This window comes from Callithrix jacchus, chromosome 6 (genome assembly GCF_049354715.1).
Source record: "Callithrix jacchus isolate 240 chromosome 6, calJac240_pri, whole genome shotgun sequence".
Taxonomy (NCBI): Eukaryota; Metazoa; Chordata; class Mammalia; order Primates; family Cebidae; genus Callithrix; species Callithrix jacchus.
Genome location: NC_133507.1, coordinates 43,123,006 through 43,195,094, shown reverse-complemented (window position 1 = coordinate 43,195,094; position 72,089 = coordinate 43,123,006). Strand labels below are relative to the sequence as shown.

Sequence of the window (72,089 nt, the reverse complement as noted above, 5' to 3'; positions counted from 1 at the left end):
ATGGAAATGGACTAAATGCACCAATCAAAAGACACAGACTGGCAAATTGGATAAAAATCCAAAACCCATCAGTGTGCTGTATCCAGGAAACCCATCTCACATGCAAGGATACACAAAGGCTCAAAATAAAGGGATGGAGGAAGATTTACCAAGCTAATGGAAAGCAAAAAAAAGCAGGAGTTGCAATTCTCATCTCTGATAAAATAGACTTTAAAGCAACAAAGATCAAAAGAGACAAAGAAGGAGATTACATAATGGTAAAAGGATCGATACAACAAGAAGAGCTAACGATCCTAAACATATATGGACCCAACACAGGAGCACCCAGATACATAAGGCAAGTTCTTAATGACTTACAAAAGGACTTAGACTCCCACACAATAATAGTGGGAGACTTTAACACTCCACTGTCAATACTAGACAGATCAACCAGACAGAAAATCAACAAGGATATCCAGGGCTTGAACTCAGACCTGGAGCAAGCAAACCTGGTGGACATTTACAGAACTCTCCACCCCAAATCCACAGAATACACATTCTTCTCAGCACCACATCAAACCTACTCTAAAATTGACCACATAATTGGAAGTAAAGCACTGCTCAACAAATGCAAAACAACTGAAATCATAACAAACAGCCTCTCAGACCATAGTGCAATCAAGTTAGAACTCAGAATTCAGAAACCGACCCAGAACTGCACAGCTTCATGGAAACTGAACAACTGGCTCTTGAATGTTGACTGGGTAAACAACGAAATGAAGGCAGAAATAAAGAAGTTCTTCAAAACCAATGAGAACGAAGACACAACGTGCCAGAACCTCTGGGACACATTTAAAGCAATCTCTAGAGGAAAGTATATAGCAATAAGTGCCCATATGAGGAGAATGGAGAGATCCAAAATTGACACCCTATCGTCAAAATTGAAAGAGCTAGAGGAGCAAGATCAAAAAAACTCAAAACCCAGCAGAAGACAAGAAATTACTAAGATCAGAGCTGAGCTGAAGGAGATTGAGACACGAAAAACCCTTCAAAAAATCAATAAATCCAAGAGCTGGTTTTTTGAAAAGATCAACAAAATAGACCACTAGCCAGATTGATTAAAAAGAAAAGAGAGAACAACCAAACAGATGCAATAAAAAATGATAAAGGGGAAATCACCACAGATTCCACAGAAATTCAAACCATCATCAGAGAATATTACAAACAACTATATGCGCATAAACTAGTAAACCTGGAAGAAATGGATAAATTCCTGGACTCCTGTGTCCTCCCAAGCCTAAACCAGGAGGAAGCTGAAACTATGAATAGACCAATAACAAGGTCTGAAGTCGAGGCAGCAATTAAGAGCCTACCTCACAAAAAAAGCCCAGGTCCAGACGGGTTCACAGCTGAATTCTACCAGACACACAAGGAGGAGCTGGTACCATTCCTTCTAAAACTATTTCAAACAATCCAGAAAGAGGGAATCCTTCCCAAATCATTTTATGAGACCAACATCATCCTGATACCAAAACCCGGCAGAGACCCAACGAGAAAAGAAAACTTCAGGCCAATATCCATGATGAACATAGATGCAAAAATCTTCAATAAAATATTGGCAAGCTGATTGCAACAGCAAATCAAAAAACTTATTCATCATGATCAAGTAGGATTAATCCCGGGGATGCAAGGCTGGTTCAACATACGCAAGTCTATCAACGTAATTCACCACATAAACAGAACCAAAAACAAAAACCACATGATTATCTCAATTGACGCAGAGAAGGCATTTGACAAAATTCAACAGGCTTTTATGCTAAAAACCCTCAATAAACTGGGTGTCGATGGAATGTATCTCAAAGTAACAAAAGCTATTTATGACAAACCAACAGCCAATATCATACTGAATGGGCAAAAACTGGAAGCATTCCCTTTGAAATCTGGCACTAGACAAGGATGCCCTCTCTCACCACTCCTATTCAATATAGTACTGGAAGTTCTAGCCAGAGCAATCAGGCAAGAAAAAGAAATAAAGGGTATTCAAATAGGAAAGGTGGAAGCCAAATTGTCTCTATTTGCAGACGACATGATAGTATACCTAGAAGACCCCATTGCCTCAGCCCAAAAACTCCTGAAACTGATAAACAACTTCAGCAAAGTCTCAGGATATAAAATCAATGTGCAAAAATCACAAGCATTCGTCTACACCAATAACAGACTTAAAGAAAGCCAAATCAAGAGCGAACTGCCATTCGCAATTGCTACAAAAAGAATAAAATACCTTGGAATACAACTCATAAGGAACGTAAGGGACCTCTTCAAGGAGAACTACAAACCATTGCTCAACGAAATCAGAGAGGACACAAACAGATGGAGAAACATTCCATGTTCATCGTTAGGAAGAATTAATATCGTGAAAATGGCTATACTGCCCAAAGTAATTTACAGAATCAACGCTATCCCCATCAAGCTACCATTGACTTTCTTCACAGAACTGGAAAAAACCACCATGAACTTCATATGAAACCAAAAGAGAGCCCGCATAGCCAAGTCAATTCTAAGCAAAAAGAACACAGCGGGGGGCATCACACTACCGGATTTCAAACTATAGTACAAGGCTACAGTAATCAAAACAGCATGGTACTGGTACCAAAACAGAGATATAGACCAATGGAACAAAACAGAGGCACCGGAGGCAACACAACATACATACAACTATACAATCTTTGATAAACCTGACAAAAACAAGCAATGGGGAAAGGATTCCATGTTTAACAAATGGTGTTGGGAAAACTGGCTAGCCATGTGCAGAAAGCAGAAACTGGACCCCTTCCTGACACCTTACACTAAAATTAACTCCAGATGGATTAAAGACTTAAACATAAGACCTGGCACCATAAAAACCCTAGAAGGAAATCTAGGCAAAACTATCCAGGACATAGGAGTAGGCAAGGACTTCATGAACAAAACACCAAAAGCATTGGCAACAAAAGCCAAAGTAGACAAATGGGACCTAATCAAACTCCACAGCTTCTGCACGGCAAAAGAAACAGTCACTAGAGTGGATCGGCAACCAACAGAATGGGAAAAAATTTTCGCAGTCTACCCATCTGACAAAGGGCTGATATCCAGAATTTACAAAGAACTCAAACAGATTTACAGGAAAAAAACAAACAAGCCCATTCAAAAGTGGGCAAAGGATATGAACAGATACTTTACGAAAGAAGACATATATGAGGCCAACAATCATATGAAAAAATGCTCATCGTCACTGGTCATCAGAGAGATGCAAATCAAAACCACATTGAGATACCATCTCACGCCAGTTAGAATGGCGATCATTAAAAAATCTGGAGACAACAGATGCTGGAGAGGATGTGGAGAAAAAGGAACACTTTTACACTGTTGGTGGGAGTGTAAATTAGTTCAACCATTGTGGAAGACAGTGTGGCGATTCCTCAAGGCCTTAGAAATAGAAATTCCATTTGACCCAGCAATCCCATTACTGGGTATATATCCAAAAGACTATAAATCGTTCTACTATAAGGACACATGTACACGAATGTTCATTGCAGCACTGTTTACAATAGCAAAGACCTGGAATCAACCCAAATGCCCATTGATAATAGACTGGATTGGAAAAATGTGGCACATATACACCATGGAATATTATGCAGCAATCAGAAATGATGAGTTCGTGTCGTTTGTAGGGACATGGATGAATCTGGAGAACATCATCCTCAGCAAACTGACACAAGAACAGAAAATGAAACACCGCATATTCTCACTCATAGGTGGGTGATGAAAAATGAGAACACATGGACACAGAAAGGGGAGTACTAAACAGTGGGGTCTATTGGGGGGAAAAGGGGAGGACCAGTGGGAGGGGAGGTGGGGAGGGATAGCCTGGGGAGAAATGCCAAATGTGGGTGAAGGGGAGAAGAAAAGCAAAGCACACTGCCATGTGTGTACCTACGCAACTGTCTTGCATGCTCTGCTCATGTACCCCAAAACCTATAATCCAATAAAAAATTAAAAAAAAAATACTTATTGAATCAGGAAAAAAAAAAAAAAAAGAAACAGCACTTTGAGTTAAACAGATTTTTATCGTATCGATCTTGCACATATGTAAAAAAAATGTGTGAAACAAATTGGTTAAGTAATAATTATAACTTCATATTCTGAATCCAACTCTTCTGAATCACTTTTCAAACCACAGTCATTGAAGTCTCCATTTTTTCCCATAACGTCACCTGAGGCTTGTGAAGAGTACTGGTTATACAGCACTTCTTGAAAGAGTGCTCCAACACTGTCTTCTGTTTAATAGCAGCAGGGAGCTTGGGGCAAAACGATGTTGGATGCCTAAACGACCGTCCTGCTGGATGCATGAATCGGTCACACAAACCTCTCGTCGCTCTGAATTTTGTTTCATCAGTTCCCAGGGTTTTGCCAATTTCTCCTGCCTTCAATTGCATTGCTTGGTTTGTGATAGGCAATCCTTTTGCATGTGTCTCACTAATAAAATGTAGTACAGCTTCGTCTACTTGTGGGTATCTACCTTTCTTAGGTCCTGTAAAACATTTTGTTGTTGCTTTGCAGGAAGATATGGAATTTCGATCATTTCTCCAGTGATGAATATTTGCGTCACTGATATCAAATGTACGCCCCGCTGCTCTGTTTCCATGCTTTTCTGCATACACAATAACTTTTCATTGCTGAATCATAGGGTAATCTTTTTGAAGATATTTTAAAATGTCTATTAAATCTGACACATTTGATTCCAACAATACACATGTTGGTTAAAGGGATTACACGTTGACAAGCTGTAAATTTGCACATGTACAAGGTAGGAGAATTACATGACTATCACCTGGTTGACAGTAATGAGAAGCATCCCAATTTCTGACAAGTTAAACTGGGGAGAAAAATGAACATTTTAGGGCTAATAAAATATGGTTTTTCAAGCCTTTGATGTTTACCAGATCTGCACCAGTGTGAGAAAATAAGCCCAAAAGCCAAGGAATAAGTGTCTAAGTAGAAAGCTAGTGAAACAAAAGATTATCCTTAAGATGAAATTTATAATAGTCCAATTTGGTTTTAATTCCCTTTATTTTTATATGGCTTACATTTTATATGGCATACTTAAAATCCAATACAAATGTCTTCAGTCATTAGTAAATTTCAACGCCAAGTCACTAAGAGACAGAAGCTGGCAACTGCCTTTCATCCTTCAGGAGTACAGAACTATGTGTGGGGTGAGTGGCCTTCATCAGCAGGTGCCCTCCTTTGGCGAGTAGATCTGATTCTGTATGGAGAGGAGGAAGTGTCTTCTTCAGTTTCAGACCCTGAAGGTTCATGATCTCCCTCTTCGGATCCCGTGTCTCCCACCAGTTCCCAGAGAAACTTGAATTTTGATTAAAAAAAAGATGCCATACAAAATACCAACCGCACACCATCAGCAGCAGGACGATCAGCAGCGTGGCCACGAACACAAGCAGGGTCAGCCCGACGCTGTGCCACATCTTGGGGGCAGGAGGATGGTCGGCTCAAGTCGACGGGCGCGGACGGCGGTGGGCGCGGGCGGCGGTGCGTCCTGAGCTTCAGTGGCGGGCACCGGGCGCGGCTGGGCGCCGGGGCAGCATGGGCGGCTGGCGCCCTCTCGGCAGAGCCCCCAGGGGGCGGGGCGGCGCAAAGGTGGGCACCGCGGGACCGCCCGCCAGCCTGCCCGATCCCCTTACCGCCTGGCTAGCCAGAGCGCCTGAGGCAGGCGGGACGCCAGGCGCCTCTAGTCTTTCATCGCCCTGGGAAGCAGAGGCCGCGGCTCCCGGAGACCTTGGCGGCAGCCGGATGTGCTTCCATGGCGGACTCTGCACGCCTGTGGGGAGAACGGAAGGTGAACTCGGGGACACTCCGTCTTTGGTCTCCTCCCTCAAATATATTCTTTTGACTCTATTGCCATCTTCTCTGTCTACCATTAAGTCACTTGTCTACTACTTTTCAAAAAGATGTTCTATTTTTATTACATTATTTATCCCCAAATTTGTTTCGTGATAATTAGGCACCATACTAGTTTTTCTGACGAGTTTTCTCTTTCAGAGTACCCTTCTTCATGAAGTCACGCTTTACATTTACATTTTAAGGGAAACCAGATATATTAATTGGCAATAGAAAGGTTACTCTGGCTCAGATGGGTGGATCTGTTTAAAGGTGTTCTTAGTTTACAGGTCAGTAGCACTTCAGGTTTGGTATTGAGACACATATGCCTGTCACAGCTAAAAGTTAACATTTTTAAAAAGTTTACAGCTAAATGTCAATATCTGAAATAAATATTCAGTACACTCCATGACTTACTGTTATTGATTATTTCCCTTCCAGAAAAGATCTGGGCTTCATTTGTGAACTCACTGAATTCAAGGCTTTCTCCTATGGGAGTCCTTTCTTTACCTTCTCAGGAAAGCATTGGTAATCAGGGAATCTAGCTTTCTGGTTAGGCTCCTTGGCAGGAATTAAAATTTAGTGTTACACAAGAGGTCAAAAACTTAAAGAAGCTTTTAAATGCAAAGGAAGAGCTAGTATACTATTAATATTCCTCTCATCTACCTTTTACCCGTATACAAAGCATCCTCCTACCTATCTTTCTGGAGTTCTTTTAAGGGTCCAACCTAGCCAGGCTCCATAGTGTTTAGGATCTGGACTGCAATTGTGGCTACAGCCGAACTGAAAACACAGGTCACAGATTGGTGCCTCTATACATGTCTGGATTGGTGCTTAGTGTTGCTGTGGTAGTATAAATTGAACTTTGTACCTGCAAAGGCAGATGCTCTCTGGTTTGCCATATTACCAATATACTCCAATTATCTGTCCCCTGAGTCATTTCCTGATTTGACATTATTTTGAACTATTATAAAACATATGTTGTTCTGGCCCAGCAAACTTAAAACAGAAAGAAAGGATGTAAAAAACAACATTAGCACAGCTTCCTACTCTCATTCTCTACGTTTTCCATTTCAGAAGTCCCCCAATAAGCCATTATCAGCATCCTGCTATTGAAAAACTGAGAACTCACACCAAAAGAACTCACTTTGCTAATGTTTTAATTTGTGGTGAGATTGAATAACTCAGCTTCTTTCTCTAATGCAGCAGATATAGAAACATAACTAATAACTGATTATCTTTTCCTCCTTATATATTTCAATGGCTATTGCCTAAAGGTGTATTTGGTCTTCACACAAATGAATAAACTTCAGTTTTAAAATTAGTTCTTCAATATGTTGAACTGCATAATATAGACCTCAGGTATTTGTCTTATTCTAGCACTCAGAGACTGTTCATTTCATGCATTAAAAACCCCAAGATGCAATGACTCTTTAACTCAAAACCTTTAATATCCAACTTTTACTTCTATGATTTGTTAAAGTTATTTTTGTAAATTTTGATGAACATTTTCTGTTATTTTTGTTCATTTTAAGATGATTGAAATCAAATTATAATTACTATTATCCCTTTATCTTTTGAATATAATGTTCTGATTTGAGAGAGGGAGGAGGAAAAGAAAGAATCCTAGCATTGGCTTTATATCTTAATACAAACTATAATCTATTCCCTTTCTTTTCCTCTTCTTTTTTCTTATTTGACTGAGAGCCAGGGTCTGGAGATGATTAGAGGAGAAACTGATTGAGGAAAGGTGAGTCTTTGGGATAACTTATGCAGGTGAGGAAAGAGGAAGGGAAAGGCAGGAAAGCACACCCAATCTCAATTTTTCTGTAGCTATTTTTCTCCACTTCAGATTTTTGTTCCACATTATTTTCAATGAACATTCTAATTATTGTGATAGATTTTTTTAAGTAAAAATGCATTAATTTTACATATTTTTGACTTTGTGTTTGCAGCTTTTTCGACCTTCTTATGGTTTTAACCTGACTGATCCTTACTGTCGACTTTTGGAAAACCAATATAACAGCCTCCATGATCCACATTTAAAAGCATACTATTAGCGCAAAGATATTCTGAAGAGATTAAAGAAAGGTGGCTATGTCACCAGCAATAATAAAATGGGTTGAAGATTACTTCTTTTTTTAATCAATGAAACCCTTTAAAACTTGATATAAACTTGTTTCTATACCTCAGTCGGCGGGGGGGGGGCCTGTGTCACTTTGAACCTGGTCATGAGACAATACTTAATAGGCAGTTCTATAAATTTCTCAGTATGTGGATCAAGAGAAATCAGACAACAGTTGTTGCTAAATAAAACTACTCTTCCTTCACCTTGAAAAATTATTGACAAATAATTTGAGAATGCAAAGACATATTAATTTTCCCATGTGTATTATAGCCTTCTTTGTCTTTAATGGCATTATATAGTGTATGTAATTATATAATTATACAACATATAATTGTCAAGTATTCTGTTACACATACTTTTAAAACTTGAGATGAAATAGAAACCTACAAATTTCAGTCTCTTAGAACCTTGATAGAGTACTTTCTAATTGGAGTCTTACAATGTTATTACATGCAAAATTATAATCCAATTACAGCTAATTTCAATTATTACTGTGATAACTCAATGTGTTGACTAAACTTCTTTTATGATATTAGTCATATTAATAAAGTGATATGTATACTTTAAAGACAGGTTTTTAGAGACAGGTTCTCACGTTGTTACCTACACAGGAGTGCAATGGCATAATCATGGCTCATGGCAGCTTTGACCTCCTGGGCTCAAGCTGTGTTCCTGCCTCAGCCTCCTAAGCAGCTGGCACAGGCACATACCCTCCCAGCTGATTTTTTTTTTAAGAGATGGGGTCTTGCTATGTTGTCCAGGCCTATCTCAAACTCCTGGCCTCAAGAAATTCTCTTGCCTCAGCCTAAGTTATATTTTTGGATAGAAATTTCTTGCTGATTAACAAATGCAGAAAGATACTACTCTACAACATTTTTAGCAGTTTATTACTCTTTATGCCAAAATGTCATTAAATTGTAGGTCACTCCTATTTTTTTTGGAAAGTGATTTTTAAATCATTAAAATAATTTTAAAATATATATTTAAAATATTTATATAATGTTAATATGTTTAATATTTTTTTAAATATTGATGTGCGTTTGTTTGTAGGTTGTATGTACTTTGAGAGAATTGAATGAGTATAGGCAATACCTTACCAGTTTAAAATTAGACTTTGAAAGAAACTATAGAAGAGAACAAGTGAGTTAAACACTTAAATTTGGTTTGTTTACATAGAGTTTGGAAGAAATCCTTACTTATATGTAGAGTGTTTTTTTAATCATATTTGACCCTTAATTATTAAAAAAGTAATTGCATATTTTTTCAATTGAAAATTTAGAGTAGGAATAAACATTATTTGGATGCTGCTATGTTTAGCCAAGAATGGAAAAGGGAAAGGGTCATCCATCAACACATTAGTAGTAGCTGGCATAATTTAGTAATTAAATCACTAGTCAGATGTGTTGTTTCCCCCTGAGTTAAGGCCAATAAGAAACATCTCTTGTGGCAGAAAGATTCCTAAGTGAAACCTAAAACAGTTTGAGCCATAGGAAAATAACAATAAATATCTGTAATGTTCTTTGGTGATTCAAGAACATGTACATTCTGTGTTTGAACTCATACAGGTGCACCTGTATTCATCCAGTAAAAATGTTGTTCTTAAATGTGAAGTGGAATGATTGGGTGTAGTGAGCTGTTATGGAAAGTGACTTCCTTTTGATTTTTGACTCAAAGTGTGTGGTGTGTGTGTGTGTGTGTGTGTGTGTGTGTGTTCAGATTTTAGGGTCAAGAGGTTTGGATCAAAATGACAAAGATGTGTGTATATGTGTGTTTGCAAAGGTATGTTCTAAAAATAAGAGGACTGAATAAAAATGAGAAGAACTTCTGTATACTTGTAAGTATGCTATATTATCCCCACTTCTTTCAGTGCCCAGTGTTTCTTCTCTACTTCCTGCATATTTTTATCTAACTCACTTAGAATATGTTGACAAATAAACGGAAATTTTACCTTTTATTTTTAGAGAGATGAATCTTAATTTTGTTTTACTTGTCTATGTCTTTAATGGATTCAAAATAGATGTAAATGCAATTAAACAGAATTAAGCATTTATAAAATGTAGGAATTTATATGATTCTATTTCTGGGAAATGTAAAAAACATTATATATATGTAATATACACAATTCTTAAATAGAAAATACTTGCGAAACAACTACATAACATACCAGAAAACAATCAAATCCCTCAATATTCTGATGTTGCCCAAGTCCAGAACTGGTTGTTAAAGAAGGGCACTGAATCTGTCAAGGACCAGGAGCGGTTAATGAGGCATAGGTAAGATAAAACTTGATGGATATTTTATGTGTATGTTGTGGACCCAAATAAGTTGGAAAATACTAGAAAGAATTGAACAATTTATTGTAAGACCTAGACACCATTCTCCTGGATTTTTCAGAGTGCAGAAGGAAGCAAAACCAAGAGGAAGAATTTACTACCAGAGGAGTTAGGGTTGCTGAAAGCCCCAGAAATAAGGCAAAGTGATCATTGAAGGAAAAATTAGATCCAAAATTTTTCTATAGTAGAATAGGGAGAGAAAGAATCTTTAGCACATGCCTCAAACAATAACAGCTATTTATGTTCATCTTTAAGGATTGACAGCATTGTTTGAGGAAGTTAGTGCAAAGCCAAAAACAGATTTGGTATAACTGATGCCAATATAAATATGTTTTGTCTATAAAAAAGAGCATAAACTCATTTAGATATGACTCAGTCATAGTCAATCATGGCCATTCCATGAACAAGCCCATTTCTTAGGAAGTAAGGATTTTATAGTTCTTTCTCCTGCCCTAGGGATGGAGTAAGGAATTTGGCTACATTACCTGACTTCTATATACATTCCATGGTTTCATTACATGGTATTGTTGCCATAATACATATTGATGTACCAGAGATGCAGACTACAGATGGGAGGTTTGTTAAAAGGACTTATAAATTATAAGGAACCCAATGCCCACTTTTTCTTAGAGAATTCCTTTTCTTTTTTCACTTTTGAAGTTACTGTTTCAGCTATTTCAGCCATATTTGCAAGCACATCTTCTTCAACCTGCTGATTTATGAATGCTTACTGTGAAATATGTTTTGAATAACTTCGGTCCACTTTTTACCATTATCTTTGCCATCATATCAGATAACTGGGTATTGGGAAGACCTTAAAATAAGTAAAACATGCTGAGTTGGTGGGTTAGGCTGATTTTTTTTTAAGTCAATAAATCTTTCACATATATATGTATGTATTTTTATTGCACTTTAGGTTCTGGGGTACATGTGCAGAACATGCAGGATTGTTGCATAGCTACCTACATAGCAATGTGGTTTGCGCTTCCATCCCCCGTCACATGTATCTGGCATTTCTCCCCATGTTATACCTCCCTAACCTCCCCACCCCCTGCTGTCCCTCCCCAGTCCCCACAACACACCCCAGTTTGTGATGCTCCTTTCCCTGTGTCCATGTTTTCTCATTGTTCAACACCCACCTATGACTGAGAACATGCGGTGTTTGATTTTCTGTTCTTGTGTCAGTTTGCTGAGAATGATGGTTTCCAGATTCATCCATGTCCCCACAAAGGACATGAACTCATCATTTTTTATGACTACATAGTATTCCATGGTATATATGTGCCACATTTTCTTTGTCGTGTCTATCATCAATGGGCGTTCGGGTTGGTACCAGGTCCTTGCTGTTGTAAACAGTACTGCAATGAACATACATATGCATGTGTCTTTACAATAGAATGATTTATAATCCTTTGGCTATATGTGTAGTAATGGGATTGCTGGGTCAAATGGAATTTCTATTTCTAGGTCCTTGAGGAATTGCCACACTGTCTTCCACAATGGTTGAACTAATTTACACTCTCAACAACAGTGTAAAAGTGTTCCTATTTCTCCACATCCTCTCCAGCATATGTTGTCTCCAGATTTTTTAATGATTGCAAAAATTTTTTTCCATTCTGTTGGTTGCCAGTTCACTCTAATGATTGTTTCTTTTGCTGCACAGAAGCTCTGGAGTTTATTAGACACAATTTGTCTATTTTGGCTTTTGTTCCCAATGCTTTTGGTGTTTTAGTCGTGGAGTCCTTGCTTTTGCCTATGTCCTGAATGGTTTTGCGTTGGTTTTCTTCTAGAGTTTTTATGGTATTAGGCCTTATGTTTGAGTCTGTAATCTGTCTGGAGTTAATTTTAGTGTAAGGTGTCAGGAATGGGTCCAGTTTCTGCTTTCTGCACATAGCTAGCCAGTTTTCCCAACACCATTTATTAAACAGGGAATCCTTTTACCATTGTTTGTTTTTGTCGGATTTGTCAAAGATCAGATGGTTATAGATGTCTGGCATTGTCTCCGAGGCCTCTGATCTGTTCCATTGGTCTATATCTCTGTTTTGGTACCAGTACTATGCTGTTTTGATTAATGTAGCCTTTGTAGTATAGTTTGAAGTCAGATAGTGTGATGCCTCCCGCTTTGTTCTATTTGCTTAGAATCGACTTGGCTATGCGGCCTCTCTTTTGCTTCCATAGGAAGTTTAAGGTGGTTTCTTTCCAGTTCTGTGAAGAGGGTCATAGTAGCTTGATGGGGATAGTGTTGAATCTATAAATTACTTTGGGCAGTATGGCCATTTTCACAATATTGATTCTTCCTAACCATGAGCATGGAATGTTTTTCCATCCGTTTGTGTCCTCTCTTATTTCCTTGAGCAGTGGTTTGTAGTTCTCCTTGAAGAGGTCCTTTACATCCTTTGTTAGTTGCATTCCTAGGTATTTTATTCTCTTTGTAGCAATTGTGAATGGCAATTCACTCTTGATTTAGCTTTCTTTAAGTCTGTTATTGGTGTATAGAAATGCTTGTGATTTTTGTACATTGATTTTGTATCCTGAGACTTTGCTGAAGTTGCTTATCAGTTTCAGGGGATTTTGGGCTGAGATGATGGGGTCTTCTAAATATACAATCATGTTGTCTGCAAATAGAGACAATTTGACCTCCTCCTTTCCTAATTGAATACACTTTATTTCTTTTTCTTGCCTGATTGCTCTGGCTATAATTTCCAATACTATATTGAATAGGAGTGGTGTTGAGGGAGGGCATCCTTGTCTAGTGCCAGATTTCAAAGGGAATGCTTCCAGTTTTTGCCCATTCAGTATGTTATTGGCTGTGGGTTTGTCATATATAGCTTTTATTATTTTGAGATACATTCCATCAATACGTAGTTATTGAGAGTTTTTAGCATAAAGTGCTGTTGAATTTTGTTGAAGCCTTCTCTGGATCGACTGAGATAATCATGTGGTTTTTGTCTTTGCTTCTGTTTATGTGGTGGGTTACCTTTATAGACTTGCATATGTTGAACCAGCCTTGCATCCCTGGGATGAAACCTACTTGATCATGAGGGATAAGCTTTTTGATGTGTTGTTGCAATCGGTTTTCCAGTATTTTATTGAAGATTTTTGCATTGATATTCCTCATGGATATTGGCTGAAGTTTTCTTTTTGTTGTTGAGTCTCTGCTGGGTTTTGGTATCAGGATGATGTTGGTCTCATAAAACGATTTGGGAAGGATTCCCTCTTTTTGGATTGTTTGGAATAGTTTCAGAACCAGTGGTACCAGCTCCTCTTTGTAGTTCTGGTGGAATTTGGTTGTGAATCCATCTAGACCTAGACTCTTTTTGGTTGGTAGGCTATTAATTGCTGCCTCTACTTCAGCCCTTGTTATTGGTCTATTCAGGGTTTCAACTTCTTCCTGGTTTAGGCTTGGGAGTGTGCAAGTGTCCAGGAATTTATCCATTTCTTTCAGGTTCACTGGTTTATGTGCATAGAGTTATTTGTAGTAATCTCTGATAGTAGTTTGTATTTCTGTGGAATCAGTGGTGATATCCCCTTTATTGTTTTTTATTGCATCGATTTGATTCTTCTATCTTTTCTTTTTTATTAATCTGGCTAGTGGTCTCTATTTTGTTGATCTTTTCAAAACCCGGCTCCTAGAAATATTGATTTTTGAAGGGCTTTTTGTGCCTCTATCTCCTTCAGTTCTGCTCTGATCTTAATTATTCCGTCTTCTGCTAGCTTTGAATTTTTTTGATCTTGCTCCTCTACCTCTTTTAATTTTGATGATAGGGTGTCAATTTTAGATATTTCCTTGCTTCTCATGTGGGAATTTATTGCTATAAATTTTCCTTTAGACACTGCTTTAAATATGTCCCAGAGATTCTGGTATCTTATGTCTTTATTCTCCTTGGTTTCAAAGAATATGTTTATTTCTGCCTTCATTTCATTGTTTATCCAGTGGACATTCAAAGCTGTTTTAAAGGTTTATAAACAGGACTGTTAGAAAAACAGTAAAATTCCTGTAGCTCAAGAAATGAAAGGTAAGCAAGAAAGTGGTTTGGAAATGGCATAACAGGTGATGCCATCATAAACAAAACAGCTAATTCACCTTCAGTAATATTTGCACTCTTATTCATATTTGGATATGATAAGTAGAAAACTAGAACAACTTGAACGCACAGCAGAAGAACAACGCCTATACCTGAAGGATAGAGAAAAAAGACAACAGTGGGAACACACAAGAAGAAAACTTGCTCTTCATAGAAAAGTTGAAGAGGTGAGAGATAACAACTTTAAAATATTAAGAGATAAATTGTGTACCATTGTTTCACTTGTAAATAATTTTAACTGTACATTGTACTGCCTGAAGTTATTTCAGTTCAAAATAATTTGTTTCCATTAAATATTCTTCATAGCTGTAATACACAAGTTGTTACATAAAATTGTGAGGTGGATACCAGGAAGTGTGTATATGAGCCAGTTTCTACTCTAAAAGAACAGTTAGAAAGTTACCAGACACTATTGAACTCTCTTAAAGCCTTTATTGTGGAGAGGAATTTTTTTTTTAATTTAGCTTTAGTAAAAAATAATCATATCTACATTCCTAATAAGAATGAAGAAGAAAAGTCTATTCTAAATGCAATGTATGACTTCTGTTTTGCTTAACCTGATTTCTATTAGGCTCTGACTTCTTTAATATACTTTTTGGTGGGACAAAATACAAAGATATTGTTATGAAGGGAACACATGCCAAGTGCAGTAACGTTGTGATTTCTAGGAATGGAAGGCAAAAGAGATATTACTTCTGACAAAGATGGCAGAAGATGTTAAAAGAGAAGAGAGGATAGAAGAACAATGACACAGAAACAGAAAAGAGAGTTTCAGAAAGGTAGGGTGAGCTTTAACCTCTAACTCGATCTGTTTGAAGAGAAGATTTTGTTTTGGTTTTTTGAAGTACAAATCACTTTGTGAGATGACTGATGATCAGTTACTCCAAATAATATGCATGATATAAAACTGAAAGTTAGGGACAATTTTACTACATTTTGACTATACTATAAAATGTACTATTATGTGATATAACTATTTTATGCTTTATTTTTACACCATAAACTGAACTTGTAATTACTATGAAAAAATTAAATGACTGAATTAGTTTTTTTAGAAACAGCGATTCTTGGCAGGATTTCTCATTTTTTCTTTTACCAGTTAATTAATTTTACTTAGCTTACCTGTTTTTATCTCTAATAATATATAAGATTTTGTGATTTAGAGTGTAAATTAATGTAAAGAAAGAGAAAAATCCTACCACCACAACCCTATCAACTTTTTAGTTCACACATATACACATACCCCACCAGAATGTTTCAAAAAATATTTATCCCAATTAATAATTGAATACACGATATTATACCTCACAAGCTGTGTGTAGACTGTTTTTTCATTCCATAAAATTATTATCAACTTAGCATGTTGATAAACATTGATCTAAATTTCTAAATAGCAATTTTAAATAGGTTATTGTTAAGAAACCTAGATGTGAATGTAAGATTTAAACAATTTGATTTGTATTGACATATACTGTTATATAGCAATTTTGTAAAAATGTTGGAAGTTTAAATATGTATGCTTATTTCTCGTTCTCTTCCTTACCTGTATCTTTCATTACCATCAGACACTCACTGTTCATATTGCAGGCTCAGCTTATTCCAATTTACCATGATTATTATTTTTCTTTTTTTTTGTTTTTCCTCCTCCTCCTTCTTCTTCCTCTTTCTCTTTTTCTTCCTCCTTCTCCTTTTCCTTCTCCTTCTTCTTCTTCCTCTTCCTCTTCTTCTCTTCTTTTCTATAGAGATGAGTTTTCACTACATTGCCCATACTGGTCTCGAACTCCTGAGCTCAAATGATTCTCCCACCTTGGCCCCCTGAAGGGCTGGGATTACAGTTGTCAGCCACCATGCCCAGCCATAATTATTACTAATATTTTTACTATTCAATTTTTCACTATTTTTCAATGAGAAGTCTCACCAACTTGTTCTCTTCTGTTTGTTCTGAAACTGCACATCTCTGAAAGTATCGTTTTTCCAGAAGCAATTGAATGCACTAGATTTTTCTCCATTTGCCTAATGTCAATTACTACTCAAGGAGTTATGGTCAATTTTAGTGCAGACTAATATTGCAACTGAACAAAATCGGAGGAGTGCTCATTAGATGTGGTCACTGACTGTAAGCCTGATAACACCACAGGCTGCCTAAGCCATGCTAATGGCAGAGCCATTTGAACACTGATATTTCCAATGAGGTTATTTTACAATTGTCTTTTGTGAATCTTGTTTTATTATGAGATTTTGAATTCCTTTGTGTTTCTTAATATTTTTTTAAATAAAAAATGATTTTTATTTAGTTTTTTGAAAATATAAATAACAAAATTGGCAAAAAACCCAAGCAGAACCAAAAAAATGTTTATATGAGTGATCATCTCCAAGCACAACAGCATTTATTAATGAATATAAAAAATAAGTTTTATTATTTTTATTTGCTTTCCCCCTGGATTTGACTACATGGATAGTTTTAGAAGCTTCAGTTCCTAAGATGATTCCATAGCTACACCGGCTCCTACAATGTGACAGAGTGAGGTTAAGGTCCCACTCCCATCAGGGAAATATCCTTGGTGATTCTAAACTAGACCCTTAGAAATGTAAAAAAAACAGGTGCTTTCATTAGGATCCTTCTAACATGGAAAAAATACAGCCATCGTCCATTAAAACACAATCCAATTTGGGTACTCTTAAGGTTTTCTAAGTTCTCCACATGAAAATAAAACTAGGCCACTGTCTTTTCTGGCAACTCAGCCTACAGCCATTGCCATCTTCCTAAATAGCAGCCTCCCAAGCTGCACACAAACTGGGATTAACAAAACCAAAGATAACAAGTTTTTGACTTTCTTCCTAGAAGTCAAAGCGCTCTTCAGGTAGAAAAGGTCAGGAGGTTTTGCATCAAGCTTGCCTTCACACACTCACTATTGGTGGCAGGGTTGTGCAATCAACCTATCGCACACCTGTATTGAGTGTTTGAGTGTACTTATCCATCACACACAAGGAAGCTCAAGTAAATTAAGTCACTCTGGACCAAGTCCCTAAAAATAGAGGCAAATCTGGTGAACCAAGGTCATTCACTGCCTGTGGTAATAACCTCAGTTCACCTAAGTCCTTTCCTGAAGAACCACATCAATCTCCTGATTCAAGAGGCACCTCTGGCCAGCACAGAGCACAGAAGGAAAGCATAACTTCAGGGTAGGGGAACACCACATGGAGTTTAGAAGTTGCAGTTCAGTCTACAGCAAAAGATGGCAGCATCACTAATATTTAGAGCTGGAAAGAGCGTTGGCTGGACCACACTCCGGGAGCATCTTTACTAATGCAGTTTAACAGCAGTTGCCCAGATGTCGTTGCTGGGGAGCGGGGGAAGGACCCATCCTTGGAGAATGAAGTTGCCTTTGGGATGATCAGATGGCACCAGGTACTGATCCCAATCATGCCTGATCTGGATGAGCGCTGGCAGGGAGTGCTCAGCTTGGAGGTAATACTGTCGGAAAGGCTCCAAAAGATGAGCAAGTGGGAACTCGTCTGGATCCCCAAACAACTTGGACTCAATTTCACGTTTCTGAAGTAAAATTTTCGTTTTTTCTTTTGTTTCTTTTCTAATTCTCTTTTCCTCTCTTCCTCTTGTTCTCCTTCCAGCATAACCCTGAGGGCTCTCTCTTCAGCTTCATACAGTTAGAGCGCTGTTTAATGAGTTTTCGCAGTCGCTGAAGATGATGCTCAAAAGTTTCATCTGCTGAGGCTGGAGGACAGACCCCTTTCCTTGCTGCAGCCTCTTTCCTCAGTTTCCTCAACTTCTCCAAAGCCCGAAGAATGTCCACCATTCTTTTAGTATCTGCTTGTTTTTTCCTCACTTCAGACAGTACGCCATCAGCAGCTGCTTTGAGTTCCTGCTCCCGCTTCTTCTCCTCTACCTCCTGCACACACTTGACCCTCCAGCGGTCAATCTCCTGCTCGCGTTCCACCGCTCCCGCGGCCTCTCCTCCCGCTCGCCCTCGCGTTCCCGGCCCTCTCGCGAAGCGGCAGCCGGGGGCGCCGGACCCTCTCCAGCCTCCTCCGCGCCTCGCCCACATAGGCAGCCTGGGTCAATGGCTGTAGCTGGTCGGCCAGTTCCGCGCGCAATGGCGCGGCCTGGGCATGCAGCAGGGCCAAGGCGGCGTCGTCTGCTTTGGCCTCGCGCAAGGCCTGGCTGAGGCCGCCCAGCCTCCGCACCAGGCGCAGAGCCCCGCGCAATCGCGCGCGCACTTCGTCAAGACTGGGCCCGGCATGCGTGCGCTGGGGAACCGGACAGCCAGTCCCCGCGGGGTCCAGAACACCGCCTCCAGCCACTGCCGGTCGCGCAGGCGCTGGAGGGCCGCATCCCCAAGCATGTCGGCGGGCGGCGGCGTCTCAGGCCAGCGCGGGCTCCAGGGCGGCCCCGGGCCGGGAGGCGGCAGCCGGCAGCTCGCCGGCGTCGGTCCCCGGGAAGGGCCGGCACTGGGGCGGCGGCGGAGGCAGCGGCGGTGGTGGCACCGGGTAGAAGGCGCCGCCGCCGCCGCCCCCTTCCGCGGGAGGCTTCCGCGGAGGCTGAAGAAAGGGGGCGGAGGCCCCCGGAAAAGGGCCGGGCCGCTGGGGGAGAGGCGGCGGGAAAGCCTGGGAGGGCAGCGGCTGTGGCGGACAGGCGGAGGGAGCCGGAGGAGGCGGCTGCGGGGGCAGTGGGCCTGGGCGACCCTGGCCGAAAAAGGGTGGCCGAGCCATGTTCGCGACGGAGATGCTTTGAGAAATGACAGGAATCTGAGTCGTGTTTCTTAATATTTTTATGTCTTATGATTTTCAGATTTGACATAATGTTTTCACTGCAAATTATGTCTTATAGTTCAGATTTTGCTCTTAATATCTTCATCAAAAGTTATTTGTATGGCCCTATTTTTGGACTCTCCTCTATTCTTTGACCTATTTGTTTGATTATTGTACCTTTAATAATTCTTTCAATGTGTAGTGCTAGCCTTACACATTTGTTTTTCTTATTTCAGTTGTTTTAGTTAATCTCAAATCCTTTGTATTTCCATACTAATTTTAGCATCAGCTTATTAATTTCTAACAAAATGTCTTGCTGAGATTTATTTTATTGGATTTGCATTAACTCTATAGGTCAGTTTGGGCACAATTTACCTCTTAATAATATCGAGTCTTTCAACTCAAAAACCACGTCTCTTCATTTATTTAGGTCTACTTAATCTCTCTTAACAGGGCTATGTAGTTTGCACTGTACTGTTCTTATAGATCTTTTCATAGATTCATCCCTAGGTATTTCATACAGTTTATGCTATTGTAACATATTTTTTACATTTCAAATTTTGAATACTTAATGCTAATATATAGAAAAACATCTGATGTACGTGTATTCCTCCTGTATCCTGCGTTGTTAAAATCATAGTCAGTTCTAGTAGTACTGTTTTCTACATGCCAATTAATAGTCTACATAGATGATCATTTCTGTGAATAAAGGGAGTTTTATTTCTTCCCATGTGAGTATCTTTCATTTATTTTTTCTTGCTTGATCTCACTGCCTACAACCTTCAGTATAGAAGCAGACATACGAGCTGTTTTTGATTGGTGATTTGTTTGATAGTTCTCTGTTTGTTCTTGATCTCAAGAGGAAAGTGTTAACTCTGTCACTATTATAGGGTTAGCTGTGGGTTTTCTACAGATGTCATTCATCAGCTTGAGGAAATTTTCTTATATTTGCTGAACATTTCTATCAGAAATGAATATAAGATTTTGTCAAACATTTTCTTCTGTGGTTTTATTAAATTCACATGTAAGTTTTCTTTTGTGGCTCATTGCATAGTAGATAACATAAACTGATTTTAAATGTTAAATGAATCCTGAACAAACGGTCACGAAACCAATACACTTGGTACGATTGTATTATCATTTTTACAAATAGTTTTATTATATTTGCCAAAATTTTGTTTAGACTTTTGTACTAGAGATGTTAGTGCAAAATGTAGTTTTCTTACACTACCCTTTCCTGATTTTGGTATCAGGGCAATGCTAGGCTCATATATTTTAGAATTGGTACTGTTTATTTTTTATATCATCTGAATTGTGGGATTTATTGACAAAGTTGTTTATAACATTCCTTTGTTATCCTTTGAGTATCTCTAGACCCTGGTGATGTCACCCGCTCACCTTACTGATATGGTAACTTCTTTTCTCCTTGGTAGTCCCAACTAGAGTTGCTTTTTCTTTTTCTTCTTATTTATCATTTTCTGATTTTCTCAAACTGTAAGCTTTTAGTTTTAATAAATTTGTCTCTTTTCTTTCTATTTTTTCAATTTCTGTTCTGATCTTTGTTATATACTTATTTTTTGTTAAATAGCTTTCTCACTTTAGGTGGAAGGCATTAATTGAAGACCTTTCTTCTTTCCTAGTATAGAAATTGAGTACTGTCTAAATTTTCCTAACACTAGTCTATCAAGAGTCCCCATTTTGAAATGCTATGTTTTTATACTTATTTAATTTAATTCAAAATACTTTATCTTTTAATTTTATCTTTGAATCATTGGTTATTTAGAATTGTGTCATTTAGCTTCTAAATATTTGGAATGTATCCAAGATTTTTCTGCTATTGATTTCAAATTTACTTTTATTTTGGTCAAATAACAGAGTTTTAGTTCCCAAATCTTTTAAAATATATTTAGATTTATTTTATCATCACAAATTACATTTTTGGGTAAATCACAAATGTATACTTGAAAAATATTTTATTTCTACTGTAGTTGGGTGAAGGATTTTATAACTGTTCTCTAGATATCAAGTTCATTGACAGAGTTGTTCAAATCTAAATCCTAGCTCAATTTCTGTCTACTTGTTCTCTCAATTATTGAGATAAAGAGTTATTGAAATTCTAACTATATTTTTGGATTTGGCTAGTATTTCAGTTTTTGTTTTATTTATTTGAAGCTCAGTATCATGTGAAAATTATTAGAATTGTTATGTCTATTGGTGATTTGATTGTTTTTATTATTATGAAAATATTTTCTGGTATCAATTTTTGCTCTAATATTTCATGTAATATTAATATCGCCACTTCAGCCTTATTTTGATTACTGTTAGCAAGGCATATTGTTTTCTTGTGTTTTACTTTTAAGACCAAATATATGTCTTTATTTGTCTCTCTCTTTCTCTCTCTCTCTCTTTGTGTGTGTGTGTGTGTGTGGTTACTACTCATATAGATAGGCTTTGTTTTCACATGAAATCCAAAAACTGCATGTAATCTAGGTCTTTGTAGCATTTACACTTAGTATGATTATTAACATGAGAGTTTACTAACTGTCATCTCATTCTTTGTTTTCCATTTGTCTCATCTGTGTTCTTTTCTGCATTTTCTGCCTTTTTCTTTGGATTTTTAATGATCCTTTTGTATGTATTTTATATATTGTTTCTTTGTTTAAAATTTACCATTTGGTTTAAGGATTATAGTATATATCTTTAACTTATTAGACTACATTGTAAAGAGTGATTATACTATATTATACTATTTCACATATAAGAACATTGTAATATTATGCTTTATTTTTTTCCATTTGGCCTTTATGCTATTCTGGTCATTTATTTTATTTATAATCATATATGTAATAAATCCCACACTACATTGTCAAGTTTAAATAAGTATTTATCTTTTATCATGATGTAAATAAATCACATATTATATTTGGCCATATACTTAAATTTTTTATGCTCTTTATTCTTTTTTTTGTATACCCATATTTTCATCTGCTATCATTTTTTTCTTCTATCTGAAGGGCTTCCTTTAACATTGTTCCTGCTGCAACTTACTTTTTTATGTCTGCAAAAGACTTTACCCTTATTTTTGAAAACTTTTCTTTGAGTATATATTGGTTATGTCAACTAGGTATAGAATTCACCATTGCCTATTTTTTTATTTTAGTACTTTAAAGATGGTGTTTCACTTTCTTCTCTACATTGGTTCCAAGGAAAATCTACTGTCTTTAAACTTTATTTTTCTCTGTGTAACATAATTTGCTTTTCTAGGAAATTTAAAAATTTTCTTTTTATCAGTAATTTTGAGAAATTTGATTGTTATGCCTTGGTGAAATTTTTCTTATTTCCTATGCGTTGGTATTTTGGGCTTCTTCTACTTGTGTCTTTATGGTTTTCATCAAATTTAAAACATTGTAGGTCATTATTATCAAATATTAATTTTATCTTCTCTCTCCTCTCTTCAGGTATATATTAGGCTGCTTGAAGTTGTCCCATATCTCACTGAAACTTTTTCATTTATTCACCCTTCTGTGTTTTCTTTTGGATGGTTTCTGTTGCTGAATTCACATTATCTAATCTTTTGGAATGTCTACTCCACCATTAATACATCCATTGTATTGCTCGTCTCACATATTTGAAACTGCCTTTGGACCTTTTTATATCTTCCATATCTCTTCTTCACTTCGTTTACATACAAATTGCAATTATATTGACTGTATTGTTTCATTTGTGTCAGTTTTGAGTCAATTCAGTTGATTGATCTGCTTATTTTATAAGTCATATTCCCCTGTTTCTTTATACCTAGTGTTCTTTGATTGGATGCCAGACATAAATTTTACTTTGTTCACTGAATATTTTTATGTTCTTATAAATATTATTTAGAATTTTTGGATGTAGATAATTTATTTGGAAACAATTTGATTGTACAGGTCTTGCCTTTTATGATTTGCTGGTGGGGCCAGAGCCATGTTTAATCTGGGGCTAGTTATTCCCTGCTACTGAGTTAAGATCCATCTTAGTTCTCTACTCAAAGCCTTATGATTCATGAAGTTTTCCCAGTGTAGCTTTACAGTGAAATATTTCTAGTGGGAATAGGCATGTTTTCTACACCTAGGTAGGTTCCAGTGACTGTTTCCCCAGTCCTTTAGGCAGGTCTTTACTGTAGTCTTGGGTAGTTGTCTTACATGTGCTCATTTATTTCTTGCTAAATATTGCAAGAACCCTCTGAGAATCTCTGGGGTTTTTTTTTCTATATGCATTTATCTTCTTTCTAGTACATTCAACAGTAGCCCAGATACTCACAAAGGGAAATCACATTTTATGTACTATATTATGTTTATGTCTGGTAGACCTGAGTGATATTTGGGTAAGCCCTCAGGAATCTTCCAATTAAAGATCATTAAGAAATTACTTTAACTTACCAGGGCAGCCATGGATACGATACTGTGTCTGATCAAAAACTGGATTAGTTCTCTGATGATGTGTAGAGAGGTAAATTGCATGTGTATTAAATGTATTCTTTGTGTTTGGTCACAATGGAAATTTACCCTTTATTATTCTCTTATTTTTTTAACGTTACAAGTCAAGACAAGACTGATAATCCATTTCTAACATATTGTCACATTTTAAATAGTTTTACATTTCTAATGACAAGTTAATATTGACCAATATATTTTCTTTAATATTGTAGAAACAAGAACTTCTAGAGAAAAAACATGGCTTATCATTTACAAAAAATGCAAGATACTGGCTTTAAAGAATATATGGGGAAAAATACATTGAAGTACAAAGGTCAAGATGGAACAACACATGGTGAATGTGAGAACATTAAAAGATGATGTAGCAAAGTAGGAAATGCTTATCTACCTAAATATCCTTTTATAATACTCTGTGTATTTACACTTGTTACTCCCTTTGTGCCAGACACTGTTCTAGGCATTTCTATATTACAATTCAAATTGAAAAGTAGGCATATATGTAACAATTATAACAATCTTATCAATTGGCTCAGGAGAGGCTTGCCTGTACTGGCTTGCCTGTACTGTAGTTCTAACCAACCTCCCTATATTTAAAATAACTACTGAAATGATACAAACTTGTAAGATAACTGCTCTTATATAGCAACATGGTGTTCTATTATACTGCCAACCAGTAAGAAAGGGTGAAGGTAGAGAATTAGGGAAAAAATAATGAACAAATAAATGAAGAAAGAACCAATTAAGTAAGGAGAAATGGCTTTGCTATGCCGTCTCTACCAGCTTCCTTTATTTATAACATTATGAAATTAAATGGATTTTCTCTTCTAATATTAGCTACAATTTTATGGCAAGAATGCAGAACTGTAGACTTGATTTAACTATCTTTGATCGTGTAGTATAGGGAAAGAAACTGATTATTTTCCATGCAGCTTCATCATAGTATCCCATGAATCCCATTTAGAGGTCAGAGCTTTCCTGTGTCACTGCAGTAGATTACCAACTAGCCTCTGTTGACTTTTTTTTAACCTGCCTCAGATCCATTTTATACTGTTGCTTGTTACGCTTAAAACTCTGTTCTGATGGTTTCTTCCTCCACTGTTAAAACTATTACCTATTAAATAAAGCTCTGACTGTTTCAGCAAGCATTTATCAGCATCCAAAGTTCAGTACTTACCTAACTTTTAACTTTGTTTTACACTACATCCTTGAAGATGGCAGCTATAATCTAGTAGTGATATGAAAAGACTCCGGTGCTTGACTGTAGAAGTCCAATCCTGTTTTATCATTTTCGATCAATGTAATGGCTTGGGCAAATTACTTAAACTCCCTAAGCCAGTTTCATTATCTGAAAACAAAGATAATACTCCTAAATAATTCCTATAAAGAGTGTAAAAATTCTAGCATATAGTAAGAACTTAATTTATTTTGTTATTTAGTCAAATTAGACTACTGGTCATTCCTAAAACACATGTTACCTTTCCTGCTTCTCTGCCTCTCTGTATCCAATTTTCTCAATTTAGAATGACCTGATTACTGTATCCACTTATCAAAATCCTACATTTTCTTAAGCCCTACTGTAAATTATACGCCAAAAAGTCAATTTTGATACCCTAACTGGAAGGCCCCTCTTCTATGAATCTCTGAAGTAGTATTTACCACTTTTAATTTACATATTACATACTTCCCACTGTCTTAATCATTTATAATAGTTAACTCTCATGTTTGTATTTAACAGAACACCATGAAAAGCATATACACTAAGTACATGTTTACTAAATGGATTAACTAAATCTATTTACTTCATTGAGGCAATGACAGCAATATCATTCCTCAGATATGAAACCACTTTAGTAACTATACAATTTATTACATCTTCATTAACTTTCTCATATAGTAGGAAGAATTTAAAATAGCTTAAACACTTGTTATTTAAATACACTGTTGAAGAAGAAGTAGTATATAAATGAGTTTAGTTTATTTTATCAAAGTGACAGAATAGAACGAATATCCATGGCATAAATTAAATTAAATTATACTACTATAGTAATGTTGTTACCTTCCAACAAATAGACAACTTTTAGTGGGACCGAGAAAATAAAAGAAAGAAAATATCAGAAGAATCTGCTCAGTGATCTGTGAATGTGGAAACAGATCACTCTTACATTTAACATCTCTCATAACAGCCCCCTGAACACACATGCAGTAAGGACCTTCTGCCACTTTAATAGTTAGAAAAGCAAAATTGTAATTGTCTTTATCACAAAGAAGGGAATATACATGTGTATTTGCTCTGTCAGGCATCAAGGCATATCCAAGAATTACATTAGTCACTGTGGACTGCTGAGTTTTCAGCCCAGTCACATGTTGGTATGTACCCTGATGGAAAATGACAAGTTTCAGTTGAGCCCTGGTGCAGATTTTCCTTTCTGCCAAAGAAAAAATTTATCCCTCCAGGGGTATCTTTTAATATGAAGGGATAATATTTCAGGAATTGTCTTTCCTCCCATTTCACATCTCTCTATCTTCTCCAGTTTCTCTCACAATCCCACATACAGATTAGCATATAGTTCAGCTCTTCTTGGGCATAAAAGGATAAGTAGTCTATCTTGGGTAATTCTGTCATCATTATTAAAAATAAATATTTTATTATATTTCTTTAAGCTTCTCCAAAGAATAAAAGGAAGACTTCTGAAGATATCATATTAGTTTATCCTGCTGGAGACGAGAATACATATGAAAAAATATCTGGTAATTGAATATTGTGACAAGAAACATGAGATACTAAACAATAATTTGGGGAAAGATAGTTTTGTAACAGCTTCTTTCATTTAAATATAGATAAATCCTCTGTTTTCTTTTGTCAAATGACTGATTTTGAGTGGTGCTTATCAACAGCTATGTGGCCTTCATTGCTTTTAGAATTTGATAAATAGATAATTGACTTATTGTTTTGAACCTGACATTATATTATTATTTTATAAAATGAAATGAAGTTTGTATTATGATTAAATATATAATGTAGCATGTCTGACAATTTGTAAAAACATATTTATGCTTAAAATAATTTCAGAAAACTCTGAAATGTGTTAGAAATTAAGTAAATTAACTCCAGATTCACTGTGGCCCTTACTGAAACATCACTTTATTATTTTAACTTATGCTGTGTCTCTTCATGCTGCTCACCCCGAAACCTAAAATGCAATGAAAAAAAGAACTCAGTAAAGACCAAAGCTCAAGTTACAATATAAAAATCCTCAAAAAAAATCATCAAAGTATGACTGTTCAAAAGTCCAACAGTATAACTTATCTCCCATTATTAAATTACAAAGAAAAAATTAAAGTTAAATTTCTTGGCCTTATTGGTTAAAAAATCAAGGAAATACTGTTTAAAATCTTTTCTTCCCAATATGCAATTTGCTTAGTCTCATCAAGAATCAGAAATGTTGGGAGAGATAGGGTTGCCTTAGCCATGGATATCTTCCTGCCTCAGAATCATTGAGGTTCAGTTAATTTAACTCTGAAATTCATAGGTCCCATTTTTAAAGTTCAGTTTTTATGATTTACTAAAAGGTTATTTATAACTGGCAAATTTATGGCAATACCAGCTCTACATCTTACACCAAATGTAGACAATAAAACTAAATTATCAATTTCTAAAGCACTTATCTCAAGCAAACTTATTCTGTAAAAATCTGGTGTTTAATGCATCCTAGCCTGATCTTCCTGTTGTCAGAATCTCAGTGACATTTTAGGAAAGGATGGTCAATGAAAAATATTGTTTTTAGCTCCTCTGCAATACCAGTTTATTGTGACAATTGTCTGGAGAACAGACCCATAAATTTAATTAAGCATGATTGGGAGAAATATCCTATTGAAAGATGAAATGTAAACTAATGTGATTCATATCAGCCTTGGCTGTGAGCAGTTATGTATAGCTACTCTCCAGTCTCAGTGAAGGGTATATGCATCATTTCAGAAATACACAATAGTGACATCACAAGTCATAAGTTTTTAGAGGTGCCCCTCTTTCCCATGCACCATAATCAGGTCTTTCTGGTTTCCACTTCATCATAGCATCATGAGTATGAACTCAGAACAGTGTCACATCCTCTATACTCTTATGAGAAATTTGCCCCATACAGTTTTGCAGCTGGTGATTCTCCAGGCAGCGTTCGAAGTCAATTTCCTGTTTCAGCTCCTTATCTTGTCTGTATATTTTCTCAGAAAATATCTTAACACATTTATTTTGTTTTTTCAAATCATCCTAAAGCAAAATGGAATATTTTGTACAATTACATGTACGATCATATGTATAGATTTGTGTAACCTCGATCACAATCACATGTAGAACAGTTCAACATTCCAAAAATCTCCCTCATTCTGTTTATTTGCAGTCACACCCTCCTTCTCCCAACTAATAATCCCAAATTACCTCTGGGATTATTAGTTATGTTACCTCTGGGATTATTATCAAATAGTGGTATGTTCTCATATAGTTATTTTTCTGTTGGAGAATGTTATGTAAATGGAATCATACATTATTTGACTTCTTGAAAAAGGCTTCTTTTACTTAGCATAATACCCCTGAAATTCATCCAAGTTATTGCATGTGTCAATAGTTTGTTCCTTTCCCCCATCAGAGTTTATTTATTCATTCTTGAACTGAAAGAAATTTGAAATTTGGCAGTTTCCATGTTTTGGTGATTATGTATAGAACGACCAGAAGTACAGTTGTCATTTGAACGTTAAGGGCTGAGAGTTGGAGCACTGACCTCCTGCACAGTAAAAAATTTACATTTAACTTTGGCTGCCCAGAAACTTACTAACAGCTCACCTTTGACCTTACTGATAAGATAAACTGTGGAGTAATACACGTTACGTGTGTTATATATATTAAATACTATAATCGTACAATAAAGTAAACTAGAGAAAAAAATGTTATTAGATTGAGAAAGTCACAAGGAAGAGAAAATGTATTTACTATTTATTAAGTAAAAGTGGATCATCGTTAAGGTCTTCTCATTGTCTTGATGTCATAACATCTCTGGCCAAGGGAAGCTCCTTCATTATAGCTCTAATGGTGTTTCTGACATGATCCTAGTGGTGTTTGATAGCACTTCTTGCTACCTGGGAAAACAGGAGGATTCTAACTTATCTTGTACAAATCTAGTTGCTTTGGCAACTTTGAAAATATAAAGTGATCACAGATTGATGCATTTATCTGTATTTATGCAAATACCTCATTTTCTTTATTATTGTGGCTTTAAAATAAGTTTCAAAATTCAGTGGTTTGAGTTATCCAAACATTTGTTGTTATGACAGGTTGACTTCGTTATTCTAGAGCCTTTGCTTTCTATACAAATTTTAAAAACTTGTCAATTTCTACAAAATAGCTTGCTGCTATTTAGTTGGGATTCCCTTTTCATTTATTTCTCTCTGTCTAGGACCTTCAGTACAATGTTGAACAGCAATGGTGATTGTGTACCTCTTAATATTGTTCCAAAACATAAGGAAATGTGATACATATGTACTAGGATACTATATTATATTTATTATATTATTTTTAATTATATTATGATTACTATGTTATTTATGTAATTGTCAGTATATTACATATTATACATGATATTTATAATTTGTTTTGTTTATTATTCTTGCATATTTGTTCATGGGGGAATTGAAAAAAATTTTAATTTATTATAATATCTGTAATGATATTTTGTATCAAAGTGATTCTGATGTAAAAGTGTGAGATAGAAAATGTTCACTCTTTTTTAATTTTTTGGAAGTGTTGTGTAGAATTAGCATAATTTCTTGCTTACATATTTAGCACAATGCAGAGGTGAAGTCTCTTTAGTCCGTAGCTTTTTTGTGGAAAAGTTTAAACTTCCTACTTAATTTCTTTGCTACAGGGCTCTTCATATTATCTACTTCTTTGTGATAAAATGTAGTCATTGGGATTTTTCAGGGAATTTGTTTCTTGTATATATTTTCAAATTTATTGGCAAACATTTTTCATGTATTTATTATTTCATTTAGTAATTATCTGTAGATTCTATTTTACTGATTTGTGATCTTATTTGTTTTTGACTTACTACTTACTAAACATCTTAAAGAGCCAGTTTTTTATTTCATTTTTCTCTCTCTTTTTACTTTTTTAAAATTTTTACTTTGATCTTTATTTTTCTTCTGTTTACTAAGTATTGGTAAGGATGTGGAAGAACTGCAACCCTGATGCACTGCTCATTGATATGTAAAATGGTACAATCACATTGAAAAACTGGTTTGACATTTTATTTTTTAAGTTAAACCTACCACGTGACCATTCATTCAGCTACTAGGTATTTACCCAATAAAAATGAAAAAAAAATATGTCCACATAGGACCTATACATGAAAGTTTATAGAAATTTTTATTTATAAATTTTATTTAGAGTAAAATAAAAATTATATTTATTTATAATAAAATTAATAAAATAATATAAACAAAATAGATAAATATTTATTTATAAATACTGGAAACAATCAAAATGTCCATAAATAGATATGTGTATACAAAATTATGAAATAGCCATATAATAGAATTCTTCTCAGAAATAAAAAATAAAAAATATACCATTGATATATGTGACAATGTTGTGATGAGTGAAAAAAGCCAGGGAAATATGAAATTCTGGAAAGCGCAAACTAATCTTGAGTTAGAGGTACAGATCAGCGTTGTTGGATTATGAGGACATATAGATAGATAGATTACAAAGTTGCATGAGAAAACTTCAGGGGTTAATAGAAATGGTATCTTGTATACAGTGATGATTTTAGAGTTTGATTCATATTTCAAAATCAACTAAATAATTAAATAGGTACAATTTATTGCACTTTTATTGTAGATTCCTAAAGCTGTTGAAAAAAAAATACTGGAGTTTCTCTCTGTTTTGTTTACTTTTAGGAAATACAGCAACTGCTGGTCATCACAATCAAAATAGTTCAGAGAATTTTATTTAAAAAACCTCAACTTCTGTTGTTCAGGAAAATGTGCAGTATAATGGTGTAAATCAAAAGGTACAAAATTATGCTTTAAAGTTTAGTGTTGTGTTTATTAATTTATCTACTCAACTTTTATTTCCATGAGCTCTCTCCTTCAGCAGCATAGTACTGATTGGTTAGGGAAATTTTTGTTCATGAAACCTGATCCATTTTCCTGGCAGAGAAAGTAGTGAGTTAGCTTTGTGCCAAGCGCACTACGAATTTTAGCAGAAAATAATTCAAACAAACATTTGGCGGTAATAATAGTAATGATAGCTTGTGTTTATTGAGCATATACTATGGACCAGGTGTTGTACTAAGCTAGAATAATGGAAAACAAGGAAATTGGGTACTATAAGATAAAAAGAATAATAATACATAATTGCTCCTCTTAAAAACTCATTGTCCAGTGAGGCGACAGACACGGAAAAATATTATTCCAATAAAATGATCCTGAAAAGATGAATTTTACTTTGGTCCTAAACAGTGTTTTCAACAAGGATTACACTGGTTTTGACTGGGTCTAAATGAATTAGATTGGATTTCTCTGAGACAAACTGAATGAGTCTAAACTTTTTAGAACTAACCATAGCATGTATGTATTTCCATGCCTTTAGGCAAAATAGGGAAGACTGGAGAAGTAAGTTTATACATTGCTACATATTGAACTCAGTTTTTAACTAGTTAAATTTGAGATTATATGGAAAGGAGGGTAATAATATGTATTATACTTAAACAATTTTTATGAGTTACAGGATAAAAGAAGAAAAACATCTGTATTCATTGGTTAATTGATAGAAAGCAGAACCTCTTTTAGAAGCACAGTTACTAATGTACTTTTTCTTTAATGTGGCACCATGTAGAGAGATGGGATGATATCTAAAACCTCAAGTATTGTCAATGATAGAGGTAAGAAAATGAACAATATTCATAATTTTTCTGTTAATTATACAATTATAGTTATATATTTTTAGTTTTATCTGATTATAAAAATATGCTTTTTTAAATAAGGATGATATAATTTTCTATGAATATAGATATTATAATTAGCCCGTATATTTGAGTGAGCGCTGGATGAATGCCCTTTCAAAATTTGCAAAGTGTGGAAAAGATAGGGTCTTGCTGTGGCTGTTTGTAGTTATAGATAAAGATGCTGACATACTAGCTCCAGCAGATTGGAATACAGAGAATTATACCCAAGATTGTTTACATATTTCAACAAACGGTACATTTCGTTTCCCATTTCTCTTTAAATGAAATATGCATTACCCAAGATTTGTGTGCCTTATGTTTATGCAAGTCACTAAATATACTCACATGCATGTCTGAAATATGCATACAGAAAATACAAGAGAGCTTCTTCCAGTAGCTAAAGATCACTTCAAATTTAATACAAAACTAAATTCATCATCAGTTTCCTGACCCTTTTATTTTCACCCAGGCACAAAACCTGAGTTGTCTTGGACTCTTCCTCCTAAGTTTTGCATCTAAAAGTTCACACTTTCTGTCTAATCTACTTTCTTGATTTATCTTGACCTTCACTCTTTTCCATTCTCATTGCTTCTACCCTTGTTTTTCTCCATTCTTCTCTATTGCAGTATCCTTCCTCCAATTTCATCTTCCTCTATTTTACTCACTATATATTTGTTTATGTAAACAATATTCCTAAAACACGGCTTTGTTTATTTCACTATTCAAATAGTTTTTCGTTGTCTACTTAATGAAATGCAAACATTTAGTTCTAGCAGTGGGCTGTGGTTACAGCAAAAGATTGAGCTGGCATAAAAACATTAAATAAATTAGGATTTCAGACTTGTCTTTGAAGGCAATGGGAACCATTGGAAATTTGTAGGCAGTAAACATCAAAAAAGTCATCTTATTTTTGGATATATTTCCTTGACTCAAATAAATCCCTGATTGTGGCAACTCTAGTCACTGTGGCAGCTGAGCAGGGAGAAGGTTGGGGTAATACTGTAAACTAATATTAACCCTTGTCCCAGCAACATCAGCTTCTCATGTTTAAAGTTATCTCTTCTTTCTCTAGGAGATACTAACATTTCAGGCCAAGGTTCAATTATTTCAGCTCAGGAATCACCCACAAGAAATTTATCCAGACTTTCACAGGCATTTTTGGATCCTTCAAAAGAAGAGGTATGTAAGAGTTCTTTTACTCCAAATACAAACACAATAAAAGGGATACAATCTTATGGTCATATTGATATACAAAAATGTTATTATTTATGTAATCACACAAAATAACTCTATTCTCTGAAGTTAGTCACACCATAATAACATTTTAATAGCCCTAGAACAGTCTGTTTAAATGTAAGATACAAGAGGTTAGTTCATGGTATGTATCTGCAGCTTTCAGAGGAAGTATAAAGTTGAGCTTTTTTGATTGGGCTTGTACTAGAAATGATTTAGTAGTTTTTGACCAGTGATTAGTTACCTGCTGTTGAAAAGATACCACCAAAAATTCAGGGTATAACTTTTGGACATGAAATAGATTTTCTGTCAGCAGCTAACTTGTTATAGGAATCAAATATGCCTCGTTGGTTTCATTATTAATATAGTATTAACTAGCTCAGCTGTCCTAGGGAGTTAATGTGGTTTGAAATAGATTTCAATAAACTAGAAATTTATTAAATCATTTCCAAAAGAATTCTTCATGACTAGAGTTGAAAGTGGCATCATTTTCCATGTCCTATAATGTATAATAATTGAGACAGTAAATTATGTATAACTCCTAAATGTAGTATATTTATCACAATTGCTTTTCTATAGAGCAGTTTTAGAATGAACATTTGACAAATATACATTGGGCTTAGTTCACTGTTTTACTGCATCAATTGCCACATTAAATATGCTAAGAGTCAAAAAAAGAAAATTTTAACAGCTTTGACATTTGATGTCATATTGGCCAAAATATTATAAAGGCTATGTCCTCAACTTAAAAAAATATCCTTTAAAAACAGTGTCTAAATTTTATTACTGACCTTTTTGGGGTAATGTGTGCAGTATCTGACATTGGCATCCATATTAAATCTTAGATGTGTTAGATGGGAGTACAAATATATGCTGAATCCCAAAGTCTTAGCAAATCATCAAATGTGTAGGTAGTTTTAAGTACAACTTTTGATACAACTGTGAACTTGGAATTCTATAAATAACACATGTAATGTAAACATAATAAAATGTGCATTTCTTGTAAATTGACACTAATGATAAATTTTTAAATTCTTAAATTTCTTAATTTTAAATATAGAAATAATAGTTGATGTTTGAATACTAAAATTTCTTTTATGGATCTATTTGTTTTGTTTTCGTGAATTATGTAGGAGACAAATACTAATCATAATGGAAAACCAACCAAGAGATCAAGCTATCTCTACAAATCAGGTAAGTATCAACAGCAATTATTGAGTAAATCTTGCATTTTATTTATTTTTTCAACTAACATTTATTGAGTTTTTGCTTCATGCTAGATATGGTGCTAAGTTTTAAACATTCAAGGAAAAATGGCACAATTTTTACTCAGGGCTCTTGCAGAATACTGGGAGAGATAGTCATGGCCAAATATGATAAAGAGCAATCAAGGAAGTGGGTATGTATGAAAGTTGGAAAAGTTATGGCAAAGAGAATTCCTGTATCTATCTAGGGTCATCACAAAAGCCTTTACAATTTAGGAAGAGACTGCATTGAGTCATGAAGGATGAGATGGAATTTCCTATTCTCTTTTTGTTATTTTTATTGTTTGTACTAATGTTGACAACCATAATTGGAAAAACAAATTAAATTCTTTGTACACATATCCTTATTCTTCCTGTTTCCTCCTTTAATATCAGCTTCTCCCCCACAACACAACTTTAGTAAGGTAGAGTTGACAATTTAAAATTGTATATATTGAAGGTACAGATGGTCCCTAACTTGCAATGGCTCTATTTAGGATTTTTCAACTTCACTGTAGGTTTATTGAAGTATGAAATGCATTCTCGGCTTACAATATTTTTGACTCACAATTGGTTAATTAACATGTAACCTCATCCTAAGACAAAGAACATCGTATACAACTTGATATATGTATATACTATAAAATATTCACCACAACCAAGCTAATTAACATATTCTTAACTTCACATAACTATTTGTGTGTGGTGGGGAAAGAACACTTAAGATCTACTTTCTTAGAAGTTTTTAATGATACAATATTATTAACTATAGTCACATGGTTGTACATTAGATCTTCCAAACTTATTTATCTTATATAACTTCCTCGCCATAACTCCTGGTAACCACCATTCTATTCTCTATTCCTATGAGCTTGACATTTTTATATTACACAAATAAATCATGCAGTTTTTGTCTTTCTGCATTTGGCTTATTCCACTTAACATGATGTTCTCCAAGTTCTTTGATGTTGTCACAAACAGCAGGATTTCCTTCATTTGAAAGGCTAAATAGTATTCTATTGTATCTCTCTGTTTGTGTACCTGTATTTACCTATACATCTACTTAGACAGACAGATAGATCTATCTCTTGGTATATACCAGATTTTCTGTATCCCCTCATCTGTTGGTGTACATTTGTTTCCATGTATTAGCTATTGTGAATAATGCTGCAGTAAACATGGAATGCAGATATCTCTTCAACATACTGATTTCATTTTTTTTTGCATATGTACCCAAACGTCGAATTGCTAGATCATAAGGCCATTGTTGAGGAAACTTCATATTGTTTTCCATAATGTCTGTACAAATTTACATTTTTACTAACAATGTGCAAGGTTTTCCTTTTCTTCACAATCTTGTCAGCATTTGTTGTCTTCTACTTTTTTGATAGTAGGCATTCTAAGAGATGTGAAGTGATATTTTATTGTGGTTTTGATTGTATTTCCCTGAGATTAGTCATGTTGAGCATTCTTTTATATACTTTTTTTTATTTACATGCCTTTGTTTAATAAATGTATTTAGGTCTGTTCATGTATTTTGCTCATTATTTGTAATTTTTTTTAACCATTGAGTTGTTTCAGTTTCTTAGATACTTTGGATAACAAAACCTTATCAGACATATGGTTTATAAATATTTTACACAATTCTATAGGTTGCTTTCTCACTCTGTTGTTTTACAGCAATGAAAAAACTTTTTAATACAATCTCATTTTTCTATTTTTGCTTTTATTGCCTGTGCTTTTAGTGCCATACCCAAACATACTGCCTAGATCAACATCAAGAAGATTTGTATGTTTTCTCTTACAGTTTTATGCCTCAAGGCCTTACATTTATATCTTTAATTCATTTTTTTGTTGCTTTTTTATATAAGATGTGAAGTAGGGATCCGATTTAATTCTTCTGCCTGTGGACATACTGTTTTCCCAACAACATTTAAGGAAAAAATTATCTTTCCCTATTGTTTCTTTTTTGTGTTATTATTAATTGGAAAATAGTTATTTTCTGTATTTATATTGTTTTATTTTTAATTGGCAAATAGTTATTTTCTATTAAGAAATTTTTATTTTATTTTAGGTTCAGTGACACATGTGCAAGTTTGTTTAACAGATAAACTTATGTCTTGAGGGTTTGTATTTCATCACCCTGGTACTAAGCCTAGTATTAGTACCCAATCATTATTTTTTCTGATCCTCTCCCTCCTCCCACCCTCTACCCCCAGGTAAGCCTCAGTGTTGTTGTTCCCCTCTTTGTGTCCATGGTGTTCTCATCAGTTAGCTCCCACTTATAAGTGAGAATATGAGGGTTGGGTTTTCTGTTCCTGTGTTAGTTTGCTAAGGACAATGGCCTCCAGCTCCATCCATGTTCATGCAAAGGACATGATCTAATTCTTTTCCATGGCTGCATAGTATTCCATGGTTTTTAAAAATATGGTGCATATTTTTAAAAACCTAGTCTACCGTTTGTGGCCATTTAGGTTGATTCCCTGCCTTTGCTATTGTCAGTAATGTGCTGCAATGAACATACACATGCATGTGTCTTTATGATAGAATGATGTATGTTCCTTTCGTTATATAGTCAGTAATGGGATTGCTGGGTCAAATGGTGGTTCTGTTTTCAGCTCTTTGAGGAATCATCACATTACATTCCACAGTGGTTGATCTAATTTACACTCCCACCAACAATGTATAAATGCTCCCTTTTCTCTGAGAACTTGCTAGCGTCTATTATTTTTTCTTTTTAATACTAACCATCCTGACTGGTACAAGATGGTTTCTCATTGTGGTTTTGATTTGAATTTATCTGACAATCAGTAATATTGGGCTTTTTAAAAATATGCTGCTAACTGCATGTTTATCTTCTTTTGAAAAATGTCTGTTCATATCCTTTGCCCTCTTTTTAATGGGGTTGTTTGTGGGGTTTTTTTCTTGTAAATTTGTTTAGGTTACTTACAGATGCCGGATATTAAACTCTTGTCAGATGCATAGTTTGCAAATATTTTTCCGATTTTGTAAGTTGTCTATTTACTCTGTTACTAGTTTCTTTTTGCTGTGAAGAAGCTCTTTAACTAGATCTCATTTGTTAATTTTCGCCCTTGTTGCAATTGCTTTTGACATCTTCATCATGAAATCTTTGCCAGTTCCTATGTGCAGAATGGTATTACATATGTTGTCTTCCAAGGTTTTTATAGTTTGGGTTTTACATTTAAGTTTTTAATCCATCTTGTGTTGATTTTTATATATGGTATAAGGAGGGATCCAGTTTCAGTCTTCTGCATATAGCTAGCCAGTTATTCCACAACCATTTATTGAATAGGGTATCCTTTCCCCATTGCTTGTTTTTTGTCAGCTTTGTCAAAGATCAGATGATTGTAGGCATGTGTGTCTGTTTTTATACTAATACCATGCTATTTTGGTTACCTTAGACCTATAGTATAGTTTGAAGTCAGGTAGCTTGATGCCTCTTGCTTTGTTCTTTTTGTTTAGGATTGCCTTGGCTATTCAGGTTTTTTTGTTTTTTGGTTCCATATAAAATTTAAAATAATGTTTCCTTGTTCTGTGAAGAGTTATTGGTGGTTTGATAGGAATGGCATTTTATCTGTAAATTGCTCTGGGCAGCATAGTCATTTTAAAACAGTATTGATTCTTCCTATCTGTGATCATACAATCTTTTTCTATTTGTTTATGTCATCTCTGATTTCTTTAAGCAGTGTTTTGTAATTCTCACTGCACAGATCCTGCATCTCCCTGTTTAGTGGCATTTCTTAAGTATTTCATTCATTTTGTGACTGTTGTGAATGACATCGCATTCTGATTTGGCTCCCAGCTTGACTGTTTTTGGTGTTAAGAATGCTAGTGATTTTTGTATGTTGATTTTGTATCCTAAAATTTCCTAAAGTTGTTTATTAGCATAAGTAGATTTGAGGCTGAGACTGTGGGATTTTCTAGATATAGAATCGTGTCATCTGCAAACAGGAATAGTGTGGCTTCCTCTTTTCCTATTTGGATGCCATTTATTTATTTATTTATTTAATTTTTGATTGCTTGATTGCTCTGGCTAGGAATTCAAATACTATATTAAATAGGAGTGGTAAGAGAGGTCCAACCTAAACCAAGAAGAATGCTTCTAGCTTTTGCCTATTCAGTATGATAATGGCTGTGGTTTATTATAAATGGCTCTTGATATATATTCCTTTGATACCTAGTTTGTTGGGAGTTTTTAACATGAAGCGATGTTGAATTTTACCCAAAGTCTTTTCTGCATCTATTGAGTTGATTATGTGTTTTTTTGTCTTTAGTTCTGTTTATGTGATGAATAACGTTGATTGATTTGTATATGCTAAACCAATCTTGCATCACAGGAATAACACCTACTTGATTGTGGTGGATTAGTTTTTTGATATGCTGCTGGATTTGGTTTGCTAAAAATTGTTATTTTCTGGCCGAATAGTGGCTCCGACCTGGAATCCTAGCACTTGAGAGGCTAATACGGGCAAATCACTTGAAATCAAGAGTTTGAGACAAGCCTGGCCAACATGGTAAAACCCCATCTTTACTAAAAATACAAAAAATCAGTGAGGCATGGTGGTGTACACTTGTAATCCCAGCTACTCAAAAGGCTAAGGCAGGAGAATTGCTTGAACTCAGGAGGTTACAGTGAGCCAATATCATACCACTGCACTCCAGCTTGGGTGACAGAGCAAGACTCTATCTCAAAAAAAAAGAAAGAAAGAAATGGTTACTTTCTATATTTATATGGTATAATGTAATGTTTCATTGCATGTATACATTGTGGAATGATCAAATAAGGCTAATTAGCATCTATATATCTATATCTATATCTCACCTCAAATATTTATTTATTTTTTGTAGAGAGAACATTTGAAACAATTTATTTTAAAATACCCATTGGGTTTCTTTGACATCCTTTTCAAATATCTGTTAATCACGGATATGTAAATTTATTTCTGGGCTTTATATTCTATTTTGTGGGACTATAGGTCTGTTTTTATGTCAGTATCATACTGTTTTAGTCATTGTGGTTTTGTAGTATACAATATTTTAAATCAGAAAACGTTATGCCTAATCACATACCTTTGTTCTTGCTCATGATTATTTTGCCTTTTCAGGTTGTTTTGTGGTTCCATATAAATTTTAGGATTTAAAAAATATTTTTGTAAAGAATGTTATCAAGAACATTATAAGGATTGCAATGAATTTGTAGGTCATTTTGTATAGTATAAAAATTTTAACAATGTAATTTTTCTAATTCATGAACCTGAGATGTTTTTTCCATTGATCTGTCTTTTAAAACTTCTGTCATCAATGTGTTCTAATTTTTGCTGTACAAGTCTTGTATCTCTTTGATTAAGTTTATTTCTAAGTATTTCATTGTTTTTGTAAGTGGGCTGATATTGCTTTCTTAGTTTTGTCTTTGAGTAGTTTGGTCACTGAAAATCAATTGATTTTTTAGTGGTGATTTTGTATCCTGCAACTTTACTAAATTCATTCATTCTGACATTTATTTTAACTGAGTATTTAGGGTTTTCTATGTATGTGATTATGTCATCTGCAAATAGAAATAATTTTACTTCTGTACACCCAATTGACCTAATAGGCATGCACAAAACTTAGCACCTGACAGAAGAATACCACACATTCTGCTCAAACATACATGGAACACTCTGTGAAATAGATCATATGCTGGGTTACAAAACAAATCCTATAAAATTTAAGATCAAAAGCATTACATTTATATTTTCTAACCACCATGGAACTAAACTTGAAATCAATAACAGAAGAAAACCAGAAAAGTCACCAATACATGGAAACTAAACAGCACATTCTTTAGAAACCATTGGGTCAAAGAGGACATTAAAGGGAATTTTAAAATTGTCTCCAGACCAAAAAAAAAACCCACAACATACCCAAATCTATGGAATGCAACAAAGACAGATGTATAAGAGTAGTTTATAGCAATAAACACATAGCATTAAATAAGAAGATCTCAAGTGATATAACTTTAAACCTCAAGGAACTAGAAAAAGAAGAAAGTAAGTCTGAAGTCATAAGAAGAAAATAAATAAATATTAAGTCAAATAAAATAGAAAACTTAGAAAGCAATAAGGAAAATAACAAAACTAAGAATTGATTGAAAAAAATAAAATGGGCAAACCCTTGGATAGACTAGGAAAAAAGATAAATCAGAAACAAAAAGGTACATATTAATGTATCTTTCAAAAATAAGAAGGATAATAAGGGACTGTTATAAACAATTATATACTAATTTGATAAACTAAAAGAATTGAATGGATTACTGGAATCATGAAACCTACCAAAACTGAGTCAAGAAGAGACCCTCTGAACAGTTTAATAATGAAAAAGGAGACTGAATCCGTAATCAAAACATTTTCAACAACAACAACAACAAAAAAAATTGCCAAGGACCAGAGGACTTCACAAGTAAATTCTATTAAAACATTTAAAAGCATTGTGGAAGACAATGTGGTGATTCCTCAAGAAGGATCTAGAACCGGAAATACCATTTTACCCAGATCATTTGTAAACTATATTTTCCAAAATTGTGGAATTTTTGTGTTTTGTTTCTGTGGGTTTTTAGTAAGTTAGTTAGTTTGTTTGTTTGTTTGAGATGGAAGTCGCATTCTGTCACCTAGGCTAGAGTACAGTGGTGAGATCTCAGCTCACTGCAACCTCCTGGGCTCAAGCGATTCTCCTGCCTCAGCCTCTTGAGTAGCTGGGATTACAGGTGTGTGCCACCACACCCAGCTAATTTTTGTATTTTTAGTAGAGATAGGGTTTTGCCATGTTCACCAGGTTGGTCTTGAACTCCTGACCTCAGGTCATCTGCCTGCCTCAGCCTCTCAAAGTCCTGGGATTACAGGTGTGAGCCACCTAACCTTGCTGGGTTATGGTTTTATTTAAAAATTATATTGTGCTGGCTGCAATGGTTCATGCCTGCAAACCTAGAACTTTGGGAGGCCAACACAGGTGCATTGCTTGAGCTCAGCAGTTTGAAACCAACCTGGGCAAAATGATAAAACCCCGTCTCTACCAAAAATACAAAAACTTAACCAGGCATGGTGGCACACATCTGTGGTTCCAGCTGCTTGAAAGGCTGAGATGGGAAAATCACTTGAACTTGGGAGGCAGAGGTTGCAGTGAGCCATGATCAGGTCAGGGCACTCCAGCCTGGGTGACAGAGTAAGACTCTCACTCAAAAATTAAATAAGAAAATATAAAAAATTATTTAAAAATAATAATAGTACTCATATTCTATATTTTACTCTGAATGTACAATTCAACACTGAACATTTTGATGTTAGTTGTCCTGCTTTTCATTGGTTTTTATGTATTTTTCACTTTCTCTCTTAAAATCCCTGTCAATGTTTTCTTCCAGGGTTTTTACGGTGTTAGGTCTTATGTTTAAATCCATCCTGGATTTAGGCATGGGCAAGGACTTCATGACTCAAACACCAAAAGCAATGGCAACAAAAGCCAAAATACACAAATGGGATCTAATTAAACTTAACAGCTTCTGCACAGCAAAAGAAACCATCCTTAGAGTGAACCAGCAACCAACAGAATGGGAAAAAATGTTTGCAATCTACCCATCTGACAAAGAGCCAATATCCAGAATCTACAAAGAACTTAAACAAATTTACAAGAAAAAACAGCCCCATCAAAAAGTGGGTGAAGGATATGAACAGACACTTCTCAAAAGAAGACATTTATGTAGCCAACAAACATATGAAAAATGCTTATTATCTCTGGTCGTTAGAGAAATGCAAATCAAAATCACATTGAGATACCATCTCATGCCAGCTGGAATGGCCATTATTAAAAAATATGGAGACAACGGATGCTAGAATGTGGAGAAATAGGAACACTTTTACACTGTTGGTGGGAGTGTAAATTAGTTCAACTATTGTGGAAGACAATGTGACAATTCCTCAAGGATCTAGAACTAGAAATATCATTTGACCCAGCAATCCCATTACTAGGTATATACCCAAAAGATTATAAATCAATCTATCATAAAGACACATGCACAGGTATGTTCATTGCAGCACTGTTTACAATAGTGAAGACTTGGAACCAACCCAAATGCCCATCAGTGAGACTGGATAAAGAAAATGTGGTGCATAAACACCATGGAATACTATGCAGCCATAAAAAAGGATAAGTTCATGTCCTTTGCAGGGACGTGGATGAAGCTGGAAACCATCATTCTCAGCAAACTGACACAGAAACAGAAAACCAAACACTGCATGTTCTCACTCATAAGTGGGTGCTGAACAATGAGAACACATGGACACAGGGAGGGGAACATCACACACTGGGGCCTATTGGGGGGATTTGGGGGTACTAGGGGGAGGGATAGCAGGTGGTTGGGGGATTGGGGAGGGATAACAGGAGAAATACCTAACGTAGGTGACAGGGGATGAATGCAGCAAACCACCATGGCATATGTATACCTATGTAACAGTCCTGCAAGATCTGCACATGTACCCCAGAACTTAAAGTATAATTTTTTTTAAAAATCCTTTCAATGTAATAGTTACATTGGTACATATTTCTTGTATTTCTAACTTTGATAACAGTTTTATTTTTAATTTATTTGAATTAGTGTCAAAAAGCCTAGGCTTTAAATCTCTTTTCATTGATGTTGTTAAATTTTCTTTATAGCTAAGTATGTGATATGATATATGACATTTTTAAGTGTTTTATGGATATACCCCCAAAAAAAGTCTTTTTTCTGTCTGAGAGATTCAAGTTTTTTGTTTGTTTGTTTTTTGTTTTTTTGAGACACAGCCTCACTCTGTCACACAGGCTGGAGTACAATGGCACGATCTCAGCTCCTCAGCTCATTGCAACCTCTGCCTTCCAGGTTGAAGCAATTCTACTACCTCAGCCTCTTGAGTAATTGGGATTACAGGCACGCACCACTATGCCCGGCTAATTTAAAAAAAATAATAATAATTTTTGTATTTTTAGTAGAGACAGGTTTTCGCCATGTGGCTCAGGCTGATCTCGAACTCCTGACCTCTGGTGATCTCCTCACCTCAGCCTCCCAAAGTGCAGGGATTACAGGCACTAGCCACTGTGCCCGGCCTTTCTTCTTTCTTAATGAAAAATATGTTTAAGTAATTTCTCATTTCATATGATAGGTACTGCAATCTTTTGGTAGATAATAATGTCAGGTTAAAAAAGCATCTATTTCTAACATGCAAAACTTTCTTATTAAGTGATCAAAGTTGACTTTTAAAAATATATTTTATGTGTCTGTTAAGACTATGATATTCTATTGTTAAAACAACCACACACCCTTGAGTAAATCAATTTTATCTATCCTGTGTTTTTCTTCTTATACATGTGCAGATTAAATTTACTAGCAATTTATTTAGGATCTTAGCATCTAGGTTCTTGAGAGAGGTTGGGTTGTAGTTTGCATTTCTCATAATATCCTGATCTGGTTTTTGTGCCAAGATTACACTAGCCCCATGAGTTTATTGTATTGCCTGTTTTTATTATTTTATAGTCATTTGCAAAATTGAAATTATATATTCTTTGTTTGGTAGTAGTCACTGTTAAAATAAATAACCTAGTCTTTGTTCTTTTAGTGAGAAAAACCTAAATTACGAATTCAGTTGCTTTAGTGATTCAGAACTATTGTTTCTTTTTTTTTTTTTTTTGAGTCTTTTTAGCAGGTAACTATATTACATAAATTTATTTAATTCATCTAAATTTTCAAATATATTTGCATAAACTCATAATATACCCTTTTTATTTAGATGAGGTTATTGAAAGGCAATATGGCATAGTTGCTAAGAGAATGTACTCAGGTAGCTAGGTTTAATCCACACTCCAGTACTTAAAATGCATGCTAGTTTGGCCAAGTTATTTAATGTCTCTGTTCTTTAGTTTTTCCAACTATAAAATAAGAATAATAGTAGTGATTCATATAGTTGTCATGGAAATTCAATGAGTTTAGTATTTTAAAGTTTTTAGAACAGTGTGTGAAACTTAGCTGGTGATATATGTAACTATGAAAATTTAAAATGTATCAAAAACCTTTTCATATTTCATTTTTTTCTGAATTATGTTTAATTTTCAATTTTGTTTGTTAGTTTGTACTTATGAGTTAGTTGTTAAATTTTGTACTCCTGGGTTAGTTATTCTAATTTTTACTTCATTGTTGTTGGTGGTCATTTACAATTTAATTGCATTGTAGACTGACAGTATGATCTTTATGATACCAACTTTAAAGAAGAAGTAGACAATGCCTTATGGCTTAGCAAACATGATTAATATTTAATAGGTTCTGTATGGTTGAAAATAATGAATATTGTTCAGTTTGGGATGTAATGTTTAAATATGTCCATTCAATCAATATGGTGAATTGTGTATTTCAAATATATAACTTATTGTATATTCAAATCCACATATATAATTATTTTTTACTCCTTGTTCAAAACATTATTGAAAATTAATGATAGTGAGTTTGAAACTCCTTAATGTAGCTCAGCCCATTTTAAAAAATATTTTTTGATCTAGTGATTAGACATATTCATATTTTAGAATCATGATATCTTTCAGGTGAATTGAATATTTTATCATCATGCAGTGACCTTTACCATGTTATGTTTTTTCCTTAAATTAAATGTGTCTAATATTAATATAGATATATCAGCTTCTAATCTTAGTGTCTTTATTTGTTTAGATGACTCTTGAAGACAATGTGCAGCTGGATTTTGTTTTACTTTTATCGTCTTAGAATTTATTACTTTTAACGGAACCCAATCAATTTGTATTTATGTAAATTACAAATCTTTGGAAGTTTTTTATTGCTTTGTGGTTTCTCTTTGTCATACTTTTTAATATTTTTTATTTATTTATTACATTCTCTTAAGAGTGCTAAATTTAGTTTTTATCTAGTATTTTTTACTGTTTTATAAATTGCACAGTATATGCATATTTCTTTGGCAATCACCCTAACTTTTTTGTTTAAATTTTTATGGATACATAAAAGTCAGACATATTTCTGGGGAACATATGAATTTTGATATGAACATACAATGTATAGTAATAAGTCTGGTTAATTGGGAGATCCTTCACTCAAATATTTGTTATTTCTTTGTGTTGAACATTGTAAATTTACTCTTTGAGTTATGTTGAAGTATATTTAAAATAAAAGCTAAAGTAAGATAATTTACTTCTAATCACAACTTCATATTAACTTATTATTGTTCAATAATTTATATTTTGACATTTTAAAGTTTTTGTCAGCCAAATTACTTTCTTATACTGTTTTATACAGATTTAATTTATATTTATCCTCTTGTTTACCAACTTATTTTGTTTTTCACTCATTCCTTCTTGTATTTAGTATTTCTTGGGATCATTGCCATTTCTCCTAAAGTACTGCATTCGTTAGGAAGATCTTTAGGGAACGTATTTTGGGAGTAAATTATCAGATTTTATTTGAGAAAATGTTCTTCATCCTTGTATTAGAATGTCATTATGTCCAAGTGTACAAATAAAGTTTAGGGGACAGTTATTTTTTCTTAGCACTTTAAAGATATTATTTGATTTAGACTGAGGCAGAGATTTCAGTGAGCCAAGAATGTGGCACTGCACTCCAGCCTGGGTGACAGAGTGACACTCCATCTCAGAAAAAGAAAAAAAAATTTTTTTTAATTCTACTTTTATTCTAAGTAATTATTCCTGTGTAGATTTTTCCATCCCCAAAGTCAGGCTGTTTTTAAGATGTTTTCTTTGTTTTTCTTTAGTGTTATTATAATGAGCCGTTCTGTACAATCATTTCCTCTTTCTGTATTTCCTCTCTTCATTTCCATTATCTTCTTCTGGTTATTAGACTACATTTTTGTCTTATATCATTTAACAACGTATTTTCCACTTATCTCTGATGCATTCCTGTTAATTTCTTCAAATATGACCTCCAATTCACGAATTTTCTCTTTAGTTATTTAAAATGTATCATTTTATAAATTAATTACATTATACAATTTATTGAACTACCACATATGATATATATATAATACAATTTCTAAATAGTTATTTTCAAATTTGTCTGGACTTCTTATAAGTTCTTTTTCCATTCCTGTCCTTTCAAATTCCTTCTTTATATATTTAAACATATAATATTCTCTTATTTTATATTTTATATCTGGTAATTTTAATATTTGAAATCTTTGGGGTCTAAATTTAATATATTGTTTTTGTTTCTGTTAAAAACCATAGTTTCTAGTTTTTTTAAGAAATTTCTGTGGGGGTGGGAGGTTATTATAGTTATATGTGAGCCCAGTTTTGACAGAAATTTATTGTTGGGAATTCTATAGTATTTGGATAGGCTGTAATTCTCTAAAGGAAATTTACATATGCTTTTTCCAGTTATCTGTAAGAGCTGTGAACACAGCTTTGTTTTAAATTAAATTCTCACATGCAGTTTGAAGGACAATAAAGTTTCTTTGGATTTGAAACTCAAGGGTATATAAAACAGTATCTGTGATTATGAGTTTTTAGGAAATACTTTAATCTCCTTCTCCTTCTCCATCCATAGCCACAAGCCAAGACATAATGTGTCTGCTTCCTCTGTGGTATGATTTTTTTTTCTTGTGGATGACTAATTATTTTTTTTTTCTTGTACATGACTAATTGACAGTGTAGCTCTTTGGGATCCTATACAGATGGTCCCCAACTTACAGTGGTTAGACTTATGATTTTTCAATGTTAGGATGTGTGAAAGTAATAAACATGCAATAGACACTGTATTTTAAGGACCCATACAACCATTCTGTTTTTCCTTTTCAGTATAGCATTCAATAAATTACATAAGATATTCAACACTTTATTATAAAGTAGGCTTTGTGTTAGCTGATTTTGTCCAACTGTAAGCTAATGTAAGTGTTCGGAACAAATTTAAAGTAGGCGAACCTAAGCTGTTACGTTCAGCAGATTAGGTGTATTCAATGCATTTCCAGCTTAAAATATTTTCAACTTATGGTAAGTTTATTGTGATGTCAACCCCACTTTAAGTCAAGAAGCATCTGTATATTTTTAGGAGCTCTTAGTTTTAATTCCCCATCTTTTGGGAGCCCAATGTCTTGTTTTAAATGCTCTGACCAGACACTACATTTCCAGATGTGGCCAATGTCCCTAGAGCAGGTATGAGCTTCAGCATTTCTTTACCACTATAGCTTTGTGTTCTCATAATTGTTTTACCTTCAGAAAGTTCTACTATCTCTTTGAAAGTTTAGCTATTTTTAACAGTATGACTTTAATACTCTATACTGAATTCTAGGCAAAATGAAAGACACTTGTTTAGCATATTGTTGGAAACCATGGAAGAGCTTTTTTGTATTAAAAAATAGTTTTATCTTCACATTTAACTTTCAGATATGTGCATTCTTAATCTCAGTTCATTTCTCTCTAAAATTGATGAGTTCATGTCCTTTGTAGGGACATGGATGAAACCAGAAACCATCATTCTCAGCAAACTGACACAAGAACAGAAAACCAAACATTGCATGTTCTCACACATAAGTGGGTGTTGAACAATGAGGACACATAGACACAGGAAGAGGAACATCACACACCAGGGTCTCAGGAGTAACAAACCTGCACAATCTGCACATGTACCCCAGAACTTAAAGAAAATTTAAAAAATAAAATAAAATAAAATTGACCACACATCAATTATTTTATTTTATATAATAATTAGGTGTACACAAGAACTGACATAATGCACAGCATGATGAGTTTTATAATATAAACATGTTTAGAGTGCTTTGAGAGCATTAGGAAAGGTATTTATTCAGGTAGCTTTCAAGGAAGGCTTTCAAGAGTTGCCAAAGATGATAATATTCTTTCATGCCTCATGCTGAATAAATGGTGCAAAAAAAAAATCCAAATAGAAACTCTTTTATTACCTACATAGTCCTATCTTATATGACATAAAGAACCATTTGGGGTCAGTCAATGGAAAATTTACTCAAAGTAGATGAGAATTTACAGTATTTTTATGTACTTCTATCTTCTTTCGAGCATTCTGAAATAGGTGTCCACACTGAATAGAGCTGAAAGTTATGTTCCCATTTAACTCATTAGACATTTTCAAAGAGTGTTCTGCTGGGAAAAGAGAAGTGGACTTTGCATACCTGACTAAAGAAGTCTCACAGGACAGTAGGCATAATGATGCCATGAGTGTCAGAAAGCCTGGACTCTATTCCCAGCTGGGTCACCGTTTACCCATATAAACTTAAGCAAGGTATTTGACATCAGCATCCAAAAATAAAGATATTCTTCTTGTGTACTTTGTCCACAGAAACTCCCAAGCCCAATGTCTCCAAACAAGGATCTAAAATGCTGGCAAAAAGTCTTCAGCTATGTCAAAGATGTTTTCTCGATATGATACCAACATTTCCAGAAATTCTTCACCAACTCACCATGATGAGCACTAAAGCTTTTGTACCTGCTATAAGCATGCTTACTTCTCTTAGAAAATAAAATTATTTTAAAGCATAGTACAGTGTCTTATAAGATGATTCCTGTACTACTGAAAATAAAAGCAAAAAGTGTAAAAGGGACCAGGTAAAAGAAAGGTTTAAAGTGGGTAACCCCCCATCTAGGCACCAAGGAAGGACAGCTAAGCAGATTCCCAGCACAATTAGTGCCTGAAGAATATTTTAGTTTATAGTGTTACTACTCAGTTATTTCCTTTTATATTATCATTGATATATAATCATATATTAGTTTATAGAATGAATGCCTGAAGAATATCTTACTACCCAATTATTTCCATATAATACATATGTGTGTGTGTGTGTGTGTGTGTGTGTGTGTGTGTGTGTGTGTGTATATATCTTAGTTCATAGTCATAGAACTGCCTAGAGTAGACACGGTACAGAGCATGAATTAAGGAATAAGCAGCTTATAGTCGGAGGAATGTCTGGATCAGACATGATGCAGAGCATGATTTAAGGGAAAAACAGTTATCCCAGGACAGGAATCCATGGCCCAGGTGGCAGCGTTCAGTATCGTAAAGATACCCGCTGTATGGCAGGCTTGGGGCAAGAGCCACTCCTCCTGATAAAGGAGTTGTAGTACCTTGTGTGGAGTTGTAGTACCTTGTGTCCAGTTCTTGTGGAAGGCTGCCCTCAGACTGGCAATCCCATGAACTGAGAGCTTAAAACCCCTCCAGTATACTCGCGCCTTGGTGACTGTGAACTTTAATCAGCTCTTGTCACTGTGCTAGCTCAAAAGCATCCTCCTATAGAAATCATTGGAAGCTGCCAGCAGGTAGCGGTATACCCTGTCAGCATCATCCGATAGATATTCTTAGAAGTAGTGTGACCATAAATAAGAGATATCGCAGACTGCACCCTCTTCACTGCGCATGGCCCACCTCCTTGCCTCAGTGACCTAATAGGAGTGGACTCCTTGCTGTGCACTGCCTACCTACTAGCCTACCTAGGTGACCTGATGGGAGTGGACCCCTTGTTTATTGCTTAGGACCCTATCACTACCCTTAAAGATGACCTCACTCACCACCCTGCCCCCTAACCTATACCCAGTAAATACAGATACTTCTGGACTTTTGGGGCCTCACCTGTCTCCACTTATAGGTGGTGTGGCCCCCCTGGGCCCAGCTGAACTTGCTTTATCCTTCTGTGCCCTATCTCTTTATTTCTCAGATCCTGTGCCTCAGCACAGTGATAGAGGAGACCCCACGACCCTGTGGGGCTGTGGCCCTACAGTTAAACAAATGCTTTGGATATGCATTTTGGTATAAGAAATGTTAATAATTAGTATTACCCGCGTGCCATGAGGGTAACTGACTAAACGTATAATTAGTAAACTAGACAATGCACAATACCCATCAGGAAATGCACATTGATTTCTCCTATTAAATTTAAGAGGATGTTGTTACCAGGATAGTTATTAAATTGAGATGAAAACCAAGCTGAAAATGAAACTATGTAACTGATCAGCTTACTGTTAAAGGCATATTTAGATACTCAAATAAAATAACTCATACCAAATAAATTTTTCCCATCTGCAAGGAAAGTTAGTTTAGTTTGTGTCTTCCAGGCAAAATGATCAAACTCTAAATAAAGCACCATTTGAAAGTAAGTGATAACTGTATATAATTCCATATATGCATAAAATGGCCCCTGTGATTAAAAAAAGATAAATCACTGCAAGTAAGGTACCTCTTGTGGATAAAATATGAATCAAGAAATCATTGGTCAATAAAGTTATTAAACCATTCTCAGAAATATTAGATAGGAATAGAAATCAAGATCCATTTGTAAAAACAAAAAGTAATGGGAAAAATTTAGTAAGATGGCTAGCTAGTGCAGTGATAAAAGAATTTTTTTTTAATTAGCTGAACTTGCCACTTTGTGACAAAGTTCCAACTTCAGCATGTTCGCCTCTGGAATCCAAGGATGTTTTTAAAAAGATGCAACAGATGGACCAAGCAGCCAATACAGAATGTCAAATATCGTAACCCAAAAAGGATGATTCATGGATTTTTAGAGAATGTGTCTTCTTTTTTATCTACATGTTCTTGACAATTGCCAGTAATAAAGCAGAAACATCTGAGAAAATTTTGTTTCAAAACAGCAAATTCCCTTTAATGAAGTTGATCAGTGCAGTAATGACAGGAAATAAAAAAGTGATTACCTAGTCAAATTTTTACATTTAAATGATAGTAAATTTATTTAACTGGTGGTTTAGTCTACTTATAATAATCTCTCAAAAACAGATTAATCCCAAAAATCATACAAAATTGTCTAACTTGTGGATGCAGACCTTTTAAAAAATGACGGTTGGTGTGAAATAGCTGGAAATTCAGTTCATAATTATTTTCAAAAGAGCTGACCCTATATTAATGTGCGTTAGTTGACAGTGTTGTTGAAAGCATTCTTACAGATATCATCATCCAAACCAATGATGTTTCCCAAACTTAGGTATCACGTGCATTTAAGCTGTCTTTTAACATAATATTTCACTATAAAAATTTAAAGCACTCTGAGTCACATACTTGTGGATTTAAAAATTTAATATAAATGTAAGGTATTCTCTTATTTAAGAGGGTTTTTAATTGTGAAGGAAGTTTCCAGTTTTCTCTGACTCAAGTAGAGGAAGGAATATCAAGTTCACAATTATTCCTTGAAGTTAACAAAAGTTTAGTAAGAAATGGTTAATATTGAGAAATTTAAGCCCCAGGCAAAACTATCCAGAAATACTTTTGTATTAGATATCAGGTAAACATTGTCTTTATTTGAACTAAACTAATAGAGTAAATATGCTAAAAGTATCAAAGACCGAATTGAAAAAAAAATGTATGTTATTACCTGATAAAACCTATATTGGCTGAAATTTCTAAAAGTTAATATTAGTCTTCTAGCTAATGACTAATGCTAAAGCAAAGAAAGCTTTTAAGATTCCTAAAGTATCAAAATTATTTCTTACGTTGTTGATTCTTTCTATGTCTTACGAAAATGGACTGGAAAACATTTTATGTGAAAGACTAGAAGGTAGATATTTTAGGTTTGTTGAGTCTCTGTCAAATATACTCCACTATGCTATTGTAGCGTAAAACCACCATATATAACACATAAACAAATAATGCAGATGTGATTAAATAAAACTTTATGGACACTGAAATTTGAATTTCATTTAATGTTACATGTCATAACAGTATTTTTCTTTTTATTTTTTCAATAATTTAAAAATATAAAAATTATTCCTTGGTTGATTAAAGACAAGTGACTGGACAGATTTAGCCTTTGCTGATTTCTGTACCATAAAAATTGGAACCCATGAATAAGTTTAATATTATGTGAAGGGTACATATTACTGCCTTAAAATAATACTAGTAAAAGTTCAAATTCCATTATGAAAAAATAGTTTGTATAGTTCAAATGTTGATTTCCTTATTGAATATATTGTTGAAAAGGCATATGAGCATGCTGCTAATATATACTTTGAATCAGAAAAAGAAAAGGTAAGGCTGGCCATGGTGGCTCATGCCTATAATCCCAGCACTTTGGGAAGCCAAGAAGAGTGGATTACTTGAGGTCAGTAGTTCAAGACCAGTTTGGCCAACATGGTGAAGCCCCATCTCTACTAAAAACATAAAAAAAAAAAAAAAGCTGTGCATGTTGGCGGGTGCCTGTAATCCCAGCTACTTGGGAGGCTGAGGCAGGAGAATCACTTGAACCCAGTAGGCAAAGGTTGCAGTGGGCCGAGATCATGCCACTGCCCTCTAGGCTGGGGACTTCATCTCAAAAAAAGAAAAAGAAAAAGAAGAAAAAGGAAAAGAAAAGAAAAGAAGGAAGGAAGGAAAAAGGAAAGGCTAAAGAAGACTTAGATCAAGATTTAGTTTGAAGGTAAATTTCTAGCTCAAAATTCATCTTACTTTGACAGTAGCCAATCAAAATGGATGCAGACATGAAATCAGAAGACTTGGTAGTCATTTTTGTAAAGAAATAAGCAAATAAAAACACCAGTTAATATTGCAGCAAAATAGTAGAGCACGCAGTTCCAAGCTCTTATTATGCAACAGAAATGTTGACAAATAAGTTTTTAAAAATGTCAGCAGCAAGTTTTTTAGAACTCTGAAAAACAGTCAGAAGTTTGCAACAATTAGTCAAACATTGAATCCAGAAAAATAGGAAAGATTTGTGGTATATTTACTTGCCTTTGCCCAAATCCTTTTCTCAACCCAGTAGCAGTCTTGAGCAAAGGGGTCTACATTCCAGTGCAGGACCTTTTTGAAAGAGCATAGCAGACCTCATTCTAAAACTACTGTGTATGTCTGCTTTATTTGCCACATGCACAGCTGAAGCAAGAGAGTTGTCTCTGTTTTATCTAACTGGGAACTCAGACTGGAAAATTAGTAGACATTGCTCAAAAACACTGCCAACCAAATAATAACCTGCAGATGCTTGAGGCAAAAAATAACCAAAGAACCAGGAAAAAAACCTGGGAAGAAAATCTTCTAAGAAATTAAGATGCCCATAGTTCCTATGTGGGGGAACTTAGAAAGCCAAGCAAATGTATAGGTGAAGACCTACATTCCGAAAATAACAAAAATAACCTAAGACATTACCTCAGGTTTTTCCTTTGGCACTGTGCAAGCCTAGCTAAGAATTGAAGGAGTTCTGAGCAAAGATCCAATAAGCATAGACAGAGAGACGTATTTTTAGTTGTATTCTTGTTTGCTTGTTTGTTTTCTTTCTGTTCTTTAACAAATTCAAGGAAATCTCTGTTGAAACTCTAACCAAATACCAGGAATGGATACTTCAGTGATCACACAAGGAAGAGTCTTTACGAAATCATACTGTCAAATACACTGTCAAGACACCAAACAAATAGACCACTAAAGCCTTCAGCAACTGAAAAACAACTCCAGGAAAAGGGGGATATCTGATATTCATAGTTAGCACATAATATTCTTAAGCCCAGTTTTCAACAACTACAAAAATCACAAGGAATACAAAGAAGCAGGAAAGTACAGCTCATTTAAAGAAACAAAATAAATGATTAGAAGCCATGCCTAAGGAAGTTTATACTTTGGATTAATTGTACAAAGACTATAAAACAACTGTTTAAAAACTAAAGAGCTAAAGGAATAAGTAGACAAATAATAAATCAAGAAAATAATATAAATATTAATAAAGAGATAAAAGTATAAAGAGAAAGTAAACATCCACTCTTGAAAAGTTTGAAGGTTTCTTAAAAAAAATTAAACATTGAATGACCACATGATCTATTATTTCATCTTCTCAATACACACCCAAATAATTAAATGCAAGGATTTAAATGTATGACCAATGTTTAGAGCAACATTATTCACAAAGCCAAATGTGGAAGAAAACCAAATTTTTATCAGTAGATGAATGGATAAGCAAAATATGGTGCCGTGTGAGTGTGTGTGTATGTGTGTGTCTGTGTGTGTAAAGACTCAATGGAGTCTTAAATTCAGTCTTAAAAATCAATGAAATTCCAATACATGCTACAACAAGGAAGAAGATGGAAAATATTATGCTAAGTGAAAAGGAGACACAAAAGAGAAAATGTTGTTCCACTTCTGAGGGGTACATAGAGTAGACAAATTCATAGAAAAAAAGTGGAAAAAAGTAGAAAGTAGAGCTAGAGAGAGGGAGGAAGGGGAAGCTGTTGTATAATGAACACAGTGTTTCCGTTTGGAATGATAAATAAGTTCTGGTAATGAATAGAAATGATAATTACAAAACAGTGTGAATGTACTTAATGCTAGGGAACTATACACTTAAAATCATTAAAATGATAAAAATGGAAAATTTTATGTAATGTATATGTTACCATAATAGTAAAAAGGAAACCATAAAGAAATTCTGAGGCTGAAAAATATCATAACTAAAAAAATGGCTGGAGGGATTCAATAGCAGATTTTAAACACATAGAAGACATAATCAGTGAACTTAAAGCCAGAACAAATGAAGTTATTTATTCTGAGGAACAGAAAGAAAAAATAATGAAGAAAAGTAAACAGAGCCTAAAGGACCTATGAAAAACCATCAGGAGACCAAAGAATGCAATATAGAAATTTCAGAAGAGTAAGGTGAAAAAAGAATACTTGAAGAAATAATCTTAAAAACTGAAAAATTTGATGAAAGACATAAATCTGTACATGCAAAAAGCTCAAAAAACTCTAAGTAGAATAAACTCAAAGATATCCACACCAAGATACCCTACAACCAAAATGTCAAAGGCCAAAGACAGGATTCCAGGAAGACCGTAGAGTAGAAAGCATAAGAAGCCTCTCACCTCACCGAGACAATTTTACTGACAGAATATGGCTGATGTAACTATTTTGGAACTCTGGCGTTGACTGAAAGTTGACAGATTTTAGTCTCAGAAAAGACCTGAGAAGATCTTAAATTTACATCTTAGGCAGATCCTTGGCATAGAAAAAGCCTACAACAATAAAAAATAAAAATAACTAAAAAGAGCAAACAGGCAGGGCATAATGTGATTTCCATAAATACCACATTTATTAGATTCAAATGTCCAATTCCAATGAAAACTCACAAGGCACACAAAGAAAGGGACTATTGAGAAGCAATGCAATGTGAGAGGGACATGGGATTTCGAGGGGTCTAGGGGCAGTATAATATAGTTTGGATATTTGTCCCTTTCAGAATTTCATACTGAAATGTAATCTGCAATGATGGAGGTCGGGAGGTGTTTGGATCATGGGGATAGATATCTCATGAGTAGCTTGGACCCTCCCCTTGGTGATAAGTGAGCTTTTTCTCTGCATTCACATGATATCTGCTTGTTTAAAAGTGTCTGGCACTTTCTCTCTCTCTCTCTCTCTCTCTCTCTCTCTCTCTCTCTCTCTCTCTCTCTCTCTCTCTCTCTCCCCTAATTTCACCATGTAATGTACAGGTTCCCACTTCACCTTTTGCTATGAGTCAAAGATCCCTGACATCTCCTCAGAAGCCAAGTAATGTGGGCACATACAAAATCACCAATCAATTAAACCTCTTTTCTTTACAAATTACCCAGTCTCAGTTATTTATTTTTAGCAATGCAAGAATAGCCTAACACACCAGGAATAAATTTCACTTGTTCATAGCATATAACACTTTCAATGTTCTACTGAATTTGGTTTGCTAGTATTTAATTAAGAATTTTTACATCTATGTTCATTTGAGATATAGGCCTGTAATTTCTAAGCATCTTTTCTGATCAAAATGAAATAAAACTAGAATGATAACAGTGATAAATTGAGTAAATTCATAAACACATAGAAACTAAACAAAACAATCAACAGGGTCCAAGAGAAAGTCAAAAGGGAATTTCAAAATATCTTGAGACAAATGAAAAAAAAAAAAAAAAAAAAAACCAATATCCCACAACCAATGGAACGCAGGAAAAGTATCTCTTAAACTTGGAGGGAAGTATATAAACATAAATGCCTACATTAAAAATGAAAGAAAGTTTTTTTTTTCCTTAGCCTCCTCCCTATAGGAAAAGTCTTAAATAAACAACCTGACTCTATGCCTTACTCTCTAATTTTTTACACATTAAGAAATTAGATAAAATTCAGCAAACTAAACCCAATGTTAGCAGAAATAATAAACTAATTAAGATCAGAGTAGAAATAAACCAAATAGAAAATAGTAAAACTGTAAAAGAACATTATAAAACTAAAAGAAAGTTTTTGAAAAAATAACAACAAATTCTTGTCTATGCTAAGAAAAAAGATTCAAATAAACAAAATCAGAGATAAAACAGGCAACATTACAACAGATGCCAAAGAAACAAAAATAATCATAGGGAACTATTAGGAACACTTATATTCCAACAAATTAGATAACCTCTAAAAAATGAATAAATTCCCAGAAATATACAATCTACCAAAACTGAATTAAGATGAAATAGAAAGCCAAAACATAATAACAAATGAATTCTAATTATTAATTAAAAACCTCCCATCAACAACAAAAAAGAGCCCAGGACCTATGGCTTTATGGATAAATCCTGTGAAACACTCAAAGAATAATTAACAGCAATCTTTCTTCAACTCTTTTTAAACTAAAAGAAGAACAAACACATTCAAGTCATTTTATAAGTAAGGCAGTATCACCCTGCTAGCCAAAGAGAAAGTCGTCTTTTAAAAATTGTGTCCTAATGTTTACATTGAAGTATCATAATAGTGTTTAATTGTGTCAAAGTCACTAATCTCTTCAAACTTCATAGAGGACTTCTTATCATTTTAATAATTTCTGAGTCTTGCAACAAACTAAATTGGTAATATGAAGTTTTTCTACATAAATTATAATTTTTTTTTTTTTAAGACGGAGTTTCACTCACCCAGGCTGAAGTGCAATGGCGCAATCTCGGCTCACAGCAACCTCCGCCGCCTGGGCTCAGGCAAATCTCCTGCCTCAGCCTCCCCAGTAGCTGGGATTACAGGCACGCGCCACCATGCCCAGCTAATTTTTTGTATTTTTAGTAGAGACGGGGTTTCACCATGTTGACCAGGATGGTCTTGATCTCTTGACCTTGTGATCCACCCGCCTCCGCCTCCCAAAGTGCTGGGATTAGAGGCGTGAGCCACCGCACCCGGCCCATAAATTATAAATTTGTTAATGACATGTTTCTATGCTGTTGCTTTTAGAATAATGCTAAGCAAGCCTCCAAAATTTCGAAATTATAGTGGAATCTATTTTTTTTTCAAAATTATAGTGAAATCTATGAGGAAGATTATTTTATGATAATATATAAGTTAACAATTGCCTTTACTTTGGTGAAATAAAATCACCACATTTGGAATTTCTAAGAGACATCTTATTTTCATAGTTTTACTGTAATTTTAAGAAAGTTATGACAGAGAGGTAATTTGGGGAGGATGTAAGAGGTACACTGATTAAATGATTTATCATATATAAACCATTTAGGAAAACCTGGTACAAAGTAATTTTAAGATTGATCAAACAAAAGCGTGATCTAAATTTCCATGCAACTTCGCATTTCTCACTTCTCCTCTGGAGAACTAAAATAACCCATAATGTCATGTTGAAAAAAAGACGAGCATTCCTGAGGGTTTATCTAGGACACCCAGTTGTCTTTGAATCAATAGGAGAATTAACAGATATGCAATTTTATGTTCAAAGGCACTTAATAACAGCTAAGGGAACTACTGCAGGGAAGTCTTACGATCTTTTCATGTGAGGTAAAACCCCAAATTTGGAGGCTTATAAGAGTTCTGGCGATAAAAATAAATAAATATACTTACAGAGGGGTCATATCAGTTACACTTTGTTAATCATTTATGTCAGTTTATTCTTTGCTAGAGGATTTAACCAGTTCTTTTTACTCCAGAAAATATAGAAAAGGGTTATGTTGGTGGGATGAATTACTGCTAGTGGACACAGTGGCTAGCTTTCAGAATACTACTGTTTGTACCTAGAAAGGTCAGAGATAAGACAGACGAGAGAGTGGTAATGATTTCTTAGTCCAGTACGTAAGAGGTGCTAAAAACAAAGTTAAAAACTAGTTTTGTGATGTAAAACCTAAGTTAAAAACTAAATAGAACCGCATGTAGGATTTTGGACTTATAATATTATTTAATGTGCTAAAGGAGATTGTGACAAATATTTGCTGGTCTTCTACTATGTCTCAGGCACCATGCTCAGTGAGGTGATACAAGAGTAAGGAGAACACTTGTAGCCTTTGGCTCACTATAATACACAAGAAAGATACACAGATTGATACTCACAGTACTTTGTAAAAGGCAATATGACTAATGTAAGCGATGCATAATAGAAAGGTACATTAAAAGCATATCTAAATATACCAAATTACATAATTTTTAAATATAAACCAGTTCTGTAGAAATTACAATAAATCATCAGAAAATGAAAATATAAATGTTATATCTTTTATAATAAAAATAAGGCTAAATACTAGTGAAAATCAGAATATAAATGACTATTATATCAACATTGTGGAAAAGAATCAGGAGGTCACATGTCAAAATATATTAAGAAACATTTATAAATATGCATGAAGTCTGAAATGAATTATGGGGAATCAAAACAATTATGTTTGCCCTGAGTATCACATTTTTTTCTTTTGTAAAGTATTTCTAATTTTAAAATTAATAAATAAAATTAAATTTTTGGTAGAATGGAAATTATCATTCCTTATTTATCATTTATTTTCATATGATTTTTAATGTTAAATAATATCTTATGTTTTAATGCCAAAACTGTCAAACATTATTAACCACAGAAATGCTTGAAATTATAATAAATTAACAATTTTACTAAAAGAATTAAGTCTCACTTCTCCTCTGGAGAAGTTATAATTGTTTTAGTAAAAACAATTTCTATTTCCAAGTCACGTTTCTCTCAATACAGGAAATGCATCTGGGTAGGTAAATTCTGAAACAGGAATTTCATTTGTACTTCTAGCTTACACGGCTTCTAGCTTCTGCGTTGCAATACCCTCAAACAATAGGTTACACAACTGCGTGAAGTAGGACAAATTTAGGAGCTTTCTCTATACATTTCTGGATATAAGTCAGGATTTTTAAAATACATTTTTCTAAGCAAAACAAACATCACAAAGAAAAATGAACAACAAAATATTTAATTTTTCTGATAATTTTTTGATAATATTTTGGATAGTCCTGGTATGCTTCATTACATTGTCACATTCTATATTGATGTGTGAATTGCTAAAGGTTATGCTTATATGCTATGTTTTGAATAAGCTGGAAGTTAACCTTTAATTATTAAGACAGTATATTAGGTGATTAGTTCATTGCTCTGATGTTTACTATAGCACAATAATCAATATGGTTAACTCATTTACACAAACTAATTAAAATTTTATTGCATTTCACTGAAAGTTAGATTACTAATATTTCAACTAAAAATTTTACATAAGAACAAAAAGACAATGTTAATAATTTATCCCCTTTCAAGAATTTCATTGGTGCAAATCATGCTTCAAAACTCTCTTCTAATGAATTCTTAATAAATATGCAAAGCCAACACATTTTAAAACCCTGTGACAAGTTAGAGTCTAATAAAAGGAGAGATACATCAGAAACATATTCTTGTTCAAGTTAGTCCATAAACATTACATGAGGTAAGGACTCAATTAATAAAGGATACGTTATGTTACTGTTACCATATGATAGCTGTTACAATTTAACTTATATCAAGCTAAAAACAGGTTAATATAAATGAAAATAAGTTGTTGTATGACTAGTTGAACATTTTACAATTAGTATTTATGAAAACTTTTTATAATACTGGATATTAAACATTAGGAAAAGATGTTAAAGAAGATTTGAAAACTTTCTGAATAATTTATTATTCAATAAGAGAGTATATACCAAATCTAGAAAAGAACGCAGTTTTGTCTGACTTGAATAGAGCTGTGAGTGAGAAAAAGAAACATTTACCACTCCCACACTGTTTTGGAAATGTTTAGAGCAAAGATGAAATAAAAGAATACAAACACAAGGCTGCCTACCTCAGTTAATTTGGGGAGAATATTTTTTGGGGACAGGAATTAGTTACTACGTTATTACTCTGTGGTGATGGGAAGAAAAAAACTCATAAAATTGGAGGTCCTTTATTTGGAACTACATTTGCCACCACATAATTCAATACACTACATAGTTCAATACATTTCATAGTTCAATAGCTCATAGTTCGAATATCATAGGCTTTCAATCCCTGAGCAGTTTGCATCCTGGTGTCAGCACAGTTAAATAGTAGTCAGATATTTAATTAAGCCCACAGACATGTTGAGATAATTAGCTAGTCATATATAGAAAACACATAAATTGATACCAAAAAACTTACTCTTCCATACTGAACACCAACTCTTATCTTACATAATATATAAAACTTTACTCAAAATGGATCATAGCTCTGAATGTAAAAGCTAAAACTAGACAATTTCTAGAAAAATATTAGAAATATTCTTTGTCATCTAGTGCAAAAGAAGTTTTTTTAGAAGTAGGAAAATTATTTTAACAGACACTTTGCAAATAAAAGATTGATGAATGGCCAATAAGCATCTAATAAAATATTTAGCAGGAAAATGGGTTTCGATTTATGGTATGTCTGTGTGATGATATACAATACAATAAGTAAAAGGAAGTGAATCACTATTGATAAATACAACACGGATGAATCTCTGAATCATTTTCTAGTGTGAAATGAAATAAACAAAAGTAGTGGATACTTCATGACTTCATTTATATAAAAATCCAGAAAATTTTAAAAATCCAGAAAATTAAAATAATATATAGTGACAAAAGGCTTGTCTGCAGCCAGGAGCACATAAAGAGATAGGTTGAAAAGGTGTATAAGGAATCTTTGGCATGATAGAGATGCTTGTCATAATTGTGGTAATGCTTCCACAGGTATATTAGCACTCAGATTTCATAGCATCTTATCTTGTCCGTGGATTAAGTGTATTTTACATAATTTACACCTCTAAACATTTTTTTAAATTGTACTTTAGGTTCTGGGGTACATGTGCAGATCATGCAGGATTGTTGCATAAGTACACACGTGACAATGTGGTTGCTGCCTCCATACCTCCGTCACCTACATCTGGCGGTGATACCTCCCCAGCCCTCCTACCCCCCCAGCGCCCCCACCCCCGCTGTCCCTCCCTTGGCCCCCACAACAGACCTCAGTGTGTGATGCTCCCCTCCCTGTGTCCCTGTGTTCTCATTGTTCAACATCCACCTATGAGTGAGAACATGCAGTGTTTGATTTTTTGTTCTTGTGTCAGTTTGCTGAGAATGATAGTTTCCAGATTCATCCATGTCCCTACAAAGGACATGAACTCATTGTTTTTTACTGCTGCATAGTATTCCACAGTGTTTATGTGCCACAGTTTTTTTGTCCAGTCTATCATCAATGGGCATTTGGGTTGGTTCCAGGTCTTTGCTATAGTTAACAGTGCTGCAATGAACCTATGTGTGCATGTGTCTTTACAATAGAATGATTTATAATCCTTTGGATATATACCCAGTAATGGGATTGCTGGGTCAAATGGAATTTCTATTTTTAGGTCCTTGAGGAAGCATCACACTGTATTCCACAATGGTTGAACTAATTTACACTCCCACCAACAGTGTAAAAATGTTCCTATTTCTCCACATCCTCTCCAGCATCTGTTGTCTCCAAATTTTCTCACTCTGTTGCCAAGGCTGGAGTGCAGTGGCATGATCTTGGTTCACTGCAACCTCTGTCCCTCAGGTCCAAGAAAATCTCTTACCTCAGCCTCTCAAGTAGTAGAGATTACAAATTGTAGGCCCCCACAACCAGATAGTTTTTTTTAAAAAAAAAAAGATGGGGTTTCACCATGATGGCCAGGCTGGTCTTGAACTCCTGACCTCAGGTGATCCACCCATCTTGGCCTCCCAAAGTGCTAGGATTACAGGCATGAGCCACTGCATCTGGCCAAAATGTTTTTTGTCCCTTTTTTTTTTTTTTTAATGTTTTGTATTTTTAGCAGAGAGGGGGTTTCACCATATTAGCCAGGCTGGTCTAGAACTCCTCACTTCAAGTGATCTACCTGCCTTGGCCTCCCATAGTGCTAGGATTACAGGCATGAGCCACTGCACCCAGCCAAATTCTATATATATTAAAATATATAACACATAGTTAACATTTTGACTTTGAACAGTTTTCTTTAAAAGATATTTTTAAAATATGTATTTATTGCTATATTTAACATTTCTCATGCTCTTTATTATTTTGTGTAGATGCAAATGTCCTTGGCTATTATTTCCCTGCTGAGGACAAAATGTCCTTTGACACTTCTTGCAGTATAGGTCTGCAAACCAGCTTTTGTTTAAGAAATATTTAATTCACCTTTATTTTTCAAAAAATATTTTGATGAATACAGAATTAATAACTATATTCTCAATAACTTTATTTTTTATTTTAACTTAAAGTTATTTTTCTCAATAACTTTAAGATACATTTTTTTTTTTTTTTTTTTTTTGAGACGGAGTTTCCCTCTTGTTACCCAGGCTGGAGTGCAATGGCGCATTCTCGGCTAATGGCAACCTCCGCCTCCTGGGTTCAAACGATTCTCCCGTCTCAGCCTCCCAAGTAGCTGAGATTACAGGCATGTGCCACCATGCCCGGCTAAATTTTTTTGTATTTAGTAGAGACGTGGTTTCACAATGTTGGCCAGGATGGTCTCGATCTCTTGACCTCGTGATCCACCCGCCTCAGCCTCCCAAAGTGCTGGGATTACAGGCGTGAGCCACCGCGCCCAGCCAAAATACATTTTTATGAATTATTTTTAACAAGAAGCCTGCTGCTAGTTTATTTTTGTACATAGTGTATTATTTTTCTCTGGCTCTTTTAGGGATTTTTTTACTTACAATTGGCCCAGGAATTTGATTATGATGTATCTTTTGTGATTTTTCTTTGTTTGGAATTCATTAAGGTCCTTTCTCATATTGGGAGTTTATCATTTTAAAAAACTTTAACTTTTAATTATTATTTTTGTAACTATTCGCTTTTCTTTTCTTCAATGGAGTCTAATCATAATTCCGTTGCACAACTTGATACATTCTCATAGGAAATTGGTATACTGAGAATTTTTTCAATTTTTTTATGTTTCATTGGAATCATATCCATTATTATGTCTTCAAGCCTACTGAATTTTTTTATAGTACTGTGTATTTTTATCCACAGAATATATTTTTTTCTAGTTTCATTATAATCACCTTTTTTTCTGTCTTCTTGAATATATTTAGCATATTTTAGCAGCTTTTTGAAACTCTTCCATACTAATTTTACTATCTGTGTTATTTCTAATTCTCTTTTGAGTTATTTCATTATCTGTGAACCGTATTATATTTTACTGGTTGATTTTTTTTTTGGCATTTTTTGATTGGATGCCAGATGCTGTAAACCTCATATTGATGATTTCTAGATTTTGTTATTCTTTTAAATAGTATTGGGCTCTGTGGTATGCAATTAAGTTACTGAGAGTCAGTTTACTTTACTTTAGGCTTGCTTGTATAGAACTTATTTGCCCTCTACTAACACAATACCTTTCTGGGAATTCTTCTCAGTGTTTGTGTATTCATTATATTTTGGCTAAGCATGTCCAAAACTATTCTTTGTGGAATCTAGGAATTGCTTGGCTTACTGTTTTCTAACAGTTCTTTCTGGTGTTCAGTGGTATTCTTTCATACATTCATAGATCTGTACAGATCAGTACCCAGCCAGCCAAAGAGTCAAGGAGCTCTCACAGCACATCTTCAGAATTCTCTATCAATCTCTCCCAATCCCAGCTCACTGGCACTGAGCTACTCAAAATACCAAGTTCTGTTTTCTTAACTCAGTGATACATCAGGCTTTGTTTGCATTTCCTTTCTTGCACTGCAGTGAGAAAACCGTTTTCAGGTAATAATTCAAATGAATTTACAGGACTTACCTTTGTTTTACTCTTCTCAAAGAATCATAGTCCTATACTGTGTTTTGCCCAATGCCTGAAAAAGGTTAATTCATATATATCTTTCTGTCTTTTGATCTTATTTTTGCAGAAGGAGAGAAGGTCACTTTAACCTATTACTCTGTCATGAATAGAAGGGGAAGAGGTATTATACACATTTCTTGTATACATAAATTCTCTTTGAGCTTGAACCCACTAAACCTAAACATACCAGACCTTAGAAACAAATAAAAGGACACGTATAAAGAAACAAAATAAATAATTAAATATATATGAGTTTAGCTTTTTAATGACTTGGGAAGTGAGGTTTAGAAAATCACTTTTTGATGTTCCTAAATGGTTCATCACATAATCAACAACAATCATATTTTGTGTTTTCATGTTTTCTATTGCTACTAAGTTCCAGGCTTGATACAAGTATGTATACTTAAGTAAATTTTACATCAGATAACCTTTTGTAGATGACTACAAAAAAAGTTCCAAAATTGACAATCTTCAATTTTCTTTAAAAGTCTGAAATATGAGTATCTTGTTTGTCCTTAACCAAAATAACAAAAGTTTCAAAATAATATAACACAATTAGGATAATAAATCATAATCAGCATATCTTGATTTACATTATATTTTAATTTCATGAAAATTATATATTTCTAACTTGCTGACAGCCAATTTTAAACACTTGATAAACTATTTATTCTCTAATGTATTTCTCCTATGATTTATCTTTGATCGTAATATAAGAAAAAAAACCAGCTGCATCCTCCAGCTGTGAAAAAGTGTTTCAATAAATGAGACAAGCAACATCAGTAATGAAGCAATTTACTTCTTTAAAAAATGACTATCTCCATTTAAAATCAAAACTGTGCTATTGATAGAGCCTAGCAAGTGGTATGGCTAAAGTGAAACTCCTTGGGAAATTGGGTTGCCACTGTATTAGCATATTGAGAAGGGCATACTAAATATATTTCTTAAAGGAAAATATTTAAGAGCTTTCCTTTTGAATTCACTACCAAGAAACTATCTCATTTCACTTAGGTCACTGATACCAGGTGAGTGACAGAATGTTGTCCATTTCTGCTACTGCAGACAATTAATTTCTACTTCTCAATGTAGGCAGAGATTCCAGAGTATTCTTTAATTATAGAGAAAGAAATGTAATAAATCCATACCATTGATACAAAAAAATGATATTGTGTATTTTGAGGTTATGTATTTGGTAGTCAGGGGCTATGGGAAATAGATAGAGCACGTTCCAATAAGAAGCTCACAACCCCCATCACCCAAACTTCTTTTGTTGTTAACTATCACAAGTTAGACTACTACAAAAATTTTCCAAAGTGTCTTCAGAGCTAACTGAACTTTTTATCATCCTTTAAATCTATAAGATTCTATCACTAAACATTGTTTAATGTTGTACACTGGAGAAACTAAACAATTATTCAGCAGTGATATATGCTGACTACAAACCTGGAATCATATTATTTCACTAATATTTTGATATTAAAAATCAAGACATTATTTATTTATGAATTGAGGAATGTATCTTAAATTTGCATATACCAATGCCTGAGTAGTATTGTGTTAATATTTCATTGAAATACTTATAGCTTATATTTGTGTACCATTCAACAGTTTATACTATATATATAAATGTTATATTATTATACATATCACTATATTTAATAACTATGTAAGATGCATAGGAAAGAAAATAGTATTCTATGAGATATGACACCATTAATTTCAGAAGGAGAATAGTCTAATACTATATATATAATCAACTGCAGTCTTTCTGTTTGCTAGACTGTGAAAAAGGGTACATTTTACAGAATAACTGTCAGAATAAAGTCATTATCATTACCATAATACACCATATTTGGGAAGCAAGTTTACAAAAGGAGGAGGAAAAAGAATAAAAAGAAAAGCTTATAAATAGAATTAATAGCGAAAGAAGACGATTACATAAGACTTTCCAAAGAACTTACATGTTCTCATCAATATTGCATCCATTATCTTTTTATAATATAAACTAAAATTGATTTCTGTTCATTTAAACATGTTTACTATCTTATATTTGGAGAAATTCTGTATTATGGGTGTGTCAGCATTCTTGTCAACTTGTCTGAGCTGCTAAATGCTCAGCAGATACATATTTGTCACAAGTTTTATATCCCCAGAGATTTGAGACTTCGGAACAAATTAAAGAATGTTTCCAAAATTGCCAAGTGGTACAATAAATAATTGTAACAACATAAAACTTAAGCTTAATTTAAATTTAAAATAACTTATCTTAAAAGGCAACCTAAAAGACTCCTTGATTTTATAAACCCTACAAAATGTTAGTTAGGCTACAACTATGAGTCTAATGTCTGATGATCTGATTATCTGTGGAACAGTTTCATCCAGAAACCATCCACCCCTATTTATCCACATCCATGAAAAAAAAAATTTCTTCCATGAAACTGAAACCAATCCTTGGTGCCAAAAATGTTGGGGATCACTGAACTAAGCTATACAATATAACAACTACTTACATAGCATTTACATTGTATCATCTAGAGATGATTTAAAGCATCTGTAGATTTCAAAGGGGCCCTAAAACCAGTCCTAGATGGATACCAAGGGATGACTGTATTAGCAATGGACATGTGAAACTGAGATTAAAAATTACCACCACTAGTTAAAAGGATAATATACCATGACCATGTAGAGTTTATCTCTGGAATAAAAGATCAGCTTAATATTCAAAATTAATTTAATTAACAAATTAACAGATTTAATTAACAATATTAATTAAATAATATTGGTATAATATATATTGTTATAATAATGAAATAATAAAGAATATTAATTTAATAAACAATATTAATGAAATAAATGATAAAAATATATGTTCATTTAGATAAATATATACATAAAATTTGAGAAAAAAGGCAACACGCATTTACAACAGACACTCAACAAATTAGCAATAATAGGGACCTTCTTCCTCAACCTGATAAAAAGAATCTGAGAAGCACCTACAGACTTTGCTTTTTAAGTGAGAAAAACCTGACTCATTTCCTCCTGAAATCAGGAATATGGTAATAATGCCTACTTTTACCACTCCTATTCAAAATTTTTCTGGGGTGGTGGTTGTAATTTTTATAATAAGGTACAAAATAAAGACAGCAACAGGAAAGGAAGAAGTAAACCTTTCACGGATGGCGTAATTATTTAGGTAGAAAAATTCTACTTTGGGAGGCCGAGGTGGGCGGATCATGAGGTCAAGCGATCAAGACCATCCTGGCCAACATGGCGAAACCCCGTCCCTACTAAAAATACAAAAAAATTAGCCGGACATAGTGGCATGCGCCTGTAGTCCCAGGTACTTGGGAGGCTGAGTCAGGAGAATTGCTTGTACCCGGGAGGTGGAGGTTGCAGTGAACCAAGGTCACGCCACTGCACTCCAGCCTGGCGCCTGGTGATGGAGTGAGACTCTGTCTCAAAAAGAAAAAAAAGAAAAGAAAAAGAAAAATTCTATGGAATCTAAAACAAACACATAAAAAACTACTAGAACTTATAAAGGAATATGTCGAAGTCTAAGGACAGAATGTCAAATACAAAGAGTTGTATTTTTATTGACTAGTGTCAAACTATCATAAAGTATTTAAAAGTTTATTTACTGTTTCAACACAAAATATAAAATAAGAAGAAGTCTAATAAAAAATGTATAGGATCTCTACAATGCAAACTACAAATCAAAAATGAGAGAAAAAAGATGAACTAAATGGAAAAATATAGAATATTCATGGACTAAATCACTCAATGTGTTAAAATAACCAACCCAATGAACTATATAGTAAATGTAATTCTACTTATACAAATTGATTAATTGATTCCAAAAAGTGATACTAAATAAGAAGAGAAAGTTGAAAGACTTATTCTGCCTTCAAGAATAAAGCTACAAAAATTAAAACTATTATTAGTGAAAAGACAGATGTGTAGATCAATGTAATAGAATGAAGCATACAGAAATAGGCCTCCTCATGTACAGTTAATTTATTTTTGACAAAGGTGCCAAAGTTATTACATTTAATTTGTGTGGATAAAGATTGAGAGCTGGGCACAGTGACTCATGCCTGTAATCCCAGCACTTTGGGAGGCTGAGGCAAGCAGATAGATTAAGCCCAAGAGTTCAAGACTAGCCTGGGAAGCAGGGTGAAACCCTGTCTCTACAAAACATACACATATTAGCTGGGCATGATGGTGTCCACTTGTAGTCTTACCTACATGGAAGCCTGGGATGGGAGGATCACCTGAGCCTGGGAGGTTGAGGCTGCATTAAGCCATGTGGCACCACTGAACGCAAGTGAGATCCTGTCCAAAAAAAGAAAGAAAGAAAGATTGAGCATTCTCCCCATCTCACACCATGAACAAATTTAACTTTTAAAATGAAAAACTTCTAAAAGAAGAAGAAAAGAAAAATTTGTGATCTTGCAAAAAAAAATTACATAGGTTAAATAAAACATGAAATATAAAAGTAAAAACATAAATTATGACTCCATTTTAAAAATGCTCTTCCCAAGAAATTATTTATACAATTAAGACAAAAGGAATTTAGCTGCCAGGTATTGAGGTGGTAATTGGGGCGAGCCAAACCAAAAAACACAATCAAATCTTTATTCATTTACCACGTGTATTTATTTGCTTGAGCTGTCATAACAAAGCACCACAGACTGAGTGACTTAAACAACAGAAATTTAATTTTTCACAGTTACCCAAGCTGTGTCTCTGAGATTAATGTGTTGGCAGGATTGTTTCTTCTGAGGGCTGCCTTCTTGGCTTGTAGATGGTCATCTTTTCCCCATGTCTTTCATGCTCCTCCCTCTATGGGTGTCTTTGCCCTAATTTCCTCTTCCTATAGAAATACCAATCATATTAGATTAGGATCCATTCCAAAGACCTCATTTATTTTTAATTACCTTTTTAAAGACCTTATCTCTAAAGACAGTCATATTCTGAGCTACTGGTGGTTAGGACTTCAAAATATAAACTGGTGAGGGAGGAAACACAATTCAGCCCATAGCACTTCAACAGTGAAGGTGAGAGGCAAAGAGAAAAAAAAAAAGTGCAGGTTCCCAGTGTTCCATTATCCTCCACAAAATCGTTCTGGGCAAGGGTCAGTCAGATGCCATGCAGTGCAAGGGGAATAATCTCATGGCTGATAATCCTGAAAACAATAAAAACCTTTTTATACACCCAGGTAGCCAGGAGGAAGGTGAAGGGAATGTGCCAGGAGTGGAAACTATTAAGGCAGAGTAGAGAAAACATCTTAGTCAAGGCTTCCTGATAAGGTTTCAGTGGAAGCACCTAAAACATATCTATCCTCAGTTCTCTCATAATGAGGCCTCTGCATGGAGGCACCTGTGCTAGGAATGCCAAAAAAGCACATGAGCATGGCTGGCCCAGGACTGAGGGGCTGCATCTTTGACAGGACTTCCTATATATTTAAACTATCAAACATACAATGTATAAATGAAAGTCCACATTCTTAATACATTCTGGATGTATCATCTAAAAGTAACTAAAATTAAATTGTCAGGGTACTAATAAAAAAATTGTAGAGTTCTGTGAAGAAAGTCAGTGGTAGCTTGATGGGGATAGCGTTGATTCTGTAAATTACTTTGGGCAGTATAGCCATTTTCACGATATTAATTCTTCCTAACCATGAACATGGAATGTTTCTCCATCTGTTTGTGTCCTCTCTGATTTCGTTGAGCAGTGGTTTGTAGTTCTCCTTGAAGAGGTCTCTTACGTTCCTTGTGAGTTGTATTCCAAGGTATTTTATTCTTTTTGTAGCAATTGACCCAGCAATCCCATTACTGGGTATATATCCAAAAGACTATAAATCGTTCTACTATAAGGACACATGTACACGAATGTTCATTGCAGCACTGTTCACAATAGCAAAGACCTGGAATCAACCCAAATGCCCATTGATAATAGACTGGATTGGAAAAATGTGGCACATATACACCATGGAATATTATGCAGCAATCAGAAATGATGAGTTTGTGTCGTTTGTAGGGACATGGATAAATCTGGAGAACATCATCCTCAGCAAACTGACACAAGAACAGAAAATGAAACACCGCATATTCTCACTCATAGGCGGGTGATGAAAAATGAGAACACATGGACACAGAAAGGGGAGTACTAAACACTGGGGTCTATTGGGGGGAAAAGGGGAGGGCCAGTGGGAGGGGGAGGTGTGGAGGGATAGCCTGGGGAGAAAAGCCAAATGTGGGTGAAGGGGAGAAGAAAAGAAAGCACACTGCCATGTGTGTACCTACGCAACTGTCTTGCATGCTCTGCTCATGTACCCCAAAACCTATAATCCAATAAAAAATTTAAAAAAAAAAAAATTGTAGAAAGAAACAAAATCCACCTAAATGAGAACAAGCAAGGGCTATTGATTCAGAGCTTCCCATATAGCAATGGAGGGAGACACCATTCCTTGTGTTTGGCAGGGACTCAAAGGCAGGCACACAAGTGGCTAAGTTTTATATGGAATAAAAGGAAGACAGCAAATATGCTCTGATTGGAGGCTGATGCCATGGGAAAGCTATAGGCAGGCTAGCTACAATCAAGGGCATGCTCTGTTATTGGATATGGAAGCATATTTGACTTTCTCTCATTGGTCCTAAGTTGGAAATAGGGGCAAAAATTAGAGAAGCTGTCACTTATTGATCATGTCTTGGCTGCTTTGGGCCAATGGCTACTGGGATTATTGTTCTTCTTGAACTGGTTGCTACAGGATGAGGGTCAGAGTTGTCTTTTTATATATGGTATGACTATTGTCTGTTTGTATATACAGTCTCTCAGAGAAAGTGGTAAAATATTAGCTCAGAACTTTATGACCAAATTATACTGTCAGTTTCTGAATAAATCCCAACTAATGAATATTATTTTGCATTTTCTTCCCAGAAACTAGAGTTTATACATGCCTTATAAATTAGAATTAAAATTACACTGTAAAGTAGAAAAACGTTCAGAAAGCACAAAATTAAGTGCAATATGCATAAATACACCATACAAATACTAAAGAAGAAAAATCTGAGCCTGGAATTTCACAGAGTATAGTGAATAGCAACGCAAACCATAAATAATAAAAAATAAAAGGTTGACAGATCTGAGATCCTAATAAGTTATAATTTTTAATTAATCATGCTGCTTTCAGAAAAAAATATGTGTAATAGTAACTTTTAGCATGTTGGAGAAGGCATATATTCCAAGGTATTGATAAAATTAGCAACCAAAGAACAAACAAAACTTTCAGCTCTCTCTCAGCCAGGGTAAAAGTAAATGTAAATTGCATTGCTCTTGTTAATGCCAAAACCTCAGCGAAGAGATAGTAAAGTTTTACTTTAAACATTAAAGCACATTTCTCATGCTTTGATAGTTTGGTATGATGATTAATTGCACAGTCTCTGAAATCAGACTACCCAAGGTCAAATCCTATCTTTGCCACTTAGAAGCTAGCAGTTTCTCTTTATGACATGGGATTCTTGTCATGATTATGTAACACACATCTGAGACATTTAACATGAAAACTATCACCTGGGTTGTTAATACTTCTTCAATGTCTTCTATAAATGTGTTCTTTACATGAGAAATAGGTACTGAGTGCCTAATGGTTTACAATCACAATTTAAAATGGGGATACAATAGTAAACCAAATAAACAGAGTCCTTGGTTTTATTGAGGCTGCATTCTGGAACCTGTATCTCATCTTAAATTGTAATCCCCATAATCCTCACATGTGGAGGGAGGGACCTGATGGGAGGTGATTGAATCTAGGGGGCAGTTTTTCCATGC

The 72,089-nt window shown here is 34.5% G+C and overlaps 1 protein-coding gene and 2 pseudogenes across 6 annotated transcripts; 1 reads left to right on the top strand and 2 right to left on the bottom strand.

Moving 5' to 3' along the window:
- Nucleotides 1-4,065: 4,065 nt before the first annotated feature.
- LOC118154532 (small integral membrane protein 13 pseudogene) lies at nt 4,066-5,591 on the bottom strand (annotated as a pseudogene). The gene has a single exon (XR_008482088.2). The product of XR_008482088.2 is annotated as a small integral membrane protein 13 pseudogene (transcript).
- A 10,487-nt stretch (nt 5,592-16,078) lies between these two features.
- LOC100405739 (programmed cell death protein 7 pseudogene) lies at nt 16,079-20,944 on the bottom strand (annotated as a pseudogene). Its single transcript, XR_013519308.1, has one exon. The product of XR_013519308.1 is annotated as a programmed cell death protein 7 pseudogene (transcript).
- Nucleotides 18,792-48,730, top strand: FSIP2 (fibrous sheath interacting protein 2). 4 transcript variants are annotated; one of them, XM_078329087.1, is made up of 8 exons: nt 18,792-18,843; nt 23,911-24,032; nt 26,360-26,446; nt 30,644-30,756; nt 31,584-31,629; nt 32,765-32,871; nt 34,059-34,119; nt 48,532-48,730. In XM_078329087.1, exons 5-8 carry the CDS (start codon nt 31,593-31,595, stop codon nt 48,711-48,713), a joined length of 387 nt encoding a protein of 128 aa, XP_078185213.1. In that variant the 5' UTR covers nt 18,792-18,843; nt 23,911-24,032; nt 26,360-26,446; nt 30,644-30,756; nt 31,584-31,592; the 3' UTR covers nt 48,714-48,730. The 4 variants fall into 4 exon arrangements, with proteins under 4 accessions (XP_078185213.1, XP_078185211.1, XP_078185212.1 ...); XM_078329085.1 differs by having other exon boundaries at nt 23,911-24,038; XM_078329086.1 differs by lacking the exon at nt 18,792-18,843 and having other exon boundaries at nt 23,988-24,038; nt 31,476-31,629.
- The last annotated feature ends 23,359 nt before the right edge of the window (nt 48,731-72,089 follow it).

Coding starts and splice junctions, on each gene's coding strand:
- FSIP2 (XM_078329087.1), top strand. CDS start 31,593: ATGATATCTAAAACCTCAAGTATTGTCAATGATAGAG. Junction 31,630..32,764: donor AAGTATTGTCAATGATAGAG/GTAAGAAAATGA, acceptor TTCTTTCTCTAG/GAGATACTAACATTTCAGGC. Junction 34,120..48,531: donor AAGCTATCTCTACAAATCAG/GTAAGTATCAAC, acceptor CTTTGTCCACAG/AAACTCCCAAGCCCAATGTC.